Source organism: Prionailurus bengalensis, chromosome A3 (genome assembly GCF_016509475.1).
Source record: "Prionailurus bengalensis isolate Pbe53 chromosome A3, Fcat_Pben_1.1_paternal_pri, whole genome shotgun sequence".
In the NCBI taxonomy this organism is placed as follows: Eukaryota; Metazoa; Chordata; class Mammalia; order Carnivora; family Felidae; genus Prionailurus; species Prionailurus bengalensis.
Genome location: NC_057354.1, coordinates 85,756,918 through 85,822,782, shown reverse-complemented (window position 1 = coordinate 85,822,782; position 65,865 = coordinate 85,756,918). Strand labels below are relative to the sequence as shown.

The following is a 65,865-nucleotide window of genomic DNA, read 5'->3' as shown; positions in this document are numbered from 1 at the left end:
ATGCTGTATTTTGTCAAATGCTTTCTCTGCATCTATTGAGAGGATCATATGGTTCTTGTCCTTTCTTTTATTGATGTGATGAATCACGTTAGTTGTTTTGCAGATACTGAACCAGCCCTGCATCCCAGGTATAAATACCACTTAGTCGTGGTGAATAATTATTTTAATGTATTGTTGGATCCAGTTGGCTAATATCTTGTTGAGGATTTTTGCATCCATGTTCATCAGGGAAATTGGTCTGTAGTTCTCCTTTTTAGTGGGGTCATGGTCTGATTTTGGAATCAAAGTAATGCTGGCTTCATAGAAAGAGTTTGGAAGTTTTCCTTCCATTTCTATTTTTTGGAACATCTTCAAGAGAATAGGTGTTAACTCTTCCTTAAATGTTTGGTAGAATTCCCCTGGAAAGCCATCTGGCCCTGGACTCTTGTTTTTTGCCAGATTTTTGATTACTAATTGGATTTCCTTACTGGTTATGGGTCTGTTCAAATATTCTATTTCTTCCTGTTTCAGTTTTGGTAGTGTATATGTTTCTAGGAATTTGTCCATTTCTTTCAGATTACTCATTTTATTGGCATATAATTGCTCATAATATTCTCTTATTATTGTTTTTATTTCTGCTGTGTTGGTTGTGATCTCTCCTCTTTCATTCTTGATTTTATTTATTTGGGTCCTTTCCTTTTTCTTTTTGATCCAACTTGCTAGTGGTTTATCAATTTTGTTAATTCTTTCAGAACCAGCTTCTGGTTTCATTGATCTGTTCTACTGGGTTTTTTGGTTTCAATAGCATTAATTTCTGCTCTAATCTTTATTATTTCCTGTCTTCTGCTGGTTTTGGGTTTTATTTGTTGTTCTTTTTCCAGCTCCTTAAGGTGTAAGGTTAGGTTGTGTATCTGAGATCTTTCTTCCTTCTTTAGGAAGGCCTGGATTGCTATATACTTTCCTCTTATGACCGACCGCCTTTGCTGCGTCCCAGAGGTTTTGGGTTGTGGTGTTATCATTTACATTGACTTCCATATACTTTTAAATTTCTTCTTTAACTGCTTGGCTAGCCCATTCATTCTTTAGTAGGATGTTCTTCAGTCTCCAAGTATTTGTTACCTTTCCAAATTTTTTCTTGTGGTTGATTTCAAGTTGCATAGCATTGTGGTCTGAAAATATGCACGGTATGATCTCGGTCTTTTTGTACTTACTTAGGGCTGATTTGTGTCCCAGTATATGGTCTATTCTGGGGAACGTTCCATGTGCACTGGAGAAGAATGTATATTCCACTGCCTTAGGATGAAATGTTCTGAATATATCTGTTAAGTCCATCTGGTCCAGTGTGTCATTCAAAGCTATTGTTTCTTTGTTGATTTTTTGATTAGATGATCTTTCCATTGCTGTGAGTGGGGTGTTGAAATCTACTACTATTATGGTATTACTATCAATGAGTTTCTTTATGTTTGTAATTAATTGATTTATATATTTGGGTACTTCCACATTTGGCGCATAAATGTTTGCAATTGTTAGGTCTTCTTGGTGGATAGACCCCCTGATTATGATATCATGTCCTTTTGTATCTCTTGATACAGTCTTTATTTTAAAGTCTAGATTGTCTGATATAAGTATGGTTAATCCAGCTTTGTTTTGTCGACCATTAGCATAATAGATGGTTCTCCATCCCCTTACTTTCAATCTGAAGTGTCTTTAGGTCTAAAGTGGGTCTCTTGTAAACAGCATAGAGATGGATCTTGTTTTCTTATCCATTCTATTACCCTGTGTCTTTTGATTGGAGCATTGAGTCCATTGATGTTTAGAGTGATTACTGAAAGATATGAATTTATTGCCATTATGATGCTTGTAGAGTTGGAGTTTCTGGTAGTGTTCTCTGGTCCTTTCTAATCTTTGCTGCTTTTGGTATTTATTTATTTATATATATATATATATATATATATATATATATATATATATGTGTGTGTATGTGTGTGTGTGTACATACATATATATATTTTTTTCATCTTTTCTCCCCTCAGAGAGTTCCCCTTAAAATTTCTTGCAGGGCTGGTTTAGTGGTCACAGACTCCTTTAATTTTTGTTTCTCTGGAAAACTTTTACTCACTCCTTCTATTTTGAATGACAGCCTTGCTGGATAATGAATTCTTGGCTGCATATTTTTCTGATTCAGCACACTGAATATATCCTGCCACTCTTTTCTGGCCTGCCAAGTTTCTGTGGATAGGTCTGCTGCAAAGCTCATCTGTCTTCCTTTGTAGGTTAAGGACTTTTTTTCCCTTACTGCTTTCATGATTCTCTCCTTGCCTGAGTATTTTGTGAATTTGACTATGATGTGCCTTGTTGATGGTCGGTTTTTGTTGAATCTAATGGGAGTCCTCTGTGCTTCCTGGATTTTGATGTCTGTGTCTTTCCCCAGGTTAGAAAAGTTTTCCGCCATGATTTCCTCACATAACCCTTCTACCCCCATTTCTCTCTCTTCCTCTTCTGGGACCCCTATGATTCTGATGTTGTTCCTTTTTAATGAGTCACTGATTTCTCTAATTCTTAAATCATGTTCTTTTGCCTTAGTCTCCCTCTTTTTTTCTGCTTCATTATTCTCTATAAGTTTGTCCTCTATATCGCTGATTCTCTGTTCTGCCTCATCCATCCTTACCGCCGCTGCATCCATCCGTGATTACAGCTCAGTTATAACATTTTTAGTTTCATTCTGGCTATTTTTTATTTCTTTTATCTCTGCAGAAAGGGATTCTAATCTATTTTCAACTCCAGCTAGTATTCTTATTATCGTGATTCTAAATTCTGGTTCAGACATCTTGCTTGTATCTGTGTTGGTTAAGTCCCTGGCTGTCGTTTGTTCCTGTTCTTTCTTTTGGGGTGAATTCCTTCATTTCATCATTTTGAAGGGAGAAAAGGAATTAATGAGGTAGAAAAATTAAAATTAAAATAAATTAAAATAAAAAAATTAAAATTAATAGATCAAATACACACACACAAAAGTGAATAAATGATGCCAGATCCTAGGTGTGTTTTGTTCTGGATGTTGAAAGAGGCTTGATAGATTAGAGAAAAAAAGGAAAAGAAGGAAAAAAAAAGGAAATCGTTGGAAAATTTGAAAAAATGTATATACTGAAGTAGACTAAAATGAAATGATGGAAGTAAATTAGAATTTTTTAAATTTACACAAAAGTAAAAAATACAGTAGAAAAAATTAAAGAAAAATATTTTTAATAAAAATTGAAAATAAAAATGAATTTTTTCTCCTGTATTCAAGAAAAAGAAAAAAAGTGTAAAAGAAAAAAAGAAAAAAGAAAGAAAGAAAATTGAATAGATGAACCTGCTAACAGATTGAAGTAGGACTGAAATTACTTTGTTTTCCTCTAGAAGTCAGTCTGTGTAGTGCTTTATAGTCCACAAACTAAGCTGGTGGTGAGACTTGTGTTCTTGCAGAACGAAGTTGGCCCGATTGGGCGGGACTCAGTGTAACAGCTCCGCTCTCCACTAGATGGCGCTGCTAGCCTACTGGAGTGGATTGTTGCAGTGCTCATAGGTGCACCTACGTATGCGCGTGCGCAGGAGCGGTGAAAATGGCACCACCCAGCTACCCAGTCTATTCTCCCAGGTCAAGAATTGTGCACTCATCCTCTGTCTTCAGCTTTCGTCCACTCCCACTCCCCGCTTTTTCACTCTCCGTGACCAAGCCCCAGGCAGTACCTCTCTCCCGAGTTTTGTGTCAGAGGCGGCTGTTTTCCCCGGCCCCTTACTTCTGAAGGACTGCGGCTTTGACCCGTTCCACCCCTCTGTGGGAGGGTCTCACCGAGCAATGGCCAAATGTCGGCTGCACCCAGGAACACTTGATGGACCCTGCTGCTCCCAGTGCCCCGAGACTGTGGCCAGGTGCCAGCCCACCCCAGAAAAAGTTCTTGAGATAGTGCTCCCAGTGCCCCGAGACTGTGGCCAGGTGCCAGCCCACCCCAGAAAAAGTTCTTGAGATAGTGTAGTAGCAGTGCTTCAGGGATTATGGCAAATCACAACACACATCTGGCAACAGGCTTCACCCTTAACAACCTTGTTCCAGCACCAGCAAATGTGGCTATTTTCTGGGCTCTGCTGGGACCAGGTGGCTTTAACAGTCTCTACCAAATGTCCTTCCAGCAGTGGAACCACTTTTCCCTATGTGGCCCGAGAACTTCCCAGACCCCACTCTGTTCCTGAGGATTCGCCCTTCCCACTAGAGCACCGCCAGGTATCAAGCTGCGGAGTTGCAGACTCTGTGCTCCCCTTATTTACAGGCTTAATGGAATTTAAACCCTCTCCTTTCTCCTTTCTCCCTTTTTAGTTTAGTCCCTGCGGCTGTTTCCAATTTTCCACTTTCTCTCCAGCTGCTTTTGGGGAAGGGTGCTTTTCCCGTATTCTCCCCCTTCCCCAGTCTCTGTCCTCTCTCCACCCACAAAAGCGGTTCCCTACCCTCCGCGGCTTCTCACTCCCCAAAATTCACCCCTCTGCGCCACGTACCTCCTGAATTCTCTGGTTCAGGTTGTGCAGATTGTTGTGTTAATCCTCCAATCAGTTTTCTAGGTGTGTAGAATGGTTTAGTGTTGGTCTGGCTGTATTTCATGGAAGCGAGACCCACAAAAAACTTCCATGCTGTTCTGCCATCTTGGCTCCTCCTGTATATACCACATCTTCTTTATCCATTCATCCATCAATGGACATTGGGCTCTTTCCGTACTTTGGCTATTGTTGATAGCACTGCTATAAAAACTGGGCTGTATGTGCCCCTTCAAAACAACAAAACTGTGTCGATTTCTCAATTCTACATATTCTCCTTGGAGAAGGTCCAGGAATATCTCCTTAGCTCTTACTTCTTTGCTCATGAGTCTAAGCAGATCTTTGCCTCTCCCCTCTCTCCTTATCTTCAAACTCATATCCCAAACCCACCTCACTCTATGACTTTCTTTTTTCTGTTAAGGAACTACTCTCCTCAGAGGATCAAGACACTAAAGTCCTTCCTGAGTACCTCTTAATGCTCACCATCTTATTCAGTTGGTACGATCTGTGGATTCTTCCTTTGAAATAGTTGTGTTCATCCTTATCTCTACTACCTACATACTATTACCTCCCATAAAGGCAAACTACAATAGTCCCCAACTGATTCCCCTGTCCTTTGAGTCACTGTCCTACAAGATCCTTTAATAAATGGATCCCATTGCCTACAAGGAAAAAGAGAGAGCTCAAATTCTTCAGTTGTTCATTTGACACAAACAGAGCCTTAATTCAATTTTCTAGACTTTCCTCAATGTTTCCACTTTCTTATTTTTTAAGAGATTTTCTACAAATGGAAGTACAATCTCATCACAGTGATCATCTATGAAGTCCACAGACATTAATCTTTATAAACAGTAAGTCCCAGAGGGCATGATCAGGTCTTGACTTTTCTGTGCCTGCATAACACCTCAGGAGATGGTTGATTAAAATTTGTTTAATCAATTTCTTTTGAAGCATAAGTCTTCTAGATTCATTATTTGCAGAACAATCAGATAATGAGAGAAGTGAATGGTTACATTAATAAATATGATTAAACCTCTGCAAACTTTAATAATATTAATAGATATGTGTACAATAAACTTTTAGCTCATTAACAAAAAGCTTTTTTCCAAATGTAGGTAAAATTCAACTACATTTTCAATTCCAGAAAGTCTTTCTCATCCTTTAAAAGTGTTCTCTTGGTTTCCTATCCTATCTAGTTATCAGCTATTGATCACTTTCCCTGAACAATAAAAAGTTTCTTGAAAGAAGAGTCTACATTACTGCATTTTTTAAAAGTACATATCTATCCAAGTTGATCTCACATTTCTTCACTTACCACATAGTGGGCTCTCAGTAAGTACTGAATGTATGAGTTAATGAATACATAGACTCTTGTTCTCCCTGGGCATTTTCACCCATTATTAGAATTTCAAATACCCATAGACAAGCTCTTGACTCTGAAATCTAAAAGTTTTGACCTTTCTTCTTTGCTCCAGTCCTATAGATCTCTAACCACTAATGGGCAGTCATTCCTAGATTCCTAACTAGAACTCTAAACTCATTATTTTTTTTAATCTAAATGCGTCCTTTTTTCCCATTACTAGGCTGTTCTTCTTTTATTCCTTACACTCATCAATGAAGTGACCATCTTCCAGGTGCTAAGTCATAAATGGGAAATCGTCTGAGATTCTTTCTTCTTCTTGATTCTTCCCCCTAAGTATCTTTCAAATCTTTCTCCTACCCTTTTTCCCTGGAAAATCCTATTCATCCTTCAAGACTTCATTCAGTTATCACCATTTCTAGGAAGGCTTCACAAAATAGCCCATTTCCCTTTCTTTATCTGCACATCATAGAATTCAGCACTCACTGGATGTTGAAATCATCACCTTAAGAGCTCTTTGAGGGCAGAGAGTAAAACTTAGCTACCTCTTATCCAGGCACAGTTTCTGATATATGATTCACCTTCTGTAAATATTTGTTCAACTGATGATTGAAATGAACTCTTACCAGCCTCACTCTCACTGGTGTGATTCTGTCATCTCTTCCCTGGATTATGACAGCAGGTTTGACTGCCACTGTTTCCTAGCGATGTCCAATTCTATATGCCTTTCACACTGTCATTAGAATATGCTTGTAAAACCCTAATGTGAATACTTCATAGAGAGGCCCAGGGAGCAAGAGAAACAGGAAGGGAGGCTTAACTGAAAGAGTGGGCTGTTTATCCAAGGATCACTGTGACAGGAAGGAAATGACCAAACTGGGGCATGAGTCTTCTGGCCTTATGTTGACCTCATTTACAAAGGCAAGACAATCAAAAAGCTATCTTCCTTGTGTGTCAAGACACGAAAAAAAAAAAAAAATCCAGGGCACCTGAATGGCTCAGGCAATTAAGTGTCTGACTCTTGATTTTGGCTCAGGTCATGATCTCACAGTTCATGAGTTTGAGCTCCCCATCGGGCTCTGTGCTGACAGTGTGGATCCTCCTTAAAATCCCCTCTCCCCCACTCTCTCTGGCCCTGCCCCACTCTTGCATACTCTTTCTCTCTCAGAATAAATAATTTAAAAAAAAAATACTCTAAAAAAAAAGAAAGAAAAGAAAAAAATCTACACAGTGATATCGGATTTGCCTTTCTCCTTCTGAATTACTCCTAGACCAGAGTCCATCTAAAGGGATAAGGAAAATTTTAAAAGATTCTGATATTTCTGGTTTTTGGTTGTGGAGATGAGGAGTCTAAAGAAGGAAAATAGATATTCGTGGAGGTTTCAGAGAATAGAATATTCAGGAGGTTCACTTCTGCTGCCTTTCCTTTTCCATGTTGACCCAATCAGAATAGTGAGGACATTAATACTACAAACAATCCCAAACCCTAGTGGCTTAAAACAGCAAACATTTATTTCTTGCTCACATTATAGATCCATTATGAATTGACTGTAGGATCTGCTCCGTGTTTTTGACATCTTCACTTTAGGAAGCATCCAGACTGATAGAAGGACTACTATCTGGAACCACATTATCCATAAATACATAATGCAAGCCACAAACGTGTGCCATGCGTACAATTTTAAATTTTCTAATAGCCATATTTTAAACAGTAAAAAGAAACACCATGAGTGCTTGATCATGGGTCAGTGAGAACTTGAAGCTCCTGTGCCAGAGACTAGGGAGGTGGGTGAAGCCATTTCCACCTCTCCCTGCCCACATGTGCCACACTGATCCACGCCAGTAGCTAAGCAGTGCCACCTAGTGGTCAGTGGAACTGCACCAAGCCCCACCCAGCTGCACCCTCCAAGAACATCCCCTAAAAAATCAGCACAAGTCTTTGCCCCTGCTGAGTGGATGGACTATAGAAGACTTCATAGTTTGAGTTCTAGGGGAACCTAGATGTAACTCCATTCAGGTTTCATTCTGTTTGCTGGTTCATTCATTATTTCAGTTTTTTTGCTTCTGTTTTTGTTTCAATTCTTTTTGTTGTTTTTTCTTTCTTTTTCTTGGATACAGAAAGAGAAAAATGAATTTTTATTTTCATTTAATTAAAATTTTTAAGGGGCACCTGGGTGGCTTGGTTGGTTAAGCATCCGCCTTCGGCTCAGGTCATGGTCTCACGGTCCGTGAGTTCGAGCCCCATGTCGGGCTCTGTGCTGACAGCTCAGAGCCTGGAGCCTGTTTTGGATTCTGTGTCTCCCTCTCTCTCTGCCCCTCCCCTGTTCATGCTCTGTCTCTCTCTGTCTCAAAAAGAAATAAACGGTAAAAAAAAAAATTAAAAAAATTATTTTTACTTTATTTTTAAATTTTTTTTAATTTTATATTCTATTTTATTACATAAATTTTTCTAATTTTTAAATTTTTTCTTACCTTTTTACTTTCTTTTCTTTCCCTTTTTTCTCTATTCTATCAAGCTTCTTTCAACAAGCAGATGAAAACACATCTAGGATCTAGCTTCCTTTATTTGATTTTTGTCTTGGTTTTAATTATTTAATTTTAATTTTTTATTTTATTAATTTTTTCTTCCTCCAAAATGACAAAATGAAGGAATTCACTCCAAAAGAAAGAACAGGAAGAAATGACAGTCAGGATCTTTTTTTTTTTTTTAATTTTTTTTTCAACGTTTATTTATTTTTGGGACAGAGAGAGACAGAGCATGAACGGGGGAGGGGCAGAGAGAGAGGGAGACACAGAATCGGAAACAGGCTCCAGGCTCCGAGCCATCAGCCCAGAGCCTGACGCGGGGCTCGAACTCACGGACCGCGAGATCGTGACCTGGCTGAAGTCGGACGCTTAACCGACTGCGCCACCCAGGCGCCCCTACAGTCAGGATCTTAATCAACACAGATATAAGCAAGATCTCTGAACTAGAATTTAAAACCATGATAATAAGAATAGTAGCTGGGTTGAAAAAAAGCATAGAATCACTTTTTGTGGAGACAAAAGAAGTAAAATCTAGTCAGGATGAAATTAAAAATGCTATCACTGAGATTCAATCTTGAATGGATGGCACAATGGCAAGGATGGACAAAGCAGAGCAGTGAATCAGTTTCCAGGCATAATCTACCACCAGCCTCTGGGCTACACAGATTCCATCAGATACAAGTCAAGGTCAGAATCTTCTTGAAGCCCTTTACAGTCTGATTGGGATAAAGGGTACTTCCCACATCACCCCCATGGAGCAGAAAGGAAAATTCCATTGTACTACAACTGATTTTCCCAAAGAAACAATCTCCCTGATATCCAACAGATCTCTTCAACTCTTTTAGATCTTCCAGATGGGAGAAGAGTAAACAGCAAAAGAACTGGCTGTTGGCCACACACCTTTGCAACTTTTTTTCCAATGCGTGCACCCAATGCTGTCAGTAGAGTTAGGTTTTAAAAGTTTTAAGTACATATACAAGTACACAAGTGTATAAAAATCACATACACCCATGAGGTGCCTGGGTGGCTCAGTTGGTTACACATCCAACTTTGACTCAGGTCATGATCTCAGGGTTCATGAGTTTGGGCCCTGCATCAGGCTCTCTACTGTCAACATAGAGCCTGCTTCAGATCTTCTGTCCCCCTCTCTCTCTGCCCCTTCCCCTACTACCTCTCTCTCTCTCAAAAATAAATATTTTAAAAAGTCATATATGCACAGGCATATATATACATATACGTGTTAGAGAATAAAATCTTTATGAACCTCAAAACCAATATATCAGCAAGGCAGAGATATTTCCATTGTTGTATCTGACCATGGAGGTTTTCCTTTATACAAAGAAAAGCCTAGAGCCCAGTTTTGTGGTTGGCTGTGGCATGACAGGAAATGTTATTGCAGCTGACAGAGCATGGGTGGTGGGTGCAGTAAGCAGGGTGTTCCTGTGAAAATTAGACAGATAACCAAAAAGTGGTAAGAAACAAATATATCCTCAGTAACAGAGCAGAATGCTTAAGCAGACAGATTCAAATTCAGACCTGGATTTGAATCTTATTAGGCTACTAGCCCAGGGGTCTTGGGTAACTTAATCAAACTTTTTTCCTTTATTTGCAAAATGGGGATGAAACTGCCTTCCATCACTGCTGTATAAATGGTGTACAAAAGTGTACAAACACATTTTTTTAAAGAGGAAAAAAATGTGTGCTATGTAGCAAAGTTCCTGACACTCATAGTTAGCACTAATTAAATTCCATCTCTTATTACAAAGAGGAAGTTTTAAGTGGGGGTTGAGCTTAAAACTCTGGGGCCAGCCAAACTGGGCTAGAACCCCCACTCTGACAATTCTTAGCTATGTGACCTTGGACAAGTTACTTTACCTGTCTGTGCCACAATTTCTTCTTCCATTAAATGGGAATAATATAGGGGCACCTGGGTGGCTCAGTTGGTTAAGTGGCAACTCTTGATTTCAGCTCAGGTCATGATCTCATACTTCATGAGATCAAGCTCCACGTCGGGCCCTGCACTGACAGCTCAGAGCCTGTTTGGGATTTTCTCTCCCCCTCTTTCTCTGCCCCTCCCCCACTCATAGTCTCTGTCTCTTTCTCAAAATAAATAAATAAATTTTAAAGGAGAATAATATGGTATAAATTTCCTAGGGTTGTTATGAACATTAACCAAGTTCCTATTTGCAAAGTATTTAGAATGGTGGATGATAGCAGACCAGAAGTATTTCCTGTCATAGCTGCAGTGATCTTCCTAAGCTCAAGTCAGTGTATAAGGAGGCTCCTGACTGTGACTAACAATTATTACATTCACTAGCCAGCTGTTTATAGAGTACCTTTAAATACAGGCACTGAACTAGGTGTTAGGAGGACCTGAAAAAATTGTAAAACACAAACACTTTTCTGACCCCAAAGACCACAAACCCTAAAACAGGAAGGATGGTTAATGACTTCAACCAACATGGTCCATGACCATTGCTAAATGCCTGGTACGAATAGATGGGAGAGAAATTCAGAGGCATAAGGTCTACTAGGAAGTGGAAGGAAGTGCAAAGAGAGAGGGAATAGCTAAAACATTATGTTGGATCTTTAAGGAAGAATAAGAATTATAGAACCAAAGAGATAGGGAACAGAACACACTAGGCCTTGGAAGTGTGTGAACAAGAGGAGGTTAGCCATGCAATGGTCTTCCCAAGGACCAGTGACAGGGAAGTATGTCTGGAATGAAAGGCAGACAAAGGAAAACTGTTAGGGAATAGGTGAGGGCGAATTTGTGAAGGACCTTCATGCTAAGTTAGTGCTTCAATGTCTAAATAGGCAGTGGGGGATTCAGATAGTTTATTGGTAGTTTTTAACTTTAATGTTGACAAAAATTACCCATATATTTTATTTAAAAAAAAAAGTAGAAGTTCAAACATATAGCCCCCTTCTTCACATGAATCAGAATATGCTCTGCATATGAAATCAGAATCCCTGAAGCTGAGGCTCAGGCACATGTTCAGCGAGAGAATTCCATAGGCCATTGTGACAGAGACCAAAATTTGAAACCCACTACTAAAGAGCCCTTAAAACCTGGATGACGAGGACGCCTGGATGGTTCAGTCGGTTAAGTTCCAACTCTTGATTTTGACTCAGGTCATGATCTCACAGTTCATGGTTCAAGACCCGTGTCGGGCTCCATACTGACAGTGCAGAGCCTGCTTGGGATTCTCTCTATCTCCCTCTCTCTCTCTGCCCCTCTCTCACTCATGCTCCCTTTCTCTCTCTCTCTCTCAAAATAAAATTAAGTAAATAAAACCTGTATCACCATGAATAGCTTCAAGGGCAGAGGGCTCAGAAGAAAGGAAATTAGGATTTGTTGAGTGCTCACACATGCCAGGTGTCTTACAGCTATTTTTCATTTAGTCCCAAGAACAATCCTGAAAGAAGGACATAATTATTCTCATCTTCAGTCTTAAAAGGCCAATATTTATGTTGCAAATGCAGTAAGACACAGACTGGACGTTCAAACACAAGCCCCAGGCTCCAGGACCACTGTGTTTCCCACAGTATCACATAAACCTCCCAATAAACACTCGTGCATTTTCCCCTTGATACTTAACACAGCTCAAATTAAGTCAAGTAGCAAATATGGTATCATAAACACTGCTCCCATCCTCATTGCTCTCCTCCAGTGGTGTCTAAATTTTATCTTCCCTGTGTCCTGAAACTGAGCCCAAACCACTGGGGCTATCATTTCAAGCTGAGTTTATTTTTTTACAAAACAAGCTTCTCCTAACTTTCTTTCTCTTTCTCCCACCCTTTTCTCTCCAATGTCCCCTAATCCATGCTACAGAGTTTTGAAACTCTTCATTCAGAGTAGAACACAAAAATGGAACCTGAAATCTTAAATAATTCCATTTGTGGTTTTCTTTTACCCTAACGCTGACGTAAAATGGCAACAGGGGGTATTGTCCACAGTAAACTTCACACAAAATCCAAAGGAATTGAGGTCTGTATTCTGTTTAGCTTTTTCTTTTTCTTTTCTTTTTTTTTTTTTTTCTGTTTAGCTTTTTCTAATGTCTACCACCAACACTGGGAAATTATTCATTATTTTAATCTAAACAAGTTCCTCATTCTGCTTTTGAAAGCTAGCCTCTGCTGGTAGAATTTTAGTCACTGTACGTGTTTATGTGTCCATATGCATCTACAAAAGACACTTAACATCTTAAATTGGTACTGTCTTGTCTACCTTCATGTAAAACTCTCACCTTAGAATGCTTCTATTTTTTTCCCAAAAGGGTGTTTGATTTTTCAGATTGAATGCTTTATTTTACTGACCTGCTGTCAGTCACATGATGCAAGAAGATATTTCCTCTCTTTATATGCTTTCTTAATTCTAACACAATTGATTATTTTACAGTTGATTTTTCTCCCACTCTAAATTGGAATCCTGGGTAAATGCTGAGCAGCCTTTCTTTCCAACTTTAAATGTTCTCTAAATGGAATTGACAGTTGGTACATTCCTTCATCCACATCACTAAAGGAAATGTCTGTCAGTCTGGGGCTCAGACGCATGCAGATTTTCCTATTACTATGCCTAAAAGGACCTTAGCATGATTTCCTAACCAAACAGGTTCAGATGTAAATCTATGCCTATCCTCTAAATATCACTTTGGCAAGTGGCTCTTTCATTTCACCAGGAAGAATCACCCATGTTAGGAAGCCATAATGACACTTTAAATTCTCTACATACCACTGGATACAAATCTGCAGATTGTGTAATGGAAATCCAAGGAGTGACAGTCACCTAAACTGCAATGTGAATAGTGTCTTCTGGAGTTGAGTAGTGCACATCCCGCTCAGCCATACAGAGCAGCCCTTCAATGGGAAACGTCTTTTCCCCTAATGAAAATAGACTTCCTTGGGCGCCTGGGTGGCGCAGTCGGTTAAGCGTCCGACTTCAGCCAGGTCACGATCTCGCGGTTCGTGAGTTCGAGCCCCGCGTCGGGCTCTGGGCTGATGGCTCAGAGCCTGGAGCCTGTTTCCGATTCTGTGTCTCCCTCTCTCTCTGCCCCTCCCCCGTTCATGCTCTGTCTCTCTCTGTCCCAAAAATAAAAATAAACGTTGAAAAAAAAATTAAAAAAAAAAAAAAGAAAATAGACTTCCTTAATAGTTAATGGCCACTTAGAGACTCTTTTGCTTGCCTGACTATTATAATCAGGTCTTATAAATTAAAAATTAGTGATACTTACTCTTCGTTTTCCCCATATTTGAATTATTTCCTGGAATAGACTTACTTTGGTTTTATTTTTTTTTTAATTTTTTTACATTTTATTTATTTTTGAGAGACAGAGCACGAATGGGGGAGGGGCAGAGAGAGAAGGGTACACAGAATCTGAAGCAGGTTCCAGGCCCTGAGCAAGCTGTCAGCACAGAGAAAAAGGCAGCGCTCAAACCCACCGATGGTGAGATAAAGACCTGAGCTGAAGTTGGACGTTCGACTGAGCCACCCAGGTGCCCCAGATTTAATTTGTTTTTCAAAAAATGTTCTGTTGAGCGTCAGTTGAGTGTTTGACTTCGGCTCAGGTCATGATCTCACAGTTCGTGGGCTGGAGCCCCGCATCAAGCTCTGCACTGACAGCTCAGAGCTTAGAGCCTGCTTCAGGTTCTGTGTCTCCCTCTCTCACTGCCCCTCCTCACCTGTGCTCTCTCTCTCTCTCTCTCTCTCTCTCTCTCTCTCAAAAATAAATAACTAAGGGTGCCTGAGTGGCTCAGTCGGTTAAGCATCTGACTTCGGCTCAGGTCATGATCTCGCGGTCCGTGAGTTCGAGCCCCGCGTCAGGCTCTGTGCTGACAGCTCAGAGCCTGGAGCCTGTTTCAGATTCTGTGTTTCCCTCTCTCTCTGGCCCTCCCCCATTCATGCTCTGTCTCTGTCTTAAAAATAAATAAACATTAAAAAATTTTTTTAAAATAAATAAATAAATAAATAAAATAAGATAAAATAAAATATGTTCTAAAGTCATTGAGATAACTTGAGAGATGAGAGATGGTATTATCCTCAGGAAGTGAAAGTGTGTTGTGTAAAAGAAGAGTCATCAGGGGAAGCAAAACATCAGAACCATCACACCAAAGAGATGTTAAACATGGTCATGTTTGTTTCAAAACATAAAGTTGACTCCATATCAATAAATACTTTTAACACTGAATATAGAAAAACTGTGCATGTTCTAAAAAGACAGCTTACTAAAGAATTGGAGAAAAGATAGCCTTTTACCTCTAGGCCGTTGATAAAACCATTCAGGAGTAGAAATAACCTCAAGGATATTATGTGGAATTGGGGGAGGGAAAGAGAGAAGTTGATAAAATCAGAAAGAATTTTCTGCTCTTCTTTTCTCACTATAGCCTTAAAGTTAGAAATCTGAAGTTGGAAAATGCACCTTCACATATATACCTGTTTGGGGGTTTTTTGTTTTTGTTTTTGTTTCTGTTTTTGTTTTTCTCACTTTAGGGTTAGAATCACTAATTGGTTGACAGGGTCAAAAGTTGAAACAGGTACTCAATTTGAATCTAGATCAGATCACTCGGGTTGGTAATGGGTTCATAAGGCCCCATGGAGGCCAAGCAGGAGCAGCTACAGCTTGTGTCTAAAGCTCAGGTATTACCACAATATCATTAGCTGGAGAATTAAAGGTGCTGCACAATGTTGATGGCCACCTCAGTGAGCTGTGTCTAGAGTTAAGTCCTTTCAATGTTATCTTTGTATAAGCCCATCATCCAATCTTCCAGCCTTTGGTCCAGTCCCTGCAGCCTCTAGAACTGGAGGCTATACATTAGCTAGCCAGCCTCCAGACCCCTCACCCATGGAGAGAACCCATGGAGGGAACCCATCTGGCTGCTTTTTTCTGCAAACATTCAAACGAAAGAGAATCTCAAAGATTTGGAGCCCCACCCCCACCCCCACCCTCAGTTACAGCCAATGGTAGAGAAATGCTCTGGGAAGGGACAAAAATACACCCATCTCAGGTCAGCATCGGGTGGGAGTAGAATATACCTGCTCTGGGTGGCTTCTGGGCATGGAAAAGACCCTCAACTACTCCTGGCTTCCTTGGGTCATTTTCTCAGAAGGTATAACTCTCCAGGCTATGTGATAAGTAAGTGATAGAAGGCTTCAACCTAAAAGACAGCACTGTGGCACTGGTTTTCAGGAAGTTTCTGGTTAGAGTGAGGAAGGAAGAAGAAAGTCCTCCTTCATTCTGATACACAATCTAATAGCCAAGAGCAAGAGAAGGTGGTGAACAAGAACAAAGGAGGTTTATGCCTAGTCCTTTAAGTATAGATTGGGAACAGTTTTAAAGAGCAGAATATCTCATGTTCTGAAGGCCAGGACTGAGCCTAGCAGGGACACTAGCCGGACAACTAGACACACTTCACTTCCATGGGTATTAGAATCACAGGGCTTTTGGTTTTTAAGCTCAGGCCTGGAGAGATTAAGCAGGGAAGCCATGCCACACAGCTTATTATATCTGCGTGGTGGGACACAGAGAGGTTTCAGAAAGCAATGCGATTGGTGCAAGTGAACAGGACGTGGCATGTGGTTAGTTCTATTCAGAACCACTGCAGACAAAAATTTCCCAGCCCTGAGCCCTTTATCATCAGTTTGTTGCCAGAAGTGGACAGGTCCTAGGCCAAGCTTATCCACGGGGTTCCCTTGGGAGAGTGATGATGGGCTGCAGAAACATCCTCACTTCCCAGTCCGAGAGGCCACCTGGATGGCTTTGATCCACTCGGTGCGCTCCTTGGCAGTGGCCGCTTGCAAGAAATAATGAACTTCATCAGCTGTGATGATCTCAAAGAGGTTTTCTTCTTCGCTTTTCCTGCCTGGTGAAAAAGAAAGTGAGCGACAAAGCACATGCAGAGACGCTGCCCAGTCACCCTCCTTTTGCAAGGAATGAAATTTTTATTTTTTTAGTATTCTAAGAAAATTAAATATGTGGCTTTCAAACTTATCATCATTGTATGATCATATATCTTTATTGTATAATCATACATATATAGAGTATGTATATATACTATAATATACTACAGTATACTAATACTATATATAGATAGCTAGATAGATATAGTATTTATATAGATAGGTACATAGTATGACTGTGTGTGGTATGAGTGTGTGTTTAAGAAATAAGTAAAATACTCGACAGTTTACAGTTTCTTTTACAGTTTATGAGAAAACTAAATTTCCTACTTTTGCATACCAATTAATGAGTACCTCTACGAGAGCCTAATGAGTACTTTTCCTCTGCTCATAATATAAGCCAAGGACTGACCCTAATATATTAAAATTAAAAATAAAAACAAAAATCCAGACCCACTTCTGGTAAAAAATACAAGCTTGAACTTGTTTTTATCAGGGGCTAAGTTAGAGTCTGTTGAAAGATCGAAAGGCAATTAACTGGCCAATAGCATGACAAGACTTAAAACATCCACCTCAAATCAAAAATCGTAATTCCATAAGAAGAAGACAATGAGCAGATACAGGAGTAGTCAAAAATCTAAGCTTTTTGCAGCTGTAGTGTTTTCCCATCAGCCTTTATAACATCGTAAACCCAAAATGACATGGCAAAACCAGGGTTGGGATGTCTAAACCGCATCTCCCCAGTGATACCCCTCATTTCTGCATCTGTGAAGTCAGTCAACACCAGCATGGCTATTCCATTCACCACATCATAGACTTGTGATCTGGGACCCAGAGGTCACTGGTGCAACCCCTCACTCCAGAGGAGGAGCTAAGGCCCAGATTCATTAGGTGGTTCACTCTAGACCATGCCACTAACCGACTAGCACAGACATTACTGCAAGTCAAGTGCACTTTCCACTCACTGCACTGTCTCACTGCACAAATGTTCCTTTTGCTGTGGGAGATTTCCTGGTCTGGATATGTAAAAGGTCCCCCTTTAAGGAATGCCACAGCTCAATTACAAGCATCAGGAGGTAACAAGTCTCTCCATCCAAGCCAGTTCCAAGGGGAAGGTTTTTCTCAGCATTGCTCAAGGATTTGCTCAAGTCATCCACAAAACCACTCCTCCTCTCCAAGGCCCAGAGAGACAGGGCAGCATCTGGGAGAAAATAACTCTTGTTTTCTCCCAGGTTTCCAGACAGAAATTCATTCATGCTTAGCCTGATTGATTAAATCAGTTATTGATTGTTGTTGGCTCAGGATGCCCAGATGTGGAAAGGAAGCCTGAATAACCTCTCTCAAACAAAAATTCATTCTTACCATCTGGGTTGCTCTCCACTGAAGTCACTACACAGCCTCTCAAGTGAATTGCTCCCAGGGGATCTTCCCCCTAGAGAAGAGAGGAGCCCTCATGTTATGTTTCCAATGTACAATGCACGAACATACCTTATCCTGTTGGTACAAAAGCCGTACAGACTCACTCTGGTGTAGATTAGGGCATCCCAAATGGGTAAGAGTAGAAGGAGACTAAAGAAAACCCCTTCCTGCACTGTAAGCAGGGTCTGAGGACCCAACCCAGATGAGTTTGTCTTTAGGCTTTAGAGTTGACTCCTTTTATTAAGGAAAAGGCTTTAGAGTTGACTCCTTTTATTAAGGAAAAGACCCTCGTCTGAATAAACAACAGCCCAAATGGCTGGACTTAAACAGTGCTCTCATCCAAATAGGCCCAGAGGAGGAATTATCACTGTTTTTCATATTAAACCAAGAGCAATGAGTTGGACTGGTTGAGTCCCTCTGAAAGTATCAGATCAGGGCAAACAAAAACAAATGAATAACAATATAGTGATATTTTCTTTCATCCCTGAGCTTGTGCTGGCCTCAAAGCCTAAGACTGCAGATCTTTGCAGTTAAGAGGGGAGAGGAAAAGGTAGAGGAGAGCAGGAGAAAAAGAAGTGGGAGGGTAAAGAGGAAATGGGGATATAAACAGAGCAGAAAGAAGAATGGAAAGCCCAGATAGCAGATGCAGTGGAGGTCTGAGTGCAATAGATTTGTTGACCACAGGATCTCACCCCAGCAGGGTCATAGTAGTGCAGGTAGGCAGGGTCTTCTCTCAGAATGAACTTCCTCACTTTCCAGTTTTTCCTCCTGTGCCCCTTTATCCAAGATCAACATAAAAAGAGGCATGGTGAGTTCTTAGCATCATTCTGTACATATAGTATCTACATAGTAAGCTTTGTTGAACTGAAAAAAGAAAAAGATGAAATACCAACTTCAGGAAAACGAGGTCCCAACCCAGGTCTTTGTCAGGGAGATAGCACTACGGCCAGTGAATAGTTTGGATGTTATGAAATTATGGATTAATTATTTCTAAGACTGCCTTACAGGTTTAGTATTACATAAGACAATATTTTATACAATGTACCTACATGGTTGTTAGGTAACATGGAGGATATAAAGAGGTTAAGACATAGCTCTACTCTTTAGAGCTAGAGTTTACAGTCTATGTGGAAATATAAAACAACAAATGTCCAAATCAAGTAATTGGTATAGATAACAGATTTCAAGGGAATTAAATGTGGGATATGTCACTGTAGGTTTGGGATGTCAAAGAGAGCCTCTGCACTTAACCACAGAGGGCACACAGGAGACAGATGGATGGGAAAGAGGTGGGTGGAAAGACTTGACAACAAAAAAGCAGCAATGGGAATACACAAGGCATATGCAGACATTAATGAATAAGACCAGTCTGGCTAGAATGCAGTGTTCATGAGACATGTTTGGGAAAGTGGAAAGAGACTTAAAAGGTGGGGGTTGTTGCTGATGGCTTCTAAGTCAGAGGTGAAAAGATTACAATCACATTTTAGGAAGATTAATATGGCGACCACATGTAGGATGGACCAGCTGGCTAGGTTAAAGATAAGCCAGGGAGAAGATACTAAGGTAAAAAGAAGCTCATTAGGAAATTATTGCAACAATCTAAGCACAGAATTATTAGGAACTAACATCAGGTAGCAGCAATGGAAGCAGGAAGGAATAGTCACTGTGACAGACATGATGAAAACACATAGGAACTGGGCTTTCCCAAAGAATGACACCATCCAGACTGTGGGTTTGTAGGGCAGGATTTATGTTTTGTTGACCTTTGTTCCTCCAAAGCCCAGCCCTATGCCTGATACATAAAATCTCACCCTGGAAGCTGCCATATATCTGCTTGTAATTTCCTTGAATTATACAGTTTCTTCAATCAGCTTATAATAATTTTTTTTAATGTCGTGGTAAACCTAATTTCATTATTTTCTCCAGAAAATTCAAATGACTTAAATATCTCCAGAAGAAAAAAAAGTGTATATTAGATTAGACGATATACAGTTTCTGTCGTGCCAATGTGAAGCATATCATTTAATTCTAAAGCACCATATATTGACAAGCACATATACAAATTTTCCAATACTTTTTACTGTGCTCCTATAGAAAAAAAATGAAACATTTATGATTTTAGCAAACAGTGTCTCCTTCATGATGCCAAGTCTAAGGAGTTTAAAGGGAGCTTTCAAGAATGAGTCTAAGTTATATTGGCCAAGGAGCTCATCTCCAAAGAGGCTTTTACTTGCTTGAAGGATGGAGCCAGGATTCCTATAGAGTCATATGGGAGAACAGACAATATTTCTATCTGTTATGTCATATCTAGAATGGCTTCTGTATCAATTTCTAAAATTCTTTTTACGAATTCTTGTTCTTTGCCTTAGGTAATAAGATGCTAAAGCTTTTGCCTTACACCATTTCTTCCTGACCTGTGAACACACATTTCATGATCTCTCATGCAATCACTGGGTGAATAACAAGTTCTTGTGAATCAGTGGAAGGGGAAGATAATAGGAAGAGGTGAAATCAGCCAACCCTGGTCAACTACCTATTGCCTTTAAGCGCTCATTGACATCACAATGTGACTCACTGAAAAGCTTAATGTTAGTAAGTGGGTCTCTGGCCATCCTTCATGTAATGAGTATTTCCTGGGGGATTTTAAGGAATGTGTGCATGCCCGGGGTTTCTAAGAATTGTTGCTGATCTGCCAGCCACTTATATTCAATTTAATTCTCTCTACAAATGTTTATTATCTATTATAGACCAAGAAGAATGCTGAGCTCTGCAGAAGATATGAGAAAAACATATGATATATTGGCCCTCCTTATCAAAAAATCTATACATAGTTTTGAAACCAGATATTTTTTTGTTCATTGTCATAACAGAAGGAACTATTTAAAAAGGGATTATATTAAATATAATTCAATATCATTTATCCTCAAATTTACTACATCCCCCAAGTAGAATTATTTTCTCTGGGATGGGAGAAGTGGGAAGAATTGGGGGGGGGGGGGGGGGGGGGGGGGGGAAGGACTGGCCTCCAGTTGAACACAGCTACTTCCCGCCTGTGAGGTGTGGGACACAGGTGCCCTTTTTCATGATAAGCCTTCTACACACATTAACCCTGTTAACTCCCAGCAGCAGACACAGAGTGGTTTAGCTTTGTGACACTTGGAGAAATTTTTTTAATTCCTTCAGGTGATTGTGATATGAACCAGGGTTATAAACCACTGAGCTAAGAGATTGGAAACATTAAAGGGGGCCATCAATCAAAATAGAAGAGGTTTCGGGGCGCCTGGGTGGCGCAGTCGGTTAAGCGTCCGACTTCAGCCAGGTCACGATCTCGCGGTCCGGGAGTTCGAGCCCCGCGTCAGGCTCTGGGCAGATGGCTGGGAGCCTGGAGCCTGTTTCCGATTCTGTGTCTCCCTCTCTCTCTGCCCCTCCCCTGTTCATGCTCTGTCTCTCTCTGTCCCAAAAATAAAAATAAAAACGTTGAAAAAAAAAAATAGAAGAGGTTTCTTTTCCCTCTCACTCCTGCCAAAAATTAGAGGAAAGAATATTGTAAAAAAAACAAAAGCTCTGAATGCACATAGATTGTTGTTTTCTTCATAGTAAAAGGAGGCTAAGAGGGGTTACTATATTATAGTGGTATTTTGATAGTAGGATAAGTTAGCTTTGAAGAAAAAGGCTGGCTCTGTGGTTCTCAGCCTTGGCCACACACCAAAATCACTTGCAGAGCTTTAAAATCCAGAGACCCGGGTTTAATTGGCCTGGGGTGCAATTTTAACAGATCCCTGGAGGACTAAAATGTACACCAGTTGGGCCAGCTAAAACTAAATTGCACTTATCAAAAGCCAATTAAAGGAAGGTGAGGAAAAATACAGAAGTAAGCCTACTTCAAGTCCCCATTATCTTCAACACACATTCAGATAACCATTACCCTCAGCCAAATTTTTGACCAGGAATATGAGGATGTTTGGCAGAACTAGAGGAAGCTTGCAATAGGCAAACTCTCGCCACAGACAACTGCCAGAGCCTTCTCTATAAAAGGCTGGCCCTGCTCCTATACTTCCCCTTTGATCTAGTCAGTGGTCACCCTGTCATAAAGTTATTAGAATAGTCTGTGAATTCTTTTTAAATCCTTGCAGAATTATCTTTTGGGACCCTGTTCTCTCAAAACCTAATGTTAAAGTAAGTGTTTCACACTAATGCTCCCCTTCCCTAGTAAAACTCAAAATCTATATCTATACCTAATCTCAACTAGTTCAAATTTCTTCTTTTTAAATGTGAGTATATGGTCAACTTTGGTTCGTCCCTCTTCACCTCGGAAGTTCAAGGTCCTCTCATGACGTAAGTCAAATCTCAGTCCCACAGTTACATACTAAGCAGTGACTTTAAGACAGATCACAGCACAGCAAGGAAGTTAAAACCTCGGCCTTATGAAGCAGCTTTGGTTTCTATGATACCATATGCTAGTATCAATTTTTTTCACCCCGAATATTCTCATGTCTTCCTGTTGCTTTTTCCTCTACCAGGTGTTGTCCCTGGCTTCCTCACTTAGCCCCAGCCCTTATATTCCCTTACCTCTTGGCATTCTGTGCCTTAGCACCTGGTAACTAACTAGAGCTCTCCGGTTCACCCCTGCCATTGCTTCCCAGACTGACAGTGGCCTGTGACTGTGGAGACCTGGTGACTGCATATGGCCCCCCCCCCCCCCCGCGCCCAGGACTGAGTGCATGCCACCTGACTGGATCTGACATTTGTCTGCTGCAGCTCCTGCAGAGTTGGCTTCAGGCATGTCCTGGATTTGGTCTCCCCATGACCTACCCACGGTCTAGAATATGACTTCCTTGCGTTCAATGGTATGTAATGTTCCTCTTCTGAGTGTGGCCTATTCCTGTTTCCTGGTCACCTTGCAAGAAGGAGGGATAGGCGAGTGGAAGTACTTTTACTGTGAAACATCTCTGTCTTTTGGATGGCACCTTTTGGACAATTGATTTCTTCCAGCTAATGAAAAGGTCATTATTATTTTTTTTTTAAATCTCTTTTCCCCATGATATTCATAAAAGAAGAGTTTCCCCAGGCACCTGGCTCAGTCGGTTAAGTGTCTGACTCTTGATTTCGGCTCAGGTCATGATCTCACAGTTCGTGGGCTCTGCACTGACAGTGTGGAGCCTACTTGGGATTCTCTCTCTCTCTCTCTCTCTCTCTCTCTCTCTCTCTCTCTCTCTCCCTCCCTCCCTCCCCTATTTACACCCTCTCTCTCTCTCTCTTAAAATACACAAACTTAAAAAAAAAAAAAAGAAGAATTTCCCCATTTCAAGGTGCATCTTCTACTCTACCTGCCTCAGTCCTCCTGTCCTAAAGTCACTTCAATCATCTACTTAGCTTTTTGTCTTTCACTCTGCAGGGCTCATTTTCTAGTTGAGTATTGGCCAAACAAACCAAATACTATTTGGTTAATTTAGAAATTAAAAGAAACTGGTAAAGGGGAAAAGACTGAAGAGAATAGTGGTGACCACTCACCTGTTTCAGTAAACATCCTTGCTTGATAACGACCCCTCTGAATTCTTCTTTCAGAATCACATCGTCATCACTGGAATTCTCTTCACAGAAGAACCCGCTGTCTGGCTGTTGGGAAACCAAGCAGTAAGTTTGATTTACCAGTCTTAGGCATATGGCTACTTGTACCTTCTCCCCTCCCTTTCCCCTCCAGCCACTGGGGTGGTTTCCTTTTCTCCTTCCTACTGTGGTTCATATCCTGACCTAAACTTTAAAGGTTGTCCTTGGTTAGCTCATTTCCCCTCTTCCTGTTTCTTGTCTCTAGATGCTTGTTTCTTGTTTCTAGATGCTCCACTCAAGAGTGATTTTGTCAATATCCTTTCATCCTCTTGGGTTCTGCAAACTGTATTCTAAGTCTAGCTCAGCACATTTCTTCCTTCAAAGCCTTCCTTCTCTTGGCACCTCATGGCCATATCCTTGAAAGTAGAGTTAGCTAATTTACAAGACACTGCATAACACAATCTCCATTATGACCTTTACCACTCAGCCCCTTCCACCTTGAGAAGACTGAGAACATGATGTGTCCAGCTTCATGTTCTAAGGTCAAGAGCAAACTGGGCCTTGCTCAGCTATAATCAAGTAATGAACCATACAGAGGAAGAAGAGCCACTCTGGTGGGTATTTTTAGAATCTCACATTTAAATGGCTATAAACAACCAGATCAAAGGTCTAGAAAGAAGAAAATACTGACAGTGGAACTTCCCCCAAAGTGAAATGAAACTCTCTTGGGGATATTCACTTCATTTTTGTAAGAAGATAGTTCCCTTAAATAGCTTCCTACCTTTTATGCCCTGACCCCAAATTGAAACAAAACTGCCAAAATCCCCCTAGAAATCCACTGTCACTGGTTTTCTTATTTGGCCCAAGTTTAGGTCCATATTGTGCAATATAGTATTTCCCAATCTGTGGTAAGCATACATGGAGGTAAACAAGATGGTTGGGGGAGGGGACGTGGATGAACACATTTTGTGTTAAGAGTAGCGTATTGTAGGGGTGCCTGGGTGACTCAGTCAGTTAAGCATCCGACTTCGGCTCAGGTCATGATCTCATGGTTGAGCTCCACGTTGGGCTCTGTGCTGATAGCTCAGAGCCTGGAGCCTGCTTCGGATTCTGTGTCTCCCTCTCTTTCTGCCCTCCCCCTGCTTGCACTCTGTCTCTCTCTCTCTCAAAAACAAATAAACATTTAAAAAAATAAAAAATATATATATTTAGAAAAATTCAACCAGCACATTGTGATTTTACAGATCTCCCTCTAAAAAGGAAGTTCCCTGAGGGCCGCAGTTTTTGCCCATTATTTTTTTTTTTTTTCACCACTGTATCTCTTCTGTCTAGGAGAGTGCCTGGAATGTACTAGGACCTAACAGGTTTTTATAAATTAATTATTGCTTAGAATAAGAATAAAGTTTTGGGTGCCTGGGTGTCTCAGTCAGTTGAGCATCCAACTCTTGATTTCAGCTCAGGTCATGATTTCACAGTTCGTGAGACTGAACCCCATGTCGGGCTCTGTGCTGAGCATGGAGCCTGCTTAAGATTCTCTCTGTCTTTCTGTCTCTCTCTGTCTCTCTCTCCCTCTGCCCCTCTCCCCTTCAGTGTTCTCTCTCTTTCTCTCAGATTAAAAAAAAAGAATAAAGTTTTAAAAGTCACTTTAAAGGAAACTATTCAAGTAAACAATATTTTTCTTTAAAGTGGATATAGCAGGCATTGCAGAGGTGAACAAGTCTCTACAGGGCTGGGCCCTTTCTTTTGCACACATGGGTATGAACTAAAACCAACCTAGAATCTGTGCAGGGCAGCCCTCATCACAGGAAGAGTAAAGGGGTAGCATTTCTCACTTACAAAGTAGTAGAAGGCATCAGGGTTGTCCAGGAAAGGGTTTTCAGCAGTTCCATCCACTGCATTCTTGGACAGTTCTCCAGCAGGCTGCAGGTACCCTTCATTGAGCAGCGAGGAGGCAATCATGAGGCCTTCCTGGCGATTCCGAACAGACTTATTGGAAACCAGCCAGTCGATGACACAGTTGCCTGGATGGGACCATCAGAGGGAAGGTTAACACTCCCTACCAAGTTACCAAAGAACAAGCCACTGATAGTCACCCCTGAAGAGCTCTAGAGCACCCAAGTGTCTCACTTGTCTCATCTTCCCTGTTATTCCAAGAAGGAAAAATGAAACCAGCAGGATAAATACTTCTACATGCTCCTTAAGGAGCAATCCATACATCAGAGAAATAGGTTTTACAAACTCACTCATTTACTCCACTAATGAATTGACACTTATTGAGCATCTACTAGGTGCTAAGTGCCTTGATGGATATTAGGGATTCCCCCTCAGGGAATCTAAAAGGGAGAGATGGGATGTACTTAAGGATTGTAACAAGCATTCTGCTATGGATCAATGCAGTTCAGTGGAGCTACTAGGTCAAATCTGCAGGAAGGTGTGGAAGCGGGTGGGTAGGGTGGGGGGCTGGTCTACGCTGTTGGGAAAAGATTCATAAGAGAAGTGGCCTGGGGCTCAGGCTTAAAACATGAGTAAAATGTTTGCCAAGCACATAAAACAGGGCTGAGAGGAACCTGCACAGGCTGATAAAGCAGCAGCATGGGAACAGAGGCCCACAGGCACGAAGCAGCCCCTTTTGGGGGCAGAGGGCAAAGTTGGTGGAAAGAAGGTGAAAGAACACAAGAGAGAGTGAGGAAGACACAGGGTGAGTGGGAAAGCTTAGATGGCATACTAAGAAATCTGGCAATGAAGGGGCACCTGGGTGGCTCAGTCAATTGAGCATCTGACTTTGGCTCAGGTCATGCTCTCACAGTTGGTGAGCTCAAGCCCAGCATCAGGCTCTGTGCTGACAGCTCAGAGCCTGGAATCTGCTTCATATTCGGTGTCTGCCTCTCCCCCGCTTGCACTATGTCCTTCTCTCTCTCTCAAAAAAATAAACATTAAAAAAATTGTTTTAAAGAAGATAAAAGGGAATTGACCCATCATTCGGATTATTAGCAGGCTACAACTTTGAAGCTTTACATGAAAAATGACATATTCTGTATAAATGTAGACAACCAGGGAGCCAACGTAACAGGCAATAGGTTCCCGGTCATCAAAGCAAGAGCAATAGGATATACTACCTTTGAAACATTGGTTAGTGAGCCTGCCATGAATATCATATATGAGACACTTTTGCCCACTTTTATTTTGTAGAAGGATAAACTAATTAATACTGCATTTCTGCTTTTAAACCTCATAGTGACCCTATGAAAGTGCTAGGGGAGTAATTACAGACCTCATTTAGCAATGAGAAAATTGAGACTTGGAGAGTTTAAGTGACCTTAGGCCTGAGTTACACCAGCAATGACCCTTCACTCAAGTGTTCTAACCCTGGAGTCCATATGTACTCAGCCAGGCATGCTGAAGCTTGAAAGACAAGTTCAGTCTTCCTTTTGTCCAACATTCAAGGTCCTCCATCACTTTTCAGCAGTGCCTGAGTCCCAGTCTCTGCCATAGTCTTGTTTCTCCACTGAGACCACCTGACTCCCACAGAAAAACTTGATCTACCTGAATTTCTAGAACTAATACTGACCTTCAGTGGGGAGGACTTACGAAGTTCTAGCCCTGTACTCTGGGACTCAGTAACACATACACAGGAAATAGGTATGGCCTGGACCTTGCCCCCAGACCTATTTCAGAACCTCTTCCTTGTCTCCTTTGCTAGAGGCTCTGTCTTAGTGACATCAATCCTGCTAGAGTTAAGGCCCTGCCTTCCTCTTGTCAGCTTCCCTTACCACTGCCCATGGCTTGGTATCTTGATTCCAAATTTCAGCCCTGACTTTTCTAATGTTAACAGGCTACAACCTTAACTCTCTGAGGCTGATTCCTACGGGACACTACCCTGCTACTGCAGATCACACTTCCTGACTTTGTCCTGAATGGTTTTTGTGAAGTATCTATTGATTGGATATCCCCTAAGATTCTACATCGGTTGTATCTTCTCAGAGATTTTCTCTCTTGATCTTTTCTGTCACCATAAGTAAGGCATGCTCAGCTTCTAACAACCTAATCCCAACTGCGTGTCCCATTTAGCCCCCTAATGAACCATCAGCCCTGCTAGGCTGGTCATTTTCTTCTTCTGGATGCATATTCCATATATCTCTGCCTCGTAACTTTGTCCTCACCATACTTAATGAAATGCCACCCAACTCTTTGAGTAAAATTTAAGCCTCTACTTCTATGAGTCTCAACAGCCCCCTGAGTTCTTTCTCTTTTCTGGACTCAGAATTGTCTGTTCAGACATGTGACTTCTTAATTATAAAAACCACCCTGAGAGTTTACACCATATAGTATTTACTGTATACCAGGCACTGTTCTAAACATATTACAGAGAGCCTGTAAAGTATGTGCACTGTGATTATCGCCATTTTATAGACAAGGAATGTGAAGCACAGAGAGGTTAAGTTATTGGCCTAAGGTTTTATAGCAAGTAAGTGGCCGAGCTAGGATGTTAACTAAGGCAGTCTGGCTCCAAAGAATATGTTTTTAACCTCTATGTCATCCACCTAAATTTGTGACACTTAATGCTGGATCCTGTGCAGCCTCACACATCTCTAGTATTGTCACTTAAATCTTACATTGTATACCTTGATTCCTGTTTATCAACTTATTCAACTCTGTGTCTGTTTCAACATAATGCCATTTATTTTGGGTTAGGGGTGGAGAGACCCTTTGACTGATTAGCTGGAACTTCCAAAACTTTAACTTGAACAGCATAGTTCTTTTCTGTCTTTCCTTCTGCTTCCACCCTGGGGACATTCAATTCTCATGTTCGCCAGCCTGAGTTCTATGACCCCATTCACCCACCATGCTTCATACACCCTCCCACACATAAGGCTGAGCGAGAACTACATATTGCCTTCCCCAGCTGCCCTATTTCAGACCTGCCATGCCTTTTACCTGTGAAGCAGTGATTAAAAATCTTCTTGTCCTTCTCTAGATTCAGCTCTTTTATTCCTTTTTCAGTGTCTTTCATGGACAGATACAAGGCACTGTGCAGACATGAAAACAGATGGATGAGTGGGGAGTCTTTCAGAATGGCAAGTCCTCTCTGGAAGTCACCACCTTGGAAAGGCCTGCCATGATCACAAGTTTCCCCCCTCCTCAGGTGGCCCCTGGGCCTGGTCTCTCCACTGGATCAAAAGTAGTTAAAGGGCTGGGTTCATATTTGTTTAACTCTGTAGCCTATACAGCATTCAGCAAAATGTGCTGGGAAGGTATTTAATGTCTCTTACATGAAGAGACATTAAGCTCTTTGAGCTCTTTGGTGATATAACTCTTAGTGCCTGAAATAGAGTTGCCCCAGTTAGGTGCCAAGAGGAGAGGTTTCTGGGGCCAATTGTTCATACACATTCTAGATCTTTAATTGCCCTCAATCCTCATGTCTTACTTCTTTAAGTGTCCTTCAAGAGACCATCTGTTGTAGATATTTGCCTCCAAGAAAGAAAATTTGTGCTAAGCTTATCTCTTATTCTAAAAATTATGAGAGATGGCAAATTCTCATTTTTGGCCTTGAAGTAATAAACCAAAGATGGCCTTATCAGAGAAATTGCAGACAACAAACAGAAGACCGTTTTTGTGTATCCTGTGGTTCCATGGAGCACAAACATCATCCCCACATAACACTGACAGCTGTGGCTGGAAACATGGTCACTTGACAACCCCTCCCAGCAACTACAGCTGGACTAGGCACTGCCTCTTGGGTCTTTACCAAAAGCTTTATTGGTGAGAGAAGGTGCTCATTCTCACCAAGCTCAAAGCGCAAATTTTATTAAATCCCTGTGATATGCCAAGTCCTGTGGTGGGCTTGCATAAGGGGTTTCTTTAGTCCCCTCCCAGAAACCCTCACCATCTTGTAAACAGAATCCTTGTTGGACATGTTAAGCAACCAACATGGAATTCTTCCTGGCAGGGCTCCCATTTCAGCATATGTCCAACACAAAAGCAAAACTAGCAAGAAGTGAAGAGACTCCTAGGGAAAGAGGCTCTTGTGGTAGGAGATGTGAAACATTCAGGAAGGAAGAAACCCTGTTCCCAACCCCTGTCAGAGGCAGAGTTTACCTGTGAGCCTCTAAAAACCTTTAGGTAACAACTCTCGCCTGCAAGTCCAAACCAGCCAACAGAAAAGACCATTTAAACCAAGTCAGGGCACCAATGACTTCTGCCCAGAATGGTTGTTCACCCTGGCTGGCTCTTGCTGGCTGTGTAAATGCATGAACTTGAACTTGAAACCTTACTTGCCTTTTCCTGCCTATCTAGAGATCCTGAACCTTTATTTCAAGACTAACTTATTATAGCTACTTCAAAAATCCAATTATGCATTCTCTCTCTGTCTCTATCTCTCTATCTCTCTGTCTCTCTTTCTACCAAGTTTGCACAAAATGAGGGAATTTATACTGCATTAGGCTCCTCTCCTCAGCTGCTAGGCCTTGGAGAATCTATGATCACTCCTTCAGACTCATGTAAACATCTCAGTACACCAAGTGCCAGCATCAACTTGGAGGAGTGGATACAGCCTCCAAAGCAAGCCTTGGAGCAGGATCTGTTGTGAGATTTCCATAGCGAGGGGGCACGAGGGTAGAGTGAAGCAAAGAAAATCACCCTAAGTCAACGGTTTCTGGCAGTCGAATGGACCTCCTGGTAGATTTCCTTGCAAACTTCTGACCTCCTTCAATGCATTTAATGGCCTTCTTGATGTCTCGAACCCAAGCATCTCTCTCTTCCAGGAAGGCTGCCTGGAAGAAGTGGTCCTGCTGTTTGGTCGTAGTGATCTTAAACACAAACTAAAAATCAAAACACATCCCATTAAGAGTGATTCCTTTCAAAGGTCTGAGTTCCCTTAGAAGCACAGTAGTTGAGTCAACCCCATTCTGGAAGTGCTTGGCCAACAGAAACCCAAATGCCTAGGGCTGAGTATGGGTGTTGGTAAGAAGAACAGACCCAGGGAGCACCATTCACATTGTAGGCTACACACAGGCTCAAATGTCAGAGCATTACAAGGTGTTCATCATGGCTAGGAATGTTGACTCACCATCCTTTTGCCAAAGTCTTGACAAGGACTAGTCAGTGTGCTTCCTTTCAGGGGGATCATTCCTTTGGGGCTGTTGTCACTTTTCTTCTTATAGAATTCAATTCCATCTTCTAACAATACAACCCACATGGGTTTCCAGGTGTTGAACACACTTCCCTGTAATGAAACAAAAAGAGCTGTGCCACAATGTCTTCTAAAATGGTTCTATAGATGGTGCACAGCTTGGTAAATAACCTAGTTTTGGCCAGTGTGGATTCAGGTGATGCACGTTGGTCACACGACCAGGCTGGTAGGAAAGCAGCCTTCAGGGGAGAAGGGGACTGCCATTCCGCTGAAAACTTAAAAAAATTTTTTTTGAAGATAAAATGATATACCTCCATAGGCAGGCCTTAAGCTTCACATGGCCCATTACCAAGAGAATATGGTATGACTCTCTAACCCCCTTCTTGTGCATTTCAGCCACAGAAAGCCTTATTTTCTGCTCCCAACTCTGCCCACTGTGTTCATTCCACTTAGGGACTGCAGATAGATTCTATCTCAAGTATCAATTCAGACTGAATAGTAACTGATGCCTGAGGCCAGACTCACTGGAAAGGTACCATAATCCAATAGCTGTTTTGACTATGGGCATGGAGGCCATAAATGGTATTGGCTAGCTGCAGCTACTGCCATCCTTTGGTCTAATCAGATTTTATCTGAATATGAACATCAAGAAGAAACTCAGAGAGCAGCCTTGTGTATGAGCATAGATAAGTTGTATGAAAATCACTTGCAAAATCATCTATAATACAGTGAGACTACCCACGTCAGTGTGGCCTTAGGAAAATCCTTATTTAAAATGTTGGGGTTAATGCCAACCACGCTTGTAGCAATAAATCAACCATTCTGACTACATCAAGAAAGTCTCTCTTTCTTGTCCGTATTTTGGGAGGACTTTGGAAAAGGAAGAAGTTCTTTGCCTCTCATCTTTGAACCCATGGTGTCACCTTGTCATAACCACCACAAAATAGAATTATCATCCAGTTCCCAGCAGATCCTGCTGCTTATCTTAAAATACTAACAGCTTCTATATAAAGGTCCAGTTGCCCAAAAGGAAGACTATTTATACAATGAAGATAAATACTTGTGGGACTATCATTTTGCTTGTTCATGTGTTTCCTTTGTTTTAGTTACTGAAAAAAAAATTTTTTTTAATTAGAACACACTATCTCTCTTCTGCACAGGCAGAATAACTGTCCATACTGACACTAGATTATTTCTCTTTTTAAAAAATGGGCAATACCAGACACTATGCCGATACATGAAATAATGTCAATCAAATGCCTATCCGTTTTACATCTATTTAAGAGAAACTCATATTCACATTATAAAAAGCCCCTCCTATAAATCAGTAAAAAAATACAAATGACCTGTTTTTTTTTTAATTGGAAAAGGACTAAAAGAGGCATTTTATTAAAGAGGATATCCAAAAAGCCTCTGAAAAGGTGCTCAAAATCATTTTTTACTAGGGAAATGCAGGTGAAAAGCAAATGAGATACCTCTGCACACCCATGAGTGTATCTAAAATTAAAAAGATTGAGAAGGGCAAGATTTGGAAAGGATGGTAACTGGAACTCCCATACATGACTGGCAGGAGGGCAAAATGGTGCATCTAATAATGGAAAACTATGGAGAATGTCCTAATTCTTAGAAGATAAATGTTAAAGTATTTAGGTGTGAAGTAGCATGATGTCTGCAACTTATTCGCAAGTATCTCAGTATAAAAATATGTGTCTGTATTTATACAGAGATACAGAAGCAGGGAAGAGAGAGCAAAAGCACCCTTGCATTAACAGTTGATAAATCTAGGTAAAGAACATATGGGTAATCCTACTATTTTTCCTATTTCTCTGTGGGTTCAAAATTTTGCAAAAATTGAGAAAACTTAATAAATAAATGAACAACCCATTACACTAATATATATTAAAATTTGGGGGGTACCTGGGTGGCTTAGCCAGTTAAGTGTCCAACTTGGGCTCAGGTCATGATCTCACAGTTCTTGAGTTCGAGCCCCCTGTGTCAGGCTCTGTGCTGACAGCTCAGAGCCTGGAGCCCTCTTCAGATTCTGTCTCCCTGTCTCTCTGCCCCTCCCATGCTCACGCTCTGTATCTCTCAAAAAAAAAAATTTTTTTTAATGTTTTTAATTTGGGATATACTTTTAGAGAAATATGGGAAGTCTATTTAATAAAAAAGTAAAATAACTAAAAGTAATCAAAGATATATTCACAGAGCTAGGAGTAAGAAGCTGGGCTAGATTAAGGAGAAAATGCCTTTCAAGTACAAAACTTTATATCCTACCTCAGGTCTCTCAAAGACTAATAATGGCCAGTCTTTCAGGGCTTTTGGCCTTGGAATTGGGATAAACTGGGAGAGGTCAGCCAGCATTGCATTCCTTCTGTAGAGAATTAAAATAAAGGTACTCCAGAGCCAACTGTTCAAAATGAATTTGGGCTTTCCTAATTCAAATGTAGCCTTAGGGACTCTGTCAACTTCCTCAGAGGAGAATGTGTCATCTGGGATTTGGGCTCGTTATGCACAGTGAGGAGGCCAATATTCTGTGAAACAAAAGAAATCTGAACATTGTAAAAGTGGAAACTTTCTTCCAGGCTTGGCAGCAATTAATTAGGTGAGGGTGATGAAATTGTGTGTGATCTGTCTCCTCTCAGCTATTACTGCAGCTTCTCGCTGGACTACACTGACAGCATCTCTCTTCAGCCACGCCTGCATTTACTCCTTCTGTCCCCAGGCACCTTGGTGCTCATTCAATAGCACACCTGGAAGTGTGATCATAGGAACGTCCAGGCCAGAGAGGCAGTCAGAGTCATCTACCAACGCGCTCATCATACAGGTAAGAATGTTGAGGCCCAGTTAAATGACTGGGCCTACTACACCTGACCAGTTAATGCAGAATTGGGACTAAATCCAAGTCTCCTAATTCTCAATTTTATGCTCTTTCCATTTTCCCTCAGATGCCATCTTCCTTTGGGTTCTTGCATAACTGTAGTTCTAGACTCTAAATCAAAATGCTTAGGCTACTTAGCTAGCCATATATATAAGCTCAAATATATATATATATAAATATATATCATAAATATATAATATAATGTATATTACACAATCATAGTTATATATGAATAATCATAAAACATCTAAACCATATTATATCATGATTTTATAGATGTATAATAGACACGTTTTATGATTTCATACATATATATGGCATACGTCTGTTTTCTCCCATTATAGGCCAAAACCTAAACTTTCATATCACAATGGACTGGTTTCAGATGCTGAGTCAGATTTAAAATTTCCCAGTGAACAACTACTCATTATCATGGGACTGGTATAGTTTAGCGCACAAGAGTCTGACAATGCATGACACCAAAAGAAGAAATCTTAAAAGACAAGACATTTGGCCATATAAAAAATTAAACTTCTGTACATTAAAAAAAAACACCTGCAACAACTGAAAAGCAAACATAAATGCATGGCTATTTATAATATATTATAATATAATTAAAGGTTAATATTTTTAATATAGTTTTAAGCCCTTTATAGTCAATAAGAAATATACAAACCCTCCCAATTTTTTTAAATGGGCAAACAATATAAACAGGCAATTCTCAAAAGAAGAAAAGCCTGGGGTGAATAAACATAAAAACGTACTGCTTCAACAGAATTCAGAGAAACACAAATTAAAATTGAAAAAGATATAATCTTTTTATTAGTCACTTTTTTTAAAGATATATAAAATGTATTGGGGAAGATTTTGGGGAAATAGGCATGTGGAAAAAAAAAAAAGGAGCTCTGTGAGTCAGCAGTTTGATGTAGGCTGCCAAAAAAACTCAAGTCATTGCAGGGTGTATAAATAGAAGCACAAGATCTAAAGTGATGAAAGTAATACTCTAACTTTAAATGGAGCATAAGCAGTAGGTGACAATGGATCTGGAGCTGAATAGCCCAGGCTCAAATCCTGGCTCTGCCACATTCTAGTAATGTAACCTGGAGCAAGTTTTTAAACCTCATTTTCTACATCTGGCTAATGGCGATAATGCTACTATCTACTTCTTAGTGTTATTGTGTTTTTATAAAATACTCCATGTAAATTGCTTAGGGCAAGATCTAGAACACAGTAAACACCCAGTAAATACTACCTATTGCCTGTAATTCTGTGCTTATAGGTGCACCTGGAGAATGACCTTGAGTTCAGGAAACCTTAAAGCTGCAGATGATCGGGGCCTGTTGGCATCTCTCTCTTGGGGAATTGTTGGAGGAAATGCTAGGTTTTAGCCCAAAAGGGGACAGGCAGAGCAGATGAGGACTGTCCTGAAAGGTGTGAAACATTATCGTAGACTGTTTGGAGGCCCAGTAGGTGGAGGTTTCAGAAAAAAATGGTTTGCTGCATATCTTCAGGGAGAAATTTTAATTAGTGAGTTTCCCGTCACAAGCAGTACTACAGCATGCTTGTTAGTGGTTTAGTAAAAGGAATGCAAGCCACAGATGGGAAAGTTCAATGAAATGCTTTTTTAAGTATTCCTTTCAACCCTCAGATTCTACACATCTATTCCAAAACAAAAACAAAAACAAAAAACCCTGGTGTCCCTTCTGTCCCTTATGTCTTCTATTTACAGATGCCCTACCAAACCTTGGGTCTTACCTACAAGCCAAAAATAAATACATCTTAAAAACATTTAACATGACCGTCTAAAAAGGAATACTCCATTGAAAATTTTTTCTAATACTTCAAAAGTTACTATGATACGGAGCCCTGACTTCTCAGTTTCCACATGTCTTTTTCCAGGAAATTTCTTTCTTTTTGAGACATGTTCATTCAACAAATCATGATAAAACAGCTCCTGTGTTTCAGACACTGTCCTGAGTGTTAGGGTATAAAACTGACCAGGAGGCAATCTCTGCTGTCAAACTGTTCCCAGTCTACCCAGGGAAGACAGTGACCTTGAACGACAGCTCCAGTTCAGTATGACCAGTGCGCAAACTGGGGCATACTTTGTTTTGTGTAGCTTCACTGAAGATTGCCACAACTCATCGCTGAGGGTTGGGGCAATCTGAATTTGGTGTTTAGAACCCTTCCTAAACACCTCCCACAGAGTGCAAACATCTCGTTTAACTTCTCCTTTCTCTCAGACTTCTCTTTTCATACGTTGACGTGTGGCTGGAATTCAAAGGAAATTACGTTTTGAGCAAAACTGCGTATCTAACTAAAGCAGAACTGTGAGTGAGTAGGTGTCGTCTATTCTCCCACACTCATGGGACATGTTATTTTAAGTTGCTGTTGTATTAAATTAAGTCCTCATTTCTGGTACATCATAAATTGTATCATCTAGTTTTCCAAACTAATCCATGAAATCACTTGTATAACATCCCAGATAAACCTTCATTTTGTACCTATGTAAATTCTTTGAAGGCAAGGAAACTATTCAGTAGTATATTTTTTATATAAGTAAACCCTTCCACGTTGGACAATTTCTCAATAAAAACATATCGGGTGAGCAAAATAGAAATGGCACCAAGTGCTCAACAAAGTGATTTCTTGAGTCCTAAGGATTTGGGTTCAAATCTCAACCTCACCTCTCCCAGAATGTGTGGCTTTAGCCAAGTTACTTAGACATTAGCCTCCTCATCTGTAAAACGGACATGTTGCAAAGATTAAATGAGATAATATACTTAAAGGGCTTAGCACAGCGGCTAGCTTGTAGTAGGTGCTCAAAAACTGGTAACCACATAGACAGATTTCACAGTTTGTAGACAATACTGTGAAATCGTTCTGGTATAAAGTTATCCTGGGCGCCACCCATCCCAGCAACAGTGCTTTGGAGAAGAACATCACTGCAAAATGAGCACAGGAGGGCTACAAGAAACATAGTTAGGCATGGCTCTTCATGACACTGAGGCCACACTGCTGACTTCAGAACAGCTCTGCCACATAATAGCTGCGTGACCTTGGGCAAGGCCCTCTGCCTCTCTTGTACCTCAGTTTCCTCATCTGAAAGGAAAGGATAATCGCTGTGCCCACTTTGTAGTGTTGTTATAAAGATTACATGCATTAGTACATCTGGTGCTTACATCTGTCTTTGCTGCACAGTGAGCACAAGTGTTAGCTGTTATGATGGAGATGAATCAACAAATGAAAATTGCTGGGAATTATTTCACAGTAGCGTGTCCAGAAGACAAGGTAGCCCTACAAAAGGATGCCTGGGCTGGGACTCCTGACCCTTCTGCTCTCTCTTGCACCCGAGTCTTTCAACTTTCCACCACAGCTTTCTGCAGCCTTTTTCTTTCCTGCCCAAACACCCTTGTCCTTCTCTTTCCCACCGCTCTGATTCCTGCACTTTCGCCCAGCCTCACAGGCCACCCCATCCCGAAGCCATTCTTGGGATCCGCCATGCTGCATGAAGTGTCTGCTAGTTGATTGTCGATCTGTCGACAGCGTGGTTTGCTCCATTAACCTCTAGGAATGAGGTTGATTTGGGACATGACTTAGTGGAGTCTAGGTTATTCGTTGCATGGAAATCTCTTCTCTCTCTTTTTTTAAAGCTATGATTGATTATAAACATATCCAAATCAGTAGTATGTTTTCAAGGACATCCAGTGACATTTAGGTTTATTGGCTGGAATTAACCCCCAATCAGAGAGAAAGGAAGATTGAGGTTACTAAACCCAATCTTGCCCACAGTACAGTTTGTCCAGGCCCCACTGTAGCTCTGGCAAATTCGTCTAACCTCCCTTTTGCTGGCTTGGGTAAGCCTGCCTTCAGACTGTTACATGGGATCAATGAGATGTTGGGTTTTGCCGTTACACAAGCCTGGATTTGAATCCCAGGTATTCCTCTTACCAGCTGTTTGACTGTGGGCAAGTCACTTATTCTCCCTGAGCCTTGGTTTTTTCATCTGTAAAATGGGGATAATGATACTATCTCAGAGGGTGGTTGGGATTGAATGAGCTCATGTTCGTAGGGTGGCTGGCTGCTATATGGTCAGCTCCACGTGCTCTTTTTTTTTTTCCTTAAAGTCAAAAGTGGCAAGACTCTGAGACAAGCAAATCTAGGTCTTATTTAGAATGAAAAGATTGCAAAGTGCCAGAATCATGTATTTTCCTTCCGTCACATAACTATCATTTCTATGATAAAGAACTGAGGCAGGAGTTAAAGGAGGAAACCTGAATTGTAAAATGTGAGCAGCTATCTTCCACAAAAGAACAGCAGAGGTGCGCCTGGGTGTTTCAGTTGGTTAAATGTCCAACTTTTGATCTCAGCTCAGGTTTTGATCTCAGGGTCGTGAGTTCAAGCCCTGCATTGGGCTCCACTCAGGAACATTTCATAGTCATTGCCATTGACTGTTGACCCCAAGATTTCGGACTTGACAAAATTCTTGAACCACCATTTCTAATGTTGTATTTTGCCACCCCGAATTTCTTATCTCCAATAAAGTTATTTCACAAAACAAGATATAGGGAAAAAGATATTCTTTGTTACTACCCACATATCTTAAACTGGAGTAAATGGAGAGACTTCATATGTTATTGCTTGTCGTGCTTTGGTATCAATAACCATAGTCAAGACATCTAACAGCCTTGTCAGAGAAAGATTTCCATTGTCCTTTCTTCACTATTGACTTGGCAACCAACCCAGGCACCAGTACATATCCCCATTAGCATCTAGAAAAGGACCTTTATTTACTGAAGTGTATATCAATACTGATATTAATAATCATGGTCACATACACATAGCACCTACTATGTGCTAAGTTCCTGACATATAGTTTTTAATCCAAATGTGTGAGGTAACTGGAAGAAATTTAACGTCTAAAAACATTTATAGGAAATTCTGGCTTCAGGTGTAGTTCTGCAGCCAACAAAGGGAACATTTCTGAACCAAGCATGTCTTTAAAATGACAAATAAATGAATCTTACCACAAATACTGTTCAAAAGGTCCCAGAGAAAAATGCAAAAATTATGGAAGATATAAATTGTAGACATGAAAATTGTGGAAGATGGAAATTGTGAAAATATCTATATGAATTTTGACTATGCTTTTTTCTAGGGACATTTTCTAGATTGGCTTTTATAGGCAATAATCTGAGAGCATTACTCTCACTGACTAAAAACTATTTATTACTATAAATCTGTAAGCTTGACAACCCTCCTTCATCCCCATTTTCTAGTGGAGCAGCCTCGCTTATTAGAAATTTAGTCTTCTGTATTTTTTGTACTTTGTGGAGTTTAAAATGTGAACATACAAACTTAATAACAGCAATTTTCATTGCAAAATGTTTCCATTCACTTGCTCTTGTCTGAATACTAGCCCCAGCAACCAGGATAGAAATGTCCACATTATTACTGGTTCTCAAAGAGAATGTTGGCACCTATTGCAAAGAATCCACATACACCTCTGTGTGTCAATGTGTGTCTTTTCTGAGGATGTTTCAAAGTAGCTAGAGATGTTCTGCTAGCTAAAGAGCCTATCAGCTGTAGACTCCTTTATTCTCCAGAAGCCACTTATAACTCTCACTGTCACAAATGCATTACAAACCATATTTCAAGTTACACTTACTCTAGGAAAATCTTGGTGTACTGGACAGAGTTCAGCACAATGAGTCAGAAACCCAAGTCAGAGAGTGGGTTTCTGGTGTCAACCTCTGTCTTAGCCATGTGACCTTGGGTAGTCACCCGGCTTCCAGGTCTCAGTCTCCTCTTCTGGAAATGGGGTATTGAAGCCAGGTGACCTGAAGTCCCTTCTAGCTTTAAATCAAAACAGAATCAGGCAGCAATGTGTGCTGCTTAACCCCCTCCGCGGTAGAACATTTTAGGCTAAACTGTTAAACCAATGAAGGACCTAAAACAGAGTCACTATAGGTGCTCATTCGATTAACGAGCTGGACTTCTGAAAGAATGTACTTAATTCAGTTCACTTCTGACACACTGAGCTTGCTTGGGTCATTGTGAGAGCATTTGTTCACGTAGGTGTTGCCCACAGGATACCAGCCCACCCTGTGTGTGAATTCACACAATGACACGACATACACCCAACATTAGGAGAAAAACAGTGCTAACAAAATTCAACTTCTCGATGCCATACCAGAGAGACTAAGTATTTTTTATTAAACTTGTCCCTATTTCCTAATCTTTAAAATCACTTCCTGCTACCTTAGCAGTACATTCAGAATGATGAATGAAGAGATTTGAGCCCAATTTCAGAAAAAAGATAAGGTTTTTTATGCACCAATTCTAAGAAGATGGCCCAAGAAATAAGCAACAATTACTGTGTCATTATATCATTTCTCTTTAATCCTTTTCTTTTGTCCTCTCCTCCAAAAACAAGTAAATAAATAAATAGGAGGAGGAGGAGGAGGATTTAAGTTACAAAGGAATAGTCTCTGAGTAACCTGCATAGGAGAAGAGGGTGAGTCTTCTAGCATAATATACACATGTGGCTCATGAAAAAAAAAAAATGCTCTAAGTCATTATTTAGGTTTTGCTTAGGCCCCCACCTCCCATATCCTGCAAACTGGAAGAAACAAGATCAAACTGCTGATGCCTGAGCTAGATTAGTTCACCTTTAAGAAACAGAACGCCGTGGAACATGTGCTGGCTTCCCTTGCAACGGTCTACAGGCTGTGATGCTCTCCTATGTCAGCCCAATAGGTTCAGCATAAACCGTTCCTAAAGTGACTGGGGATGGAGAGTCCAAAGCTGGACACCGATCATCCCCAATGCTATTTTCAGGGATACCCTTGTACGTGGAACTTCTGCTTACCCTCTTCACAAGGTAGCCCTCCCTGATCCGCTTTGGCTCCATGCCGGATGGACAGACAGCCGAATCCACTCTCAGACAAGTGTCGTTAGAAGCTCAGCCTCTTCTGAGAGCTGAGGCAGTTGTGGGCTGCTTTTCTAGAGCGAGGTCCCTTTCACAATTTCCCATCTGCTGGTGATCTCATGATCACATCCTCTTCCTCTCACTGGGCTGGAAGACCAGAATGAGGAACTGCAGAGAGAAATAACCCATTCTTTGCTAACATCGAAGACTTACTAAAAGTGAAGTTGGGTTGAATATTTACCCCAGGTAAATTTTTGTTACCATAAACAAAACCATTCTTCTAAAGAGAAAAAAAATTGGTGAAAGGAAGAGGTAGATGAACAAGAAAACCTCATTTTGTTTAGTTCTTATAAGAAACCCCTGGGGAAATGATATTATTGTCCTTTTCTTACATATAAGGAAACTCAGGCTCAGAGAAGAAAGTGGTTGTCTCAAGGTCACACAGCAGGTTAAGAGGTGGAACCAGAAAAGTAGGGAGGGATCTCACTAGGTCTGCTGCCTCCCATCTGGTCTGAGAACTGGGTGTCACGCAGAACACTAATCCACAGTAGGCATGTCAAAGGAAGTCCACAAGCAAACGTATGAGAAATCGTCCATGATAGTCCCAGCTTTATGACTCCCCTTCAGATGAATAAATTAAAGACCCTCCCAAAGTACTACAGCAGAGAGTCCTACTGTAATGATATTCAATCCTGTGTTTCCCAAGCTTATTTGGCCACAGAATCCCTTTTTGAACAATTTGTATTACCATTCATGTTATGGGTTGAATTGTGTTGCCCCAAAAGATGTCCTAACCCATAGTGCCTTAGAAAGTGACCTTATTTGGACATAGATGTAATGAGGTGAGATGAAGCAATCTGGAGTAGGTGGACCCTTGATCCAATATGACTAATGTTCTTATAAGAAGAGTGAGACACGCAGAGAGAAGACAGCCATGTGACAGCAGCGGCAGTGATTCATCTACAAGGCAGGGAATGCCAAGGATTGCTGGAAAACACCAGAAGCTGGAAGAGGCAAGCAAGGACTCTCTCCTGGAGTAGTCATAGAGAGCATGGTCCTACCAACACCTTGGTTTTAGACTTCTAGTCTTCCGAACTGTGAGACAATAAATTTCGGTTGCTTTAAGCCCCCTTTTTGGTACTTTGTTAAAGCAGCCCCAGGAAATTAATATAATTCAGAAAAACTGGTATTCCATAGAACAAACTTTAAGAATGTTAATTTGACCATGTGAAAACGGGCAGGCTATTCAATCACTCTATGCCTCAGTGCTCTCATCTATAAAATGGGGATAGTAACATCTATTCAATTGAGTCATTCTGAAGATTAAGTAAGATAATATGTGGGGCACCAGACTGGCTTAGTTAGTAGAGATGCAAGTCCTGATCTCAGGGTTGTGAGTTCGAGCCCTACATTGGGTGTAGAGACTACCTAAAAGTTTTTTTTTTAATTAAAAATAAAAAGATAATATGTGTGTTTTTAAAAGTATCCGAAACATAGTAAGTGTCCATAAACGTTATATTCCTCATTTCCAGGGAGTATCCATTACCTTAGGGCTGATCTTTTTCAATGATAAGTTTAATGGAGGTTATGGAAGTAATCATTTTTTTACTAGCTCCTTTTCTTCATTCCACCAGTCACCATTCTTTGGCTGCAGTCAACAGAAACCAACTCCAGCTAATTTACTGGAAGAATATAGGGTGGCTCACAGACTTGAAGAAAAAAATGAAGACTAGGTCTTTGGAAAAACACAAACCAGGACAGCTATGGGGTTCCACAAAGCAAGAACTAATGAACCACCTCTTTGAGACACGAAACTAAAAGAATTCCAGTGGTTTTCAGGCTCTACAAGTTCCCAGAGATGGGGCCTTTGATTGGTGTAGCTTGGCTTACTGCTTACCTCTCTGCTACCTGAAGGGGGAGCCTGTGAACTGACAGCCCATCAGGACAGTGCCCAATGGGGCAGGGGCTCATCCCCCAAAGTAAAATTGAGGCACTGTTAACAGAAGAAGAATGAAAGGTCCCTAGGCAGGCAAAACCCACCGATATCCACAGAAGGCATCTGAGGAACCAGGAAAATTAGGAACAGGAAGAAGAAGATCTGTACTTGGGGTTTTCTCAAAGCCTCCTGATGCACTCTCCTTCTTCCCTCCAGCTCTATATCTAACCTACAGTCATTGCTCCTCTATTGTTCAATGTTATGCTGATGCAGGTTATGTAGAATTATAGATGGTTTGCCATCAGTTTCTCATTGCACCAAAATCAGTAAGGAAATATTCAAAAATTGGGGGAAGTAGGAGTGGAAGAATCAATGGCACCTGAGTAAAACAGAGACAAATAAAGGCATGGTTTGCCATGTCTGCACTTAAACAAGTATTTTGCTAAGTCTGTATTTGTACAGGCAATGGTCACAGTTCACCGATTTACCAAGTCTGATTCCATGGATAAATTGGTCTCCTTTTGTTTAATTCATCAAGTGACTTCTAACTTATAATGTTTCTCCCTTTGTCTCAATATGACAAGAGGTCTTGAAGAACCCTTACACAGAAATGTCATATTATTTGGATGCCCACGATGTAAAAGCACCCTCTGCATTCTGAATAATTCTTTTCAAGAAATATGTGTTGAATGCTTGCCATGTACCAGGTGCTGGACTAAGTAAAGATGTCTTGCCACCAAGAGCAGCCCAAATTTGTTGGATCTGCTGAATGTACCCTGAATGGACTAGATGCTGCCTTTCCTGCTTCTCCTCCGCCCACCATAGGTCATGATGCCTGCTTAGCAACACCTAGTGGTCAGCAGAGGGAACTGTCTGAATCAATGACGTGTTTAGGTCTTCCTTCTCTTACCAGTTAAAGCAAATGCTCTTCTGCCCTGTCAGGTCCCATTTCCAGACCAAATAATTACAACCTCTTTTCATATCTTTTTCATGTATGTGTGTCTAGATTACTTTTAAAAATCTCATTTTGTCCCCCTGTTAATTCTCATATTTGACCAACACCTTGGAAACATTCTTATAGTACCTTTCATCCCAGGAAAATTTGACTTTGGAGTGAGCAAAAAAGACAGCTGCATATCTCCAATGGTCTCTCAAAACAAAATAATATTAAATCTAAATTTTCCCTACTTCCTTTATTTGGGTTCAAATAATATGAACAGGAACAGAATTTAACCCAACTTTAACTTTGAAATATATAGATCCCTCTTTTTAAGGACAATAAGTAAACAGAAAATTCAGCAGATGTGGAGAGAGTTGATGCTGCAAAGGGAACACATTCATGAAGAAGCTGGACCCAGTCAGGTGCAATCACAAAGCCCCTACTTTTTCTCAGTGCTCCTCACTCTGGCAATCCATTCTTTCTGAGCCCATTGGATGAAATCTTGGTCAGTTTCCACATATTTCCCAAGAACTCTTAGCTTAAAAAAAAATCTAAATCAGTCTAATGATCATATAAGTCTAGTCCAGTATAATATAAAATACTCCAAACACTCTTTTTTTAGTTGACAGTCTTCCCTCACTGCCAGTTTGAAAACTGGAATGAAAGAGGAAGATTAATTATCAGCTTCTCACCCTGTCCTATCTCCTTCTCTAACCCTATTTGCTAAGTTGGACTTTCCGATCTCTCCAGGGTCTAAGGGACAGATGTACATGGTGAAAGATACATCATCAGAGCTGTCCCTCAGTAGAACATCTGGGACAGCTGCCTTAACGCTTCTGCTTGGGGGGAGGGGAGAGTCTATTTGCATCGTGTCTTAATTCCTCATTTTGTTACATCGTTAAAATTTAATTTGAAAAATTCTTTTCATGATAACCTAAGGAACCACGAATGATGCCCTAATATGCAGACTCCTTTCAAGTAGACTTGTCCTAAGTAGCCTTACTCATTCAGTTGCCCCAGGTCCGTAGCCCATTTGGGTCAGCCCTGAACTAGGTCTTGCCTTGCTGGCCAGCCTGGTGCCCCAGCATGGCAGATGCACCATGGCTGGCACTGGACCCAGCTGCCTGAGCTCTAATCCTAGCTCCACTATTTCCTGGCCACGTGATTGGGCAACTTACTTGGCTTCTTTGTAACTCAGTTTCCTTGTTTATAGTACTAGGGTAATAATAGTCCCCACTAAATAAACTTGTTATGAGAAGTAAATGAAGTAAACTATGTACAGCTCTTAGATGAGTGTCTGGTACATACTAAGTGCTTACTAAATACTAGCTATTATTAGTTTTTTTTAAGGTTAAAGTATAAATGACAACCTGAAAAAATATTTGGAATAAGTATAAAATACAAAAAGTTACTATTCATAACATAGGACAAACTCTTATAAATATAATAGAAGAAGGAAATCGAGGGGCGCCTGGGTGACTCAGTTGGTTGAGCATCTGACTTTGGCTCAGGTCATGATCTCATGGTTCGTGAGTTCAGGCCCTGCATCAGGCTCACTGCTGTCAGCTCAGGGTCTGCTTCATGTCCTCTGTCCCCCTCTCTCTCTGCCTCTCTCAACCTCTCTCTCTCTTTCAAAAATAAATAAACATTTAAAAAGAAGAAGAAAATCCAAGAGAAAAAATGATCAAAAGATATGGAAAAGCATTTTACAAAATAACTGAAAATTACTAATGAAGAAAAAAGTGCCCACCTCAGTTGTAATAAAAGAAATGCAACTTAAAACAATTACAATGTGCCATATGTTGCCCTCAGACTTAAAACCATTTTCATATTGGTGAGAACATGAGGGCACTCCCATATACTGTTAGTGAAAATAGAAATTAGCAAAAGTCTCTGTGGAGAGCAATGAGCTAGTACCTCCCAAATTTTAAATACATGCTACGAGACAGACTAACTACATATCCCAAGGATCATACACTTCCTATATTTGCTTATCCCAGAGAGGACCATTGACCCTTCTTAAAAAATGCCCACTCAGTCTCCAAGATTTCATTTGTGGTCTGCACCTCAAATTCTCTAATTCCTCTCTAAAACTTATCAGGAGATCATGCATCTTTAAATTAATAAGCAGATTTTCCTGCTTAGTAACGAAATTAAATCTATCTTTCATTTGAAAATCTAAATCCGGGCATGGTCCACTTTTTCTGTAAAAGGCCAGACAGTAAATGTTTCCAGTTCTGAGAGTCATACGATCTCTGTCACAATTACTCAGCTTTGCTGTTGTAGCATAAAAGCCACTACTGACAATATGTAAATGAATGAGTGTAGTTGTGTTCCAATAAAACTTTATTTGTGCACGTTTAAATTGAGCTTTGTGGGGCGCCTGGGTGGCTCAGTCGGTTGGGCTTCCGACTTCGGCTCAGTTCGTGATCTCGCGGTCTGCGGTTTCGAGCCCCGCGTTGGTCTCTGTGCTGACAGCTCAGAGCCTGGAGCCTGTTTCAGATTCTGTGTCTCCCTCTTTGTCTGACCTTCCCCTTTTCATGCTCTCTGTCTCAAAAATAAATAAATGTTAAAAAAAAAAATTTTTAATTGAGCTTTGTATTGTTTTCATGTGTCACAAAGTATCATTCTTCTGATCTTTTTCAACTATTAAAAAGTGTAAAAAAGGGGCGCCTGGGTGGCTCAGTCAGTTGGGCGGCCGACTTCGGCTCAGGTGGTGATCTCATGGTCTGTGGGTTCGAGCCCCGCGTGGGGCTCTGTGCTGACGGCTCAGAGCCTGGAGCCTGCTTCGGATTCTGTGTCTCCCTCTCTCTCTGCCCCTCCCCTGTTCATGCTCTGTCTCTCTCTGTCTCAAAAATAAATAAACGTTAAAAAAAATTTTTTTAAAAAGTGTAAAAAAGACATTGTAAGCCTGCAAGTCATACAAAAACAGGAGGCAAGCTCAATTTAGCCCACGGGCCATTTTTTGTTCTTTGTTTTTTGACCCCTAATCTGAAAGATAGAACTCCATTTAATCTGGTAAATGAGCTACCATATGAGCCTTTGTTCCCAACTCTAGACCGCAACAGAAGAATTCTCAATAAATTTCTAACAGTTTTCTCAATACCTCATGGTATGCATATATTACATATAAATTACAGTAAATACCACAAATGGCTCATGGTTTGAGGAAATAGGTGGCATTCCTTACAGGTTATTCCAGTTCTAATGTACTTATGAATATACTTGTGGATTTTTTGGATCATCAAAATATATGAACTTGTGAACATTTCAAAAGGTACAGAAAAGACTGAAATAAATAGGGAAATGAAAGAGGGTGAATTAATGTTTTCCATTAAAACCAGTGATTTTGTATTTCAGTAGGGTTGTTTTCATTACATCAGAGGGGATAGATATCAAAGTCTCATCTCAGAACTGTGTCCTTCCACTGGCCCCTGCACAGAAGAGTGTCTAGAAGCATGCACCAAATATTTTATGAAGTGGGGAAGAGGAGTAATGAAGAGAGCTTTCACTTTATATTTTAATCACTTCTACATCATTTGAACATGTTGCCATATGTATGTATTACTACAATAATTTTGTTTAAATTCAATAAGCATTTCTTTTTTAATGATTTACCCAGAGTTGTCAAGAACATGGTAGGAGAATAAATCAGTCCCACCGTTTGAGAGCGCAACTAGATAGTGTGTATCAAAAGCCTTAAAAAATACAACCCCTTTGACTCAACAATTAGAATTTTCCCTCCTAAGAAAATAATTATAGTTGGCGTGGGGGGGGGGGGGGAGCGGGGAGTTGTAGAATAGCCATGAGGATTTTCTTAACAGTATGATTCATAATAATGAGAAGTTGAGGGGGTATCTAAATATGCAAGAATAAAAGCTTGGTTGACTTATGAAGCATGTGTAGAATAAAATAAATGGCTTTCAATAGGAATAAGTGGAAAAAAGCAGGACAAACTAGTTGGAGATTGTATGTGCTAGTTTTTATATAGTGAACATGGAACTTTTTTATTGGGCTGAAAATGGGTTGAGTCCTGTGATGATCTAGGTGCTGAGGGATAAACTGTCAAATTTTTCACTAGTACTTGTTTCAAAATGGCCCATAAATATTTCAATAGTTATAGGTACAGAGTATGGTATGGCTTTGGTGTCCAATTAACAGATGAATGGCATTAACGAATGCCAAGGTGCCCACAGTTTTGGTGTAGCACGCCCAAGGCTCCAGAAGATTCAGCACAGCTTTTCAGGGGTTCTGGCCCATCAGCACTTCTCCTGGCAGCAACACCCTCAGCTGGGCTCAGCAACAGAGGATGTGCTCCCAGAGCAGACAGCAGAATCCTTGATGTCAGGTATTCGCAGCCTGGATGCAACAGACAGCACCAGACATGCATGCCCACCCCACCCCCCACCCTCAGTGCAATGGCCTCCGGGGTTGTCGGAGAGAATCTAAGGAAGGCCAACAGGGAAAACCTACAGTAACTGACAAGGCCATATCTGTGAGTCCACGTGAGTCATCTCCTGCAGAATCTTCAAAATACGCAGGGGACCAGGGAAGGGGGCCAGAACTCCCATCACAGAAGGTATATGCACAGCTGAAAAATACCATGTGCAACTGACGATGAGATCTGGGTTTCCCCCCAGACTTGCGGGGCCCTGGACACACAGTTTCTATATCTGCATCACGGTCACTGGATACCAAGGGTATCTTCAATCTTCATCTTGTTCAAACAAGTTCTTTCCTAAAATGGGCCTCTGAAGATACAGCTGCTTGGAGTTCCAGTTGTCACCCATCCTTCTTACATTTCCTAACCACTTCCAGATGAGCTAAGTGGCATTAAGTGTAGCTGAGGTCACCGAAGAGATTTTTAAATAAGCTATTTTAAAAGTTACTGACATCAACAGCTCCGAGCTGTTATTTCTAGGTCAGCACAACGTCTTCTCCGTAGCAGCGACAGTCGTGGCTGAGGACCGCATGACTGTGCGGGAGGCAGTCGGTCCTGAGCTGGGTGGAGCTCCAGCAACGTAGTGACGTTATAGGCCCTCTATCGGCCGACCTTCTGTAAAAGGTGGAGGAAACTCCTCCCAGTGGAATTTAAACCAAATGAAATATCTGATCATCACTTGGTTCTGAAAATTTTTTTGACACTTTAAAATTTAGAAATAAGATGCATATATTTCATCCTATTCAGACTTTCCATTTCTTTAAAAATAATTTAGTCTCAGGGCGCCTGGGTGGCTCAGTCGGTTGTGCGGCCGACTTCAGCTCGGGTCATGATCTCGCGGTTCCTGAGTTCGAGCCCCCCCGTCGGGCTCTGTGCTGACTGCTCAGAGCCTGGGGCCTGTTTCGGATTCTGTGTCTCCCTCTCTCTCTGACCCTCCCCCATTCATGCTCTGTCTCTCTCTGTCTCAAAAATAAATAAACGTTTAAAAAATAATAATTAAAAAAAATTTAGTCTCACTTATAGAGAAAAAAAAAAGATAAAATTTGGGTTGATTTAAATATTTACCAAGTGACTCTGGGAAGGGAAGCTGGATCCGACAACACCTAAATTCCAACACTTAGATTCTACAATTCTATGAAATAAATGGGATTCACTCAGATTTGGTTTGTTTTGGGTAGTTGGATCTTTTTCAAGCCCAGAGCTTCTAGGATATTTTCAAGCCCTTGGTTTCTAGGATATTAAGAACGATAACAAAAGAGAAATGATTCACCTCTTTATGAGAGGCACAGATGTCAGTGCATCTAAGGATTGTGTTAATCTTCCAAATGCTGTCGATTGTTTTTTAGATGGCATTCTTCTTAAACACCTTGATCAACATGAATCCACAATAATAAGACCTTACATTTATTGAATGCTTACCATGTCTTGGCACTATACTAAATCCTTAATTTTAAACTCATTTAATCCTCCCAATGTAACGAGGCAGCTCTTTTTATCATGCCTGTCTCACAGATGAGGCAGCAAGCACAGAAAAGTGAAATGACTTGCCCAAGTCAGCTCAGTTCATGAGGACAGCAGGCTGGGATTTGGTCCTAGGTCTGTCTCATTCCAGAACCTGCAAGCTCCTCACAATACCTGGCATACCATCACCTCTAGGTTGTGGTGTGTGGCAGCCATGAGAAATCAATTAAATTCACATCAACCCCAAAAGAGAGCTACCATTTCCACAGATGAAACAAAGCTTCCTGATCTTTCATTCTTAAACAAAAGAAAAAAGAAGCTTTTATATAGATGCCAATAAATAAATAAAACATCCCTATGATAAATGTAATCTTGGATTTTGTATAGCAACTTCTTAAAATCTCTTGACAAATCTGAGGTAAGAAAATAAACAATTTGAAAAAGGCTTTTCTTCTGATGGGTGTTAAAACAATAGGAATCATATATAAAACTTTCTAATCATCTATCTTAATCCAGAAATAAAACCTCTAGGATAAATAAACACACACACACACAGATACACACACACACACACACACACACACACACACACACATACACACACAGGCATATATACATATATATAATCTCAGATGAATATCCTTTCCTTTTTTTTTTTTCAAGAGAGAAAGAGAGAGCAAACAGGAGAGGGGTAGAGGGAGAAAGAGAGAGAGAGAGAAAGAGAGAGAGAGAGAAAGAGAGAGAGAATCCCAAGTAGGCTCCATACTATCAGCTCAGAACCCAACGAGGGACTCAGTACCACGACCCTGGGATCATAACCTGAGTCCTGAGCCCTGAGCCGAAATCAAGAGTTGGGCGCTTAACCAGCTGAGTCACCCAGATTCCCCATCAGATGAATATCCTTTAAACAATCCTCCCTGTAAATCATTTTTCATCCCAGCACGCAAGATAAAAGTTGAGCAACAAAAAGTCTGAGGTTACAGTCTTTGGCAAAGGCCTAAAGTGTGTATATTCTAGGTAGCTAATTAAGAGCAGATATATATGCTCTGAAATATTATCAAGTTCTTATTCAGTAAAGAGTGGTGTAATGGATAGTAGCGCATGGGAGAAAAAAACCAGACAAATTTAGATTCTACATCTCACACCATATATTAAAATAAATTTCAGATGGATCAAAAATGTAAATATTGAAAATATGAGGGGGTGTCTGGGTGGCTCAGTCGGTTGAGCATCTGACTCTTGGTTTCGACTCAGGTCACGATCTCACAGTTTCATGAGTTCGAGCCCTGTGTTGGGTTCTGTGCTGGCAGCTCAGAGCCTGCTTGGGGTTCTCTCTCCCTCTGTCTCTGCCCTTCCCCCGCTGTCTCTATCTCTCTCAAACAAATAAATAAATAAATATTAAAATTGTTTTTTAAAAAATATCAAAATTCTATCAGAAAACATGAAATAAAAATAATTTTTATAATTCTAGAATGAAGATGACATAAGAGATTAATAGATTAAATTACATAAACATAAAAATTACGTATGAGAAAAATACCACAAACAAAAAGCCACGTCAAACTGAAAAAAATGATTATATAATCACAGACAAAAGGCTAATTTCCTCAGTGTACTAAGAATACATATAAAAAATATGAGAAAAACAGAAAATGGGTAAAGAATATGAACCAACAGTTCACAGGAAAATGAGGCCAAATGATTCTTCAACTTACAAAAAACAGGTGAACCCATTCATAATAAAGGACTGTGCAAAGGAACAAGAGGATATTCCTTACCTATCAGATGGCTCAGATTCACTTCATCCATTCACTTCATCACTCTTTGTGGATGAAGGTGCAGGGAAATAGGCAAATGGCTGGTGGAACTGTAAAGCAGAACAAACTCTACGGAGGAAAATCTGGCAATGGTCGTCAAAATTATAGAAAGCACATAATCTTCGACCCAGAATATCTGCTTCTGAGCAAAGATCCTTGGATATACTTACCTGTATGGAAATAACAAATATACAAGGATTCCCCTCTCTAAGGTACAAAGTAGTATCTCTCATCATCTTCCATTTCTTTCTTATGTATTGATCATAACAGCACCAATACTGTCCTGATCTGCTTATTTGGTTCGACTGTCTCCCTCTAGAGTGTGCATATGAGTAAAAGGTAAGCTGCAGGCCTGCTTGGGGAGGTGATCCCCATCTGCCTTCTCACGGCACCACTTCCTTGTGTAAATGCGGATACCATGAGTTGGTTATCTGTCCTGTTTACTGGGAGAGCAGTATATGGGCATTCAGGCAAGCCACGGGCCTACGCCTATGACTGGAATCATATAGACAGGTGGGGACTAGGGCAGTACACTCTCTGTTTCAGAATGAAGCACCCATAGCTTGACCTCGTTCATGGAAACCCTGTACGACCCACAAGGAGCTGCTGGATCACTGATAAGATCAAATATGTTTCACATGCTGTTTTACCTGACCTGTTTCAATCTACAGAGTAAAACTTAGTGCTAGACTTAGTTCAACTGAATACTACTAGCCGCATTGCTAGTCTGAACCTAGAACCACTCCTGGTGGCCGAACCACTCCAGAAGGTGGGCTGCATCCCCAGCATCCAGAACAGGATCTGGTACATATGAGCAACCCTGTAAATAATATTTAAATGATAAATGAATGGATGGATGAATATTGTTACGTGACCAAGATCAAAATGCACAAGAGTAACACTGCATGTTACCATTTGTGTAAAAAGATAATATTGCTTCCATTGGCACAGGCTAAGTCTGGTCAAAGGCACAAGTAATTTTCACCTCAGTAGATGAGTGCACTTCTATGTTTGGTAGTTACCGGATTTCTTTAAAGATTTTTATTGGAAAATGTTTGTTGGTCTGCTTTATCATATATGTAAATGTATAAATGATTAACCAAGGTTTTATATCATAGGCAATAATGATTTTGAACTGGAATATCTTCAAAGCAGACATTACCAAGGAGCTGGAAGTGGTATATAGTAGATAGGTGGATGTTAAGCAATGTAGAACCCTACTGATCCCATAGGATAGAGAAGCTGGAAAATAATACAGTGTAAAGTAATTAATCGGGTTGATCTTCCCTATGAAGTTGGTGAAAATCAGTAGGTTTTGGGATAAGAGATGCTAAAAAAATATTAACTTGCATTATAAGGAGTTTGTATTAAGCTTTCTCATCATGGTTAGATAATAGTAAAAATTGCTATTTCATTACAACTAAAATAAATGTATATATACATGTTATAACAAATACATAAGATACATTATATATAAATACATACATATACATATATAAAAAATTATGTATATACATATATATATGTTTATATGTAAAGAAAAATACATGTTTTCTATCCCCTATGTAATAATTGGAACAGATGACAAGTTTACAGATAACCCAAGAAATATTAAAAATTTTTAAGAAATACACTTAAAAAATGGATAGCATTGCCTATCTTTATACCACTCAGAATTATCATGTGATGTAATAGGAGACTGTTCCTGCTATCTGGTTATCACAGCATGGGCTCTGTATCAGGGGGTCTATACTAGACAATATCCATCTACCTATGTTTTCTATATACTTTATCCCATTAACAGCTTGTTTCCCCCAAGTCCAAGGTAAAGTCTGCAAATATTGCAAGGTCTTTCCACTCTGACTGGTAGTGCAAACAATTCCCAGTCCTACTGCTGGGGATTATTCAACCTACTGCTTTCAGGTGGTTCTTTCCTGGCCTGGTCGAATTTTGCCCAATGTGTGCACCGATCAGTAGTTAGCCAAAGATCCGAGCGGACTGCTCTGCAGATATCCAGCACATTCTCAGTCTCTCTATTCCATCCCTCCCCACTAATAATCTGCCCTGAATATTCTTACTAGTCTCCTCTTCTCATCTCTGCCTCTCAGTTCAGTGAGGTTACTAGGCTCTGTTTCAGTTCTCCTCTATGCCCTGGAAATGGCTTCAGACAGTCAGCTGGGACAACCATAGGGCTTGCCTTATTTATTTCCCTTCTCTTGGGTTTCATGGCCCTATGCTACCTGCTGTCCACTATCTGAAAACAGTTCTTGCTGTTTGAATTTCTAGTTGTTTATTACAGGAGGGAAATTCTAGTTGCAGTTAAACCTTCATGGGAAGAGGTAGAAGTCAATAATTTTATCCTTCATACTTCTCCAAGAGTGATAAAGAGTATCTCCAAGGTCAGTTTCAATGATATTGTAGTCATGTTACACACACACACACACACACACACACACACACCTGCAACAACAATAATCCTTATCTTTCAGCGGTTCTACTGAAATATTTGTGGACTAAGTGATATCATTTCTGGAATTTGCTTCAAAAATATGGGTGAGGGTAAAATTGCATGGAGATACACAATGGCCATGAGTGGATAATTATTGAAGTTGGGTGATGAATACTATCTGCTTTCTTATGTTTGAAATTTCCCATAACAAAAACTTTTCTGAGGTTGTGCCTGGCTGGCTCATTTGGTGGAGCACGCGACTCTTGATCTCAGGTTTGTGAGTTCAAGCCCCACGTTGGGGGTAGAGATTACTTAAAAGAAATCTTTAAAAATAACTAATTAATTAAAAAATAAAAACTTTTCTAAAATCCATTATAAGCAATTCTATGTTTAATGCCCACTAAACAACCTCTGTGTCAACTTCACAAGAATGAATGATCTGAGGGCCGGGGTTTGCTGGGAGAAAGAGGCCAAATATGAAAGCAGGCAGTGTGAAAAGAGAAACCACAGGGAAGGGAAACTGAAAAGCTAATGGCAGTCCTCAGCCGCTGTATCTTATCCGTTCAGGTAATGGCCCTCCCTGATAACCCGAATATCCAGGACCTGGCACTACAGCAGGCTAACCACAGCCCTCCACCTGCTGTGAGAGGGGGCGGAAGCCCTGCCCAGCTCCACGTAGTTACTGCTGTCACGGCTTGGGCTCTATTTTAGAGAGTGAGATTTCACAAGTCACAAAACCAATCTGTCCTGCCACAAACTCTGGTTAAATAGAATCTGGATTGCTATGGTAACGGCACAGACAGGCAGGAGGGACCCATGCTTTGTCACAGTGACAAAAAAAGGAGGTGAAAAGCAGAAGTCAGAGAAAGCAACCTGTTCATCACTCAGGACCTAGCCAGGAGCTCTCTTCAGTAAATGCTCTGGAGAATGTAAATGCTGCCTCCTCTCAACCCTCAATGACGTCCTCTATAGGGCTATGTTTATAACACAGAATCTGTGCATCCAGGGAAGGTATCACTATTTCCATTTTGCAGAAGGGAAAACTGAGGTTCAGAGAGACTAGGGAAATCTCTAAAGTTCAGTAAGTGCCAAAGCTTGGATTGAAACCCAAATCTATCTAATGCCAAGGCCTGTGTTCTCCCATCTCTGATCCTGTAGCATTTAGCATTTGTGAATGCTCATTCAGAAATTATCCATGTACACATGTCTGTCATCAGTTATAAAATAAACAGAATAAACAATATCATAAAGGCAAAGGGAAACATAGAAATAATGTTTAAGTATTTAAAGGTCCAGGGTGTTTTGAGAACTCATGTTCCGTCCCTCTCCTCTCCCAAATTTCAACCAAATTAAGAACATAGTGCTAGCCTATAATAAAGGGGGGAAATCTCTTTCCTTTATGGAAACCTGAGAAGAGATAAATAAACAGAGACCTGCATTAAGGGAGGGGCCAAACAAGCAATATTCTAGGACATCAATCTGTATGTCAACCTAATATCATTGGGGTAAATGGTAAATTATTTTATAATTAATAAATAATATAATTATTATAATTATTGGGATAAATAAAAATTATACTATTCAGTTCAGGTTTCTTCACATAACTTCTCAAATAAACAGTACAATGTAAGTCAGTCTTATTCTTGTTCAGGGCCTATAATAAAGCCTCTATTTGAACATTTTTCTTTTTTTAATATTCTTTTTTTAAGTTTATTTATTTATTTTGAGAAAGAGAGCATACAAGCAGAGTAGGGGCAGAGAGAGAGAGGGGGAGAGAGAGAATCCCAAGCAGACTCCACGCTGTCAGTGCAGAGCCTGATGTGGGGCTTGAACTCACGAACTGTGAGATCATGACCTGAGCTGAAGGCAGACGCTTAACCGACTGAGCCACGCAGGCGCCCTGGAACATTTTTCAATGTGGTAGATAAAAGGGTATTTATCATCTCAAACTCTTTTTTAAGGAAGGTGTTTTTGTTTGTTGGTGGTGTTATTTGGGGATATCGTTTGTGTTTTGTTGAACACAAATACCATTTTTATCTACAGCATGGTTACCTTGTCATAGGTGAAGACGGAAATCAAGAGGACTCTGATAGGAATGCAGCCATGAGGCTGTTGCGGCTGCTACACAACACGCACCATGAACCACCACTTCCACCAATGAATTCTAACTATATTTTAGTCTTTGCGTTATTCACTCAAGACTGAAAGTCCTAAAAAAGACACGCACCTCACACCTCATACAAGCATTAACTCAAAACGTGTAAAATCCCTAAATGCAAAATGTAAAACTAGAAAACTTGCAGAAGAAAAATAGGAAAAAATTGGTGCGGCCTTAAGTTAGGCAAAGATTTCTTAGACATAACAGTAAATTCATGATGCCTAAGAAAAACAAATCAATGAATTGGAATTCTTTAAACTGAACAACTTTTCAGGACCCCTGGGTGGCTCAGTTGGTTGAGCATCCAACTCTTGGCTTCAGCTCAGGTCATGATCTCACGGTTCATGGGATTGAGCCCCACATCAGGCTCTGCACTGACAGCACAGAGCCTGCTTAGGATTCTCTCTCTGCCCCTCCTTGACTGGTGCGCTCTCTCACTCTCTCTCTCTCAAAAGTAAATTAAAATTAAAATTAAAAATTTTTTTAAACATTACATAAATAAAAATTAAATTAACTACTTTTCTCCTTAAAAAAACACCACTAAGAAAACAAAAAGACAAGACTCACACCAGGAGAAAATATTTGCAGATCACATTTCTGTACTCTATCTAGAATATATGAAGAACTCTCAAAACTTAATGTTAAAAAAATTAACAACCCAATTAAAAAAAATTTTTTTAAATGTTTATTCCTTTTTGAGAGACAGAGACAGAGCATGAATGGTGGAGGGGCAGAGAGAGAGGGAGACACAGAAGCTGAAGCAGGCTCCAGGCTCTTAGCTGTCAGCACAGAGCCCGATGCAGGGCTTGAACTCACGAACTGTGAGATCATGACCTAAGCTGAAGTCAGACACTTAACCCACTGAGCCACCCAGGTGCCCCTAACAACCTGATTTTTAAAAAGGCCAGAAAGGACATCAACAAACATTTCAAGGCTGAACATTGCCCCGCCCCCCAAAGATGCTCACATCCTAATTCCTGGAATTTGTGCCTATATTACCTTACACAACAAAAGAGACTTTAAACATGATTAACTTCAGGATCTTGAGATGGGGCGATTACTAGGGATTATCCAGTTGGGCCCAATGTAATTACAAGGTTTCTTATAAAAGAGAGACAAAAGGGTCAGAATCAGAAAAAGACAGTATGATGACGGAAGCAGAGAGAGATTGGAAGATGCTATGCTGCTGGCTTTGAAGACAGAAGTTGAAGCCATGACCAAAGATTGAAGGTCATCTCTAGAAGCTAAAAAGGCAGGGAAAGAGATTTTCCCCTGAAGCTATCAGAAAGAAAACACAGCCCTGTCAAGTCATTATTTTAGGACTTTTGACCTCCAAACCGTAAGATAATTTGTGTTGTTTTAAGCTCCTAATTTGGTTGTAATTTTTACAGTAGCAGTGAAAACTTAATACATATATATACATATATACACATATATGTATATACAGTTAAAATTGTTTTAATGTTTATTTATTTTTGAGAGAGAGACAGAGAGCAGAGAAAGAGGGAGACACAGAATCTGAAGCAAGCTGCAGGCTCTGAGCTGTCTGCACAGAGCCTGACATGGGGCTCAAACTTTCCAACTCTGAGATCATGACTTGAGCTGAAGTTGGAGGCTTAACCGACCAGCCACTTAGGCTCTCCCAAGAGTTTAAAGAAAACAGTTTTTAAAAAGATAAAAACATATATATGCATAAAACATATAAGCAGGTTCTTTTTAATTTGTTTATTTATTTTGAGAGAGAGAGAGAGAGAGGGAGAGAAAGAGAATCCCAAACAAGCTCCATGCTGTCAGCACAGAGTTCAATACTGGGATTGATCCCACAAACCATGAGATCACGAACTGAGCTGAAATCGAGTCAGACGTTTAACCAACTGAGCCACACAGGCGCCCCCATATTAGCAGTTTAAAGAAAAATTATGAAGTAAATATATGTGTAACCATCACCCAAGTCAAGAAATAGAATATTCCCAACAGCCTACACACCCCCATGTTCCCTTCCCCTTTATATATTTCTCCCCCCCCCCCCAGAGATTACAACTATTTGACTGCATGGTAATCATGATTTTCCTTTATAATTTATGTGCATACGTAAATGTACACAAAGAAGTGTATTTCTAAACCGTATAGCAATTTTGCTTATTTTGTAAATGTTTACATTGTGGTAACATTTGCATAACAGGAGAGAGACAGAGCACAAATGGGGGGAGGGGCAGAGAGAGAGGGGGTCGGAGGTTCCAAAGCTGGCTCTGCACTGACAGCAGAGAGCTGATGCAAGGCTGGCACTCAACGACTATGAGATCACAACCTGAACCAAAGTCAGACGCTTAACCGACAGAGCCACCCAGGTGCTCCACCATCATAAGCATTTTGAAGTGTGCATTTCTACAATGTTTAAGTACATTCACATTGTTGTGCAACAGATCTCCAGAACTTTTCGTCATACAAACCTGAAACTTTATACTCATTACGTAACTCCCATCTCCCCCTTCCCACAGTCCCTGATAGTGAAGCTTTCTGTTTGTATGATTTTGACTAACTTTAGATACATTATCTAAGTGAAATCATACAATATTTTATTTCGTCTTTTTATAACTGGCTTATCTCACGTCACATGTCTTCAAGTTTCATCCATGTTGTAGCATGTGTCAAAACTTCCTTCCTCTTTAAGGTCAAATAATATTCCACTATATGTATAGAGCACATTTTGTTTGTCCATTCACCTGTTGCGGACACCTGGGTGGCCTCCACCTTTTGGCTGTTGTGGATATTGCTGCTGTGAACATGAAAGTACAATCATTTCTTCAAGATCCTTCTTTCGGTTCTTTTAGGTATATATCCAGAAGTGGTATTGCCGAATCATACAGTAATTCTATTTTTAATTTTTTGTGGAAACACCATACTGTTTTCCATAGCAGCTGCACCATTGTACATTCCCATAAACAGTGCACAAGTGTTCTAAATTCTCCACATCCTCTTCAACACTTGCTATTTTCTGTTTTTCTGTTTGGGGAAGGGGGGGTATTTTTGTGTGTTTTTTTTAATTTATTTTTTCTAATGTTTATTTATTTTTGAGGGAGAGAGTGAGCGAGCAGGGGAAGGGCAGAGAGAGAGGGAGACACGGAATCTGAAGCAGACTCCAGGCTCTGAGCTATCAGTACAGAGCCTGATGTGGGGCTCGAACTCAAGAACCACAAGATCATGACCTGAGCCGAAGTCAGACACTTAACTGACTGAGCCTCCCAGGTGCTCCTTGGGGGTTTTTTTGGTAGCAGTCATCCTAACAGATGTTAGGTGATAACTCATTGTGGTTTTGATGTACATTTCCTTAATGATTCATGATGCTCAGCATCTTTTCATATGCTTGTTGGACATTTGTATACCTTCTTTGGAGAAATGTCTATTCAAATCCTTTGCCCATTTTTTAATAGAGTTATTTGGGATTTTTTGTTGTTGTTGTTAATGAGTTGTAAAAGTTCTTTATATATTCTGAATATCAACCCCCTATCAGAAACATGGTTCTCATTTTCTCCCTTTTTATAGATTGCCTTGTTATTCTGTTGATTGTGTCCTTTCATGCAGAGTTTTTAATTTTGAGGTAGTCCAATTTATCTATTTTTACTTTTATTGTCTGTGTTTTTGGCATAATAACCAAAAAATAATTCCCAAATTCAGTGTAATAAAGATTTCCCTCTATGTTTTCTTCCAAGAGTTTTATAATTTTAACTGTTACATTTAGGTCTTTGATCCATTTTCAGATTTTTTGTTGATGTTTGCTTGTTTGTTTGCTTTTATGGTATAGGGTAAGGGTCCAACTTCATTCTTTTCCATATGGCTACCCACTTTTCTCAGCATCGTTTGTTGAAAAGGCTGTCCTTTCCCCTACTGAAAGGTTTTGGCACCTTGTTGAAAATCATTTGACCATATATGCAAGGTTTTATTTCTGGGCTTTCTATTCTATTCCATTGGTCTATATATCTGCCTTTATGCCAATGCCAAATTGTTTTGATTACTCTAGCTTAATTATGCCTCTTTTGGAACTATATGGAATCCCATTTGTACTCTTGAGGGTCTTGGTTTTTGTTTGTTTGTTTGTTTGTTTGGCATTGAGAGATGCATTTCTGTTATTGCATGTAGCTCTAATTGGTTCATTTTCATTGAAGTATGATATTCTTTTGCCCAAAACTTACCCACTTTATTGCTGATAAATATTTAATTATTTCCCAAAATCTATGGCATTTTTTGGAAATAGATTGCCTGTTACCTGGTCCCTTCAGGTTTGAAATTCTTTTTCATAGCTACCTGAGTATATTTTATAGTCTATTTTGAACTAGATCAACTTTTTGAATTCATCTTTTGTGTTTTTAAATATTTCATCCATAGCTATTTCATATTTCCTATCTGTTATTGTAATACCTAAAGTTCTTGGTGGTCTAAGTTTGTGTGAAATCTCATTCTTCTCTTTTTTCTTTTTTTTTAATAAATTTTTTTTTAATTTTTTTTCAATGTTTATTTATTTTTGGGACAGAGAGAGACAGAGCATGAACGGGGGAGGGGCAGAGAGAGAGGGAGACACAGAATCGGAAGCAGGCTCCAGGCTCTGAGCCATCAGCCCAGAGCCTGACGCGGGGCTCGAACTCACGGACTGCGAGATCGTGACCTGGCTGAAGTCGGACGCTTAACCAACTGTGCCACCCAGGCGCCCCTAATAAATTTTTTAAATGTTTGTTTATTTATTTATTTATTTATTTATTTATTTATTTTAATGATTATTTATTTTTGAGAGAGAGAGAGACAGACTGTGAGTGAGGAAGACACAGAATCCGAAGCAGGCTCCAGGCTCTGGGCTGTCATCACAGAGCCTGAAGCGGGGCTCAAACTCTCCAACCATGAGATCATGTGACCTGAGCCAAAGTCAGGTGCTTAACCGACTGAGCCTCCCCAGGTGCCCCTCATTCTTCTCTTTTTTCTGTGTGGTTTTGGTGATCTTTGATTATATGCTGATGTTTGGTTGATATTCATCTATTGAAGCATGTGTGGTCTAAGTTCAGCATGTTTCCTCCAGATATGATTTTTATTCACTTCTGGGAGGAGTCAGGGACTGCTGCAAATCTACAACTACTTTTAATCTCTATTCACAGCATGAGGAGCCCCAAACTCATTCTCCTCCCCTCCTCCCGCCAAGTTGCCACTGGCATAAGAACTTAGTTTCTGGATTGCGGGGCTGATAGTGCAATTTCATTTGTTGCTGCTCAACTCTGCCTTCTCAGGGACACTGAGATTCATTGGATTCATGTTGGTTTTTTCCTTCGGAAAGTTCCCTATTCACTGTGATAAAAGCAATGTAATAACAGTTGTTTTATGTAAGTTCAAGTTGTTTTGTTAAGAGGAGGACTCTCTCAAGGCTATCTGGTCCAACATCAGATCAAAAGCAGAAGTCCTTCAGATGTCATTTTTTGGTAAGCTGGTAAGGCTTTAAGGGTCTTATCTGAGAATAATAAATAGCAGTTATTCCATTAACCAAACCAGGCTTTTGTTTTATTGAATAAGTTAAGCAAGAGCTGGATTTTCTTCAGCTGAGGACAAATGCTGTATCTGGACCTCACAGAAGAATTGCAGTGATTTGGAGAAGAGAAAGGTAACTGTAGAAGAGTAACAAACTCTACTGAATGAGTTTTATTAAGTTACCACTGTTTGGTGAAGAATGTGAATCATACATTAACCACAAACATATCCATTGTTAAAAGTAATGTGATTTGGATCTACTTTGGATGAAGTAATGCAATTTTAAATTTGACTCTGAGGTTGGTAAGAGTGAGAGCGAGGGTCTGTCACCTACATCAGGTAGTATCTGGACAATTAAACTTACCTTGATCTTATTATTTTGGTCTGTTGCAGAAATGTCTTCACTGTTAAGATTTGATGTCTGTCTCTTAGTTTAGAGCACATACTAGTATAAAAAAATCTACTTGAAGAACAGTCTGTCTTTTGCAAAACCACATTTCAAGATACGAAATTACTCACTGTACCTTAAATAAGAACCCACACATATAAAAAATTTCTCCTTATATTCAGTGCCAGGAAAAACCTTGTCTCTTTAGAAAAATATGTTTGCTTCTTTTTATCAGACTAAATAACCCATATGCTTCCTGTCTCAACTTTTTCCCTTACCTTCCAGAAAAAATCAGATCTGAACTAAGGGCTTAGTTGTGGTAACCAGTGCATCCCAGGTCCCATTCTGTCTCTGATTGTGTTTGCAAAAATAACTTGATTACCCTTTGACTTCATATCATAAAAGTAATACATATTCATTATTCACTGTAGGAAATAGAGTCAAGAAATATGGGGGGGAAACTCTGTTACTATTAAAACCTTAGTATACGTTCTCTGATTATACCTTCCCCACCCCCACCCCCACCCCAATTCTATTGTTATTTCCTTAAGAGAGGAAAACTGACTCTTGACTTCTGTGGGGGAGGAAATTTTTCTTTTTCTTCTACTGATCCTACATTCCTTGTCTGGAGCCCTGCCAAATAGAATGACAAAAGACACATTAACAAGAGAAAACAAACAGATACACCACACTACCACATGGAGTACCCAGTGGCGAGTAACGTAAAGATGTGATTAGAACTTAGGTGTGTATAGCACCTTAGAAAAGAACAACAATTTTCAGCAAGGTTTGTTGAGATTTGTAGGTTCCTTGGGTCCCATCTGTTGATTGGTAAGTTTCTAGAGTAGTCCCGGTAATTAACTCTTGACCTTCCTGATAGAGACAGGAAGGGGTTACATATTTACAAATTTATGTCCTGCTTTTTAGGCAAATAGGGAGAAGACAGAGAGCTTTCCATGTATCGGCTCTTCTCAGCTGCCTTCAGTTCAAATTAATCATTATGCCAAAGTGGCCTATTTGGGGTGGCAAATTCCCCAATCACTTACTTAAACAGTAAAAATCTATTTGTTAGAAGGATACTAGAGAACTCCCGTAATTCAAGTAGAACAAACGTCCAGGCCTCAGAATTACAGTAACGTTGGTGGCTCTCAGCCCCCAGCAACAGAAATCACAGACAGTCTCCTCAGGACGTGGCCATTGGCTGACTCATCTCCAAACTACTTTTTTTTTTAACTGAGTGTTGGCCAGCGTGGAGCACTGTATTCAGCAATCCCACTAAGATTGCGTGGACTGGAGCAGAGCCAGATAGCCAGTGCAAATGAGTTCAGGGTGGCTCTGTCAACATAAAATCAGGGTGGATAGAAGGAAGTCTTTCAAAGCACTGTGCCGCTTGTTTTCTCTCTTTCCTGTGTGGTCACAGCCAAGTGTTAATGAATTTATGTTGCCCCACACCTAATGCTGCTGCTGTGAGAAAGAAACCAGGGACTGATTCTCATTCTCCTAGTGGATTTCCTGAGCAGGCATCAGCTGCTAAGGAGTGTGGCTGCCTGCTGCCTCCATGTCCTTTCTGCCTCTTGTCCCACCAAAGGTGGCTGAGCCATCTGGAGGAGAGAGAAGAGGGAGTCCACACTGAGCATCAACCTCCTAAGTACATTACATACAATTAGAGCAAAACTAAAGTTGATTCTGTTTATTTTAAAAATTAAGGGGCGCCTGGGTGGCGCAGTCGGTTGGGCGTCCGACTTCAGCCAGGTCACGATCTCGCGGTCCGTGAGTTCGAGCCCAGCGTCAGGCTCTGGGCTGATGGCTCAGAGCCTGGAGCCTGTTTCCGATTCTGTGTCTCCCTCTCTCTCTGCCCCTCCCCCGTTCATGCTCTGTCTCTCTCTGTCCCAAAAATAAATAAACGTTGAAAAAAAAAATTAAAAAAAAATTAATGGTAGAGGGGGTGTCTGGGTGGCTCAGTCAGTTAAGTATGCAACTCGATTTCGGCTCAGGTCATGAGGTCACAGTTGCGAGATCAAGCCCTGCATCAGACTCCACACTAGGCATGCTTAAGATTTTCTCTCTCTCTCCCTCTGCCCCTCTACCTCACTCATGCTCTCTCACTCTCACTCTTTCTCAAAACAAATAAGTAACATTTAAAAATAAGAAAATAAAAAATAAAATAAAAACTAAAGGTAGATGGTGTGAATCTGTTCTATACCCTCAACACATGAGACCTAACAGGCGATGTGTCCAGGTGTATATCTAACGCAGTATTTCTCAATACTTATGGGAACACCCATTTATGGAACACTAGTGCACTCAGTGATATTAATATTAGTTTTGAGGAAAGGGTTGTGGCAGTCAAAATACATTTGGGAAACATTGCCTACAATATTATACTTTTCTATATCAAATGAAAGGTTCTAGTAGTTCTCTCCCTCCCTCCCTCTCTCTATATATAGGAATATATATTAAAAATTTGAATTCATGGGGCGCCTGGGTGGCTCAGTCAGTTGAGTGTCTGACTTCGGCTCAGGTCATGATCTCACAGTTCGTGGGTTCGAGCCCCGCATCAGACTCTGTGCTGACAGCTCAGAGCCTGGAGCCTGCTTCAGATTCTGTGTCTCCCTCTCTCTCTGCCCCTCCTCTACTCATGCTCTGTCTCTCTCTATCAGAAATAAACATTAAAAAAATAATAATAATAAATAAAATAAAATAAAATAAAATTTGAAATCATGTAATTTTCACATCATTAAATACAATTATTCTTTTTCTTTTTTTTCCCAGTCACGTAAAAATGTAAAACCATTCTTAGTTCACAGTCTATACAAAAATAGGCAGAGTCAAATTTGACCCAAGGGCTATTTGCTGATCCATGTTTTACATGTTTGTAGCACAGTGATCACACCCCTTAAAAACGCAATTTTTCAGGGGCGCCTGGGTGTCTCTGTCAGTTAAGCATCCAACTCTTTATTTCAGCTCAGGTCATGATCTCACAGTTTGGTTCATGAGTTTGAGCCCCGTGTTGGGCTCTGCACTGATATCACAGAGCCTGCTTGGGATTCTGTCTCTCCCTCTCTCTGCCCCTTTCCCACTTGCACTCTCTCTCTCTCAAAATAAATAAATAATTTTTTAAATGCTATTTGCTCAAACAAAAACACGTACATGCTTTTGGGCTTCGTTATTGGAAAGATTTCAGATTTAACATTTCCTAGGCAGAACAGTCTTAATAAATGCTTTTGTACCTGTGGTGCCTAGCTCCAAGTTGGCCTCCGGTGACATCCACTTCCTGGCAGTCAGCCCTTGTGTGTTCCCTTCCATGTGACAATAGCATACGATATAAGTAATGGTATGTCACCTCCAAGATGAAGTTATAAAGACTATGATTTCTGCTTTCTTTCTCACTCTTACTCTCTCTCGCTCTCAGAATCTGCCATGTTGTGGGCAAGGCCCACACTGCAAAAAATTGAACCCTCCAGTCAATGGTCAGAGAGAAACAGAGGCCTCCCCATCACACCCATGTGAGTTAATTTAGAAACACAGCCTGCAACCTCACCTAACAGCTTAAATGAAACCTCATGAGAAACTCTGCACCAAAATCACCCAGCGAAACCCTCCTGGGCACTCGATCCCCCAGAAACTATAAGGTGATATATATGTACTGTTTCCAGCTGCTAAGTGTTGGGGTGATTTTTTATGTCTCCCTAGATAAGTAAAGTGGTACCTGTGTTTGACAGAGATCTATTGGGTTCCTGACACTAACCATTCACGTAGTGCTGCTCTCAAGACCCCTCCTCTCTGACTCAGAACCCAATCCCTTGTCTGGGCACCCAGTCCATGAACCCCGCTGTACTCAGACACTCCCTGAAATTGAGACTTAACTCTAGCCTTTGGAATGTCTGTGTGTCACATATGGAACTAGTAAAACAAGAGGGGGAAAATTCCCTGCACATTATTTTCCATAAAACACTGGTTGGACTTTCCGAATCTAGTAGTTTAATAGCATTTTTCCCTCTCAAGAAAAAAATAATAAGTTAAGTTGCTGCTTCCTGACCTACTTATGTGATTCATCTCTCCCTACTCACACTTTCCAGTTTCTTTTGACAGTATATTGCACTCTAAGTGACAGTTCTGTCTTTGAGAATTGTGCTGTTTTTCAGTCACCTGATTCTCCTTATCACGCACAATCTATTCCACTCTCATCCATCAGTATTAATGGCCCTGTGATTATTCAAGATGACACTTTGTAAAACATAAGGCAGGAAAAGCAACAAATATAATACTACTCCCTCTGCCAAGCCAGTCACATGATCCTGACACAAGCTTGGAGCCAGACCAGTCATCATTACCAAGAATTCATCTCATTGTATTTTGTGATTTCAGGGTATGACAATTTCTTAATGTATGCAAACACCTTCTATACCTTTAGAAAGTGACTGGTACTGTGCATTCTGTTTCAGTGTGAGGTGGTTTCAGGCACCTGAGCATGTGGCCATGTGAGTACATGAGGATAAGACAGGGTGCAAGAAGAGGGAAATATCCTGTTGTTCTAACTT

General features: G+C 40.4%; 1 protein-coding gene and 1 long non-coding RNA gene across 2 annotated transcripts; one reads left to right on the top strand and one right to left on the bottom strand.

Moving 5' to 3' along the window:
• Window positions 1-14,541: 14,541 nt before the first annotated feature.
• On the bottom strand, window positions 14,542-40,338 carry PLEK (pleckstrin). The gene is made up of 9 exons (XM_043603540.1): window positions 40,170-40,338; window positions 30,358-30,513; window positions 29,928-30,109; window positions 28,227-28,318; window positions 25,128-25,312; window positions 23,256-23,360; window positions 18,437-18,520; window positions 17,688-17,757; window positions 14,542-16,288 (listed from the first exon to the last, which is right to left on the bottom strand). Exons 1-9 carry the CDS (start codon window positions 40,209-40,211, stop codon window positions 16,152-16,154), a joined length of 1,053 nt encoding a protein of 350 aa, XP_043459475.1. The 5' UTR covers window positions 40,212-40,338; the 3' UTR covers window positions 14,542-16,151.
• LOC122496937 lies at window positions 23,302-44,766 on the top strand. The gene is made up of 3 exons (XR_006300991.1): window positions 23,302-23,378; window positions 33,063-33,244; window positions 41,864-44,766. It is a non-coding gene; the product is annotated as an uncharacterized LOC122496937 (long non-coding RNA).
• The last annotated feature ends 21,099 nt before the right edge of the window (window positions 44,767-65,865 follow it).

Bases quoted from the DNA above. Each gene is read 5' to 3' on its own strand.
- PLEK (XM_043603540.1), bottom strand. From the start codon at position 40,211: ATGGAGCCAAAGCGGATCAGGGAGGGCTACCTTGTGAAGAGG. The intron at 30,110-30,357 runs GTGAGTCAACAT...TTTGATTTTTAG, and splicing joins AAGACTTTGGCAAAAGGATG to TTTGTGTTTAAGATCACTAC. The intron at 18,521-23,255 runs GTGAGTGGTCAC...TCTTGGATAAAG, and splicing joins AAGGATGTTTACTGAAACAG to GGGCACAGGAGGAAAAACTG.